This window comes from Strigops habroptila, chromosome 4 (genome assembly GCF_004027225.2).
Source record: "Strigops habroptila isolate Jane chromosome 4, bStrHab1.2.pri, whole genome shotgun sequence".
NCBI classification, from domain to species: Eukaryota; Metazoa; Chordata; class Aves; order Psittaciformes; family Psittacidae; genus Strigops; species Strigops habroptila.
The window spans coordinates 69521568-69587028 of NC_046358.1; the positions used below are offsets into that span (position 1 = coordinate 69521568).

At 56.8% G+C, this 65461-nt stretch overlaps 8 protein-coding genes across 14 annotated transcripts in view; 2 read left to right on the forward strand and 6 right to left on the reverse strand.

Moving 5' to 3' along the window:
• Window positions 1-401: 401 nt before the first annotated feature.
• On the reverse strand, window positions 402-4173 carry LOC115606409 (ubinuclein-2-like). The gene is made up of 7 exons (XM_030482252.1): window positions 4129-4173; window positions 3848-4001; window positions 3286-3557; window positions 3011-3250; window positions 2166-2252; window positions 1857-1952; window positions 402-745 (listed from the first exon to the last, which is right to left on the reverse strand). The coding sequence occupies exons 1-7, from the start codon at window positions 4171-4173 to the stop codon at window positions 683-685; spliced, it is 957 nt and encodes a 318-aa protein (XP_030338112.1). The 3' UTR covers window positions 402-682.
• Window positions 4174-5050: 877 nt separating this feature from the next.
• Window positions 5051-11489, reverse strand: NME3 (NME/NM23 nucleoside diphosphate kinase 3). Its single transcript, XM_030482157.1, has 5 exons — window positions 8542-11489; window positions 8337-8467; window positions 7543-7644; window positions 6199-6311; window positions 5051-5344 (listed from the first exon to the last, which is right to left on the reverse strand). The coding sequence occupies exons 1-5, from the start codon at window positions 8585-8587 to the stop codon at window positions 5227-5229; spliced, it is 510 nt and encodes a 169-aa protein (XP_030338017.1). The 5' UTR covers window positions 8588-11489; the 3' UTR covers window positions 5051-5226.
• Window positions 11490-14561: 3072 nt separating this feature from the next.
• Window positions 14562-22943, reverse strand: SPSB3 (splA/ryanodine receptor domain and SOCS box containing 3). Of its 4 annotated transcripts, none has more exons than XM_030482131.1 (7): window positions 22548-22943; window positions 21875-22023; window positions 19194-19371; window positions 18292-18479; window positions 16327-16429; window positions 15834-15959; window positions 14562-15568 (listed from the first exon to the last, which is right to left on the reverse strand). In XM_030482131.1, the coding sequence occupies exons 2-7, from the start codon at window positions 22001-22003 to the stop codon at window positions 15225-15227; spliced, it is 1068 nt and encodes a 355-aa protein (XP_030337991.1). In that variant the 5' UTR covers window positions 22004-22023; window positions 22548-22943; the 3' UTR covers window positions 14562-15224. The 4 variants fall into 4 exon arrangements, with proteins under 4 accessions (XP_030337991.1, XP_030337990.1, XP_030337989.1 ...); XM_030482130.1 differs by having other exon boundaries at window positions 22907-22942; XM_030482129.1 differs by having other exon boundaries at window positions 21875-22026; window positions 22529-22588.
• Window positions 22944-23193: 250 nt separating this feature from the next.
• Window positions 23194-27947, forward strand: NUBP2 (nucleotide binding protein 2). The gene is made up of 7 exons (XM_030482150.1): window positions 23194-23385; window positions 24423-24541; window positions 25159-25357; window positions 25664-25818; window positions 26039-26149; window positions 26433-26502; window positions 27052-27947. Exons 1-7 carry the CDS (start codon window positions 23367-23369, stop codon window positions 27195-27197), a joined length of 819 nt encoding a protein of 272 aa, XP_030338010.1. The 5' UTR covers window positions 23194-23366; the 3' UTR covers window positions 27198-27947.
• Window positions 27948-28821: 874 nt separating this feature from the next.
• On the reverse strand, window positions 28822-31786 carry IGFALS (insulin like growth factor binding protein acid labile subunit). Its single transcript, XM_030482123.1, has 2 exons — window positions 31753-31786; window positions 28822-31172 (listed from the first exon to the last, which is right to left on the reverse strand). The coding sequence occupies exons 1-2, from the start codon at window positions 31766-31768 to the stop codon at window positions 29359-29361; spliced, it is 1830 nt and encodes a 609-aa protein (XP_030337983.1). The 5' UTR covers window positions 31769-31786; the 3' UTR covers window positions 28822-29358.
• A 6772-nt stretch (window positions 31787-38558) lies between these two features.
• CCDC78 (coiled-coil domain containing 78) lies at window positions 38559-52932 on the forward strand. The gene is made up of 14 exons (XM_030482126.1): window positions 38559-38705; window positions 38968-39096; window positions 39288-39374; window positions 39641-39820; window positions 43209-43349; window positions 44134-44222; window positions 44827-44905; window positions 45995-46120; window positions 46773-46984; window positions 47615-47786; window positions 48450-48493; window positions 50546-50612; window positions 51836-51936; window positions 52622-52932. The coding sequence occupies exons 1-14, from the start codon at window positions 38673-38675 to the stop codon at window positions 52725-52727; spliced, it is 1566 nt and encodes a 521-aa protein (XP_030337986.1). The 5' UTR covers window positions 38559-38672; the 3' UTR covers window positions 52728-52932.
• Window positions 52933-53378: 446 nt separating this feature from the next.
• Window positions 53379-56132, reverse strand: ANTKMT (adenine nucleotide translocase lysine methyltransferase). 3 transcript variants are annotated; one of them, XM_030482152.1, is made up of 5 exons: window positions 55943-56132; window positions 55769-55873; window positions 54996-55136; window positions 54430-54480; window positions 53379-53850 (listed from the first exon to the last, which is right to left on the reverse strand). In XM_030482152.1, exons 1-5 carry the CDS (start codon window positions 56105-56107, stop codon window positions 53662-53664), a joined length of 651 nt encoding a protein of 216 aa, XP_030338012.1. In that variant the 5' UTR covers window positions 56108-56132; the 3' UTR covers window positions 53379-53661. The 3 variants fall into 3 exon arrangements, with proteins under 3 accessions (XP_030338012.1, XP_030338013.1, XP_030338014.1); XM_030482153.1 differs by lacking the exon at window positions 54430-54480 and having other exon boundaries at window positions 55943-56128; XM_030482154.1 differs by lacking the exon at window positions 55769-55873 and having other exon boundaries at window positions 55943-56114.
• Window positions 56133-61211: 5079 nt separating this feature from the next.
• METRN (meteorin, glial cell differentiation regulator) overlaps window positions 61212-65461 on the reverse strand; it is an 8731-nt gene continuing 4481 nt past the window's right edge. Inside the window, exons 1-4 of one of the 2 annotated variants that reach the window (XM_030482148.2) lie at window positions 65053-65461; window positions 63722-64143; window positions 63553-63612; window positions 61212-62836 (exon numbers count right to left, since the gene is read on the reverse strand). The exon at window positions 65053-65461 is cut by the window's right edge and continues 435 nt beyond it. In XM_030482148.2, the coding sequence (XP_030338008.1) occupies window positions 62529-62836; window positions 63553-63612; window positions 63722-64143; window positions 65053-65138 (876 nt within the window). In that variant the 5' untranslated portion in view covers window positions 65139-65461 and the 3' untranslated portion in view covers window positions 61212-62528. Of the gene's footprint in view, window positions 62837-63552; window positions 63613-63721 lie in introns of both variants that reach the window. The other variant, XM_030482146.2, reaches the window with a different exon arrangement.

Below are 65461 nucleotides of genomic sequence, written 5' to 3' on the forward strand. Positions count from 1 at the left end.
GGAGAGCAAATTCCATGTTCTGCTCCTCAGGCTCTCCAACCCCTGTGCCAAGCATCGGCGCCTCAGCAGAGCTCCAGGACATGCCACCACTGCTCCAGTGGTGCCCCTTGTGCTCACACACCATTGCTGTGGAGCTTTGCTCCTTCCCTGATCCAGCTGCCTCTTGCCACCCACTCTGGAACAATGGGGCGTTAGAGGTTGGTGGTTCCACTGCTCACACTCAGGCCACCTGCACTGCAACAGGTACCACTGCAGTGTGACAAATGGCACCGTGACCCCGAAGCAGGGTGTCCAGCAGCAAGCACTCCCTCCCCTCCTTACCCAGCTTTGGGAAACTTGGACTTCTTGGATTTCTTTTCCTTGTCATAAGAATCATCTTTCTTCTTCTTCTTCATTTGTTCCCCTCCATCTTCCACTTACACTTCTGGAGAGGGTGATAAAACCAAGTCATGACCGAAGTGTCTCCTACAATGCTCCCTGCACCCCAGAGCCCAAGAATTGGAGACCAGTCCTTCCCCACTGGATACATGAACCCAAATCCCACACATGGTCACTGTGTGTGCCAGCACTGTGGTCTTCAACACTGCTCAGTGCACCTACCTTTTCCACAAGAGATGATCCCAGCGGGAAAGGGATGCCAAAGGCTCGTGCTCTTCCCCCTTTTAGCCGCCTCACTTCAGCATCACAGAATCAGTGCTCGCTCCAGCAGATGCAAGAGAAGAACCCTCCCAAGATATTTTGGCATCTGTATCATCAGGGCCACAAAGATGATCAGGGGTCTGGAGCATCTCTCTTACGAGGAGAGATTGTGGGAGCTGGGACTGGTTAGTACAGAGAGGAGCAGGCTGAGACGGAATCTCATCGATGCAGATCAGTATCTCAAAGGCAGGTGCCAGAAGGATGGTGCCAGACTCTTTTCAGTGGTGCCCAGCAGCAGGACAAGGAGCAATGGCCATAAACTAGAACACAACAAGTTTCACCTGCACGTGAGGAAGAACTTCTTTCTGTTGAGGGTGGCAGAGCACTGGAACAGGCTGCCCAGGGGGGTGGTGGACTCTCTCTCTCTGGAGACATTCCAAACCCACCCGGGCATGTTTCTGTGTAACCTGCTCTGGGTGGCCCTGCCTTGGCAGGGGGTTGGACTGGATGATCTCCAGAGGTCCCTTCCAACCCTAATGATTCTGTGATAATGCCAAGTGACTTTCAGAGTGATGGGGGCTGCTGTCACCTCTACTCTAGGAACCAAGTCCCATCCACACCAGACATCCCTCCTTTTGCTATCCAATACGAGAACAGAATAGGATTTCAAGTGTTGATCATCCCTATTCTGTCCACACCAAAACAAGTCTCCCTACTTGAATGTGAACACACCATTCGTGCAGCAAACCCTGCAAGCTCTAACAGAGAACAAACTGAGAAAACTGCTTTGCTGACCTGGGGACACTTCTCTTTACCATAGTCATCTTCAGATTCAGACATTTGCTCAAATTCCAGTATTCCCGTGTTGATGTAAAACCCTCCATACTTTTTATCAAGAGAAGCTGGAACAAACTCATCGTACTGGAAATGAGGGAGAGCACTCTATTGGTGCTGTTAAGCTTTGTTACTTCATTCTGAGGCTGAACTGCTTGGAGAACTAAGTGGGATTTGTGCTCCCCAAGAACAGACGGGCTGTGCACACACTTGGTAACCAGCATTCTCCTGCTGGGAGCTTCCCACAGCATCTCCTCTTCCCTTGGGATCTCCTGTTCCCAGCCCTGGCACGCTCCTGGCTCACTCCCTGCTCTGGTTCCCCCCAGGTGCCAGCTCAGCCCCAGCAGCACCTTTAACCACCCTCCCGATGCCCCCGGCCTCACCGCTTCGGAGTTATCGATGAAGGAGTCGGACTCATCGTATCTGTACCCCATGTCAATCAAGTACTGAATCCGGTCCTTCCTGCGTCTCTTGCCACCCTAAACAAGAAAAGACCAACAGTATTCAGCCTCTTTTCCAATTCCCACTGGAGAGCCCCTGCACAGGACACTGACACTGGCTCCAGCACAGGAAAGGGAACAGGATCTTTTGTGCTCCGATCAGCAGCAGAACCAGAGCAGCGTTAACTGGCTGAGATCTGAACAGCACTGCCCATTCTCAGGAGTAACTTAAGATAAAGAACGAAAACATACATATTTTTCCTCAAACTTCCTCGCCAGAGCCTCCACTTCTTGCTTTTCCTTTTCTTTGATGTTAAAGGGATCAGCCAGGTCTTTCTTCTGTAGAAATGAGAGACAAAAGCATGAGAATCAATCCCATCACACTGCCTCCACAGCCCCATGCATTAAACCCATCACAACCAGAGCATCCAGGTGGAACCTCCGACACATCAACCTTCAGTACAGTGTTCTGGGAGTGGGCGCTCTCTCAGCCTATACAAAACCAAGCAGCAAGAACCATCAACCGACTGCTAAACAGTCCTGAAGAGCAACAGCAGAAATGACCAGAATACAGTCGACTTTTCTTTCCAGAGAAGAACACCCATAATACAGTTAAAGTGGCTACAGATGTTTGCACATTGTCGTACCCTGAGAAATGCCTTTCAACAGGCAAACAGCCTTGTCAGGCAGCTCCTGACAGCACTACGTCGGCCACCTGGGAGGAGATGTCAAGCACTAAGATGGAAATATTCACATGTAGCAGAGCGGGGTCCCCAGAAAGACATAGCCATGTCCTGGGGAAGCATCCCTCCTGTGGATGCTGTCGTGGTTTAAGCCCAGGTGGCAGCTAAGTACCATGCAGCCACCCAGTCACTGCCTGCATCTCCTGATGGGATGGGGAGGAGAATAGGGGAAAATAGGGAAAACCTATAGGCTGAGATAACAGCAGTTAATAATTGATATAAAATATTATATTAACTTTTAAATATTTGTAATGGAAAGGGAGACAACAAAAACAGTGGAAGAAAACCCAAGAAAACCTCAGTGATGCATCTCCCGGCTTTGAAACGCACTCCAGCAGCCACGAGCACACTCACCTTGTCTCCCCAAGTACCAACTTTTCCTAACTCCCGACAGCTCTCCACAAGATCCAGGTAGCAGAACTCGGGATACTGCCGGTCATGGGGCTGGAAGAGCGGCACGGCGATGTGCACGGTTGCCCCGGCGCGGCGGGAGCCCCGCGGCTGGTCCCCGCCGTCCCTACCGCTCCGCCCGAAGCTGCTGCTCGGTGCGGTGTGCGGGGTGGTGAACGCGACCCTGGGGGCTTGGCCACGGCCATGGCCATGCCGAGTGTCCCCAGCCGGCACCAGTCGCACCGGGACGATGTCACGGGCCGGCTGCGAATAACGGAGCACGTCGGGGTGGGAAAAGTCCGATAAAGCTGAAGTTCCCTCGGGAAGCGCTGGTCGCTGCGCTCGCTGCAAGTGGTAAAGACAGAGCCAGCGCTGGCCCCGGCGCTCCCGCCGCGCTGCCCGCTGCGGGGCTCCGTCTGCACCCCGCGCCGCTCCGTTCCGAACGGCTGCGGGAGGAACCGCCGGACCCTGCGCCCCGCTCCGGCCGCAGCTCCCTCGGACACTCCTGGCCCTGCAAGGTGTATCCCCACTACCCCCCGGCCCGAGGGGGAAGGAGAAGGGAAAGGGGAAATTAAAGGGGAAAGGAAAGAAGAAATGAAAAAGGGAAAAGGAAAGGGAAAGGGAACGGGAAAGGGAACGGGAAGGCGCCGGTACCGCGGGGCTGAGCGTACCGCGGCCGCTCACGCTCCCACCGCTACCAACCGCCGCTGGGGGGCGCTGCGCTCGCGCTGAAGCCGATCGTTGCCGGCCACCCCCCACGTGACGAGCGCGGGCCAATCCGCGAGCAGGAGCCTCCCTCACCTGAGGCAGCGTCGCGCGGCGGCGGCAGGATGGCGGCTGCGGCGGGACGGGCTGGGCAGCGCCGGGAGCTGCCGCCCGCAGGAGGCCTGGGGGCAGCAGAGCTCGGGCCGTGGCCGCCGGGCAGCTGAGGGAAGCCCTCGGTCCCCTCTGCACCCTGCGGGGAGGGGAGAGCTGGGAGCTGGGCTGAGCTCACTGCCCCCAGAGACCTGTGCTCGTCCAGCGACTACAGAGCTGGAGAGGGACGGGCTTGTAGGGCACAGGCAAAGCGCCCCGGCCCTCACGCAGGGGACCCTGCCCCTGTTCCGCAGCGGGACGCCACGCCGCATGCGGGGCTGTGCTGGAGCTGAGACACAGACGGGAGCAGCGAGGTGTGCCAGGAGACTCGCAGCAGGGGCAAGGTGTTCTCCAACCGGTTACAAATGGCGCTTCCAGAAACCCTTCCACAGGGAAACTGCCATCAGAGACCTCAGGATGTGCCAGTGCTTGGTGCTGCACAGCCTGCACTGCACACAGGAGAGGACTGAGCAGTCCTGGTCCTTCCTGAGCCCTGAAGGTACAAACCCTTCCCCACCTCACTGTCCCTCCACTCGAGGGCTGTGGTGTGCACAGCGCTGCTGCTTCACTTGCGTGTAGTGGGCACCACGGAGGGATGGCACGAGACCAGGGCCATGCAGCCAGCAGTGGGGGCCCACAGGGAACCAGAGTGGACCAGGAGAAGCTGCTCCAGCACCCCCAGAGAGAGAAACTGTGTTTAACAGCATCTGGTGATTCTTACTTCCATGGACTCGCTAATTCCAGCTGAAGCCAGGTGAACTCATGCCAACCCTGGCACACAGAGCTCCCACCAAAGGAGACTGAGAGCTTTTTGTCCTGTCCTTCATTCCTTGCCTTGGAACAAGTTCTTACCCCAGGGGGCACTGCCCCCTTATCCCACAGCAGCCCAATTCTTTAAAAGCCTTTGGTGACAAGCCTTACAGATAAAATTACACCAATCACATCACCTGGTAGTGACCAGAGCACCTCTCCCAGCAGGAGCACGTGTTCTCCTGCACCAGGCAGGACAGGGAATGCACCAGAATGGGCCCAGTTTTCACTTCAGTGAATCACCTTGAATTATTTGGGATTTAAGATGCTGCAGCAAACAGAGCCACACTACTGCTTACTACAGCAGAGAGAGGAGAGGAAAAAAAGACACAACTACTCTTGCAGGGAGCTGAACCAGATCTTTCATCCAGAGACCAGCTTCCATGACCCCTCCAGCCACACACAGCACAGCAATTCCCACAGCAGGATCCACAGCCAGCCCAAGCAGCTGAGATGACATGGATGGGAATGCTCCATGCCAGGTCAGGAAGATGTAACCTCTTGGCTTGCACTTCTCATTCATAGATCCAGTGCTCGGCTGTGTCCTGCCAGCAGGTCAGCTCCTCCGGCCGGAACCACAGGTTGATCTCCTGCTGGGCGCTCTCAACCGAGTCGCTGCCATGGATCACATTCCTGGTGGGAAGGCAAAAGAGATCAGCCAGCACTAAGCAGAGAAAGGTGGGAGAGGGAAGCTGCAGTTTGGAGCAATTTCACCTTGAGCAATTTAATTAAACTGATTGAGCCAGTTACATCCTACAAGATTCCTTCACATCCTACAACATTCTTTCCCACTGCAGAGCCTTTCTCCCTCCAGCTCAGGGGCTGGCTATGATTATGCTCAGTGTGGCTTAGGAGGACACAACGATGGCCTATGATGAGTTCCTATGAATGCCTCCTATGATGAGGAGCCATTTATTTGCTACTGGAGGAGCTGCCCATGGCTGTTGATTTGGGGTTTGCTTTGGGTTTCTCTCAGGAAGTTTTGCCTCCAGATTTCCCCCATTCCAGGTTTCCCCCTGTTGAAGCAGGTTTGGTATCAGACACCACAGAATGGAAACCTAAACGAGGAGGATTTGATACAAGCTCTGTCTACCAGAAGGCAGGCTGCAGCCACCCCAGGTCACCACTTGTGGATCTTCACCTGTGAAGAGCCCCAGCACATGTAGAACTCCAGCCTGGCTTTTGTTACAGACTCAGATGCTCAGGAAAAGACAAGCAAATCCCACCTGCTTTCCAAAGGGAAGGCCTGAGGAGGCAGGAGAGGCACAAACCCAGGCTCTGGAAAGCCAGCCCCAGGAAGCAGAGCTCAGTTCCTCCTGCCAGGGCTGCTCTGCACGCTGTCAGAGGGAGACAGCTCTGCTCTGAGCACAGAAGGGAGCAGCTCTGCTCTGAGGATGCAGACTCGCATGGCTCAGGAAGGCCTCGTGCAGGAAGGCCCAGACAGGATGCCCTGGAATACTGAGGGATCAAAAAGGCAAAGCTCTCACTTGCTGACTTCAAGGCAGAAGTCTCCTCGGATGGTGCCAGGCCTGGAATCAGCTGGGTTAGTCTCCCCAATCATTGTGCGAACGGTCTTGACCACGTCCAGGCCCTGCCAGACCTACGTGACACGAAAACAAGAATGAGCTTCAACAACTGCCCCAGGAGGTCATACCATCAGTCCTCTACATTCCCCATCAGAGCCACCTGGGTGAGAGACAGGAAAGCGTCCCTGTAAAATCTTTGAAAGTTGATTTTGGAAAATCATCAGAATTTTCTGTAGATTTAATTTATCACAGAATCCCAGACTGGTTTGGGTTGGAAGGGACCTTAAAGCTCCTCCAGTTCCAACCCCCTGCCACGGGCAGGGACACCTTCCACTAGAGCAGGTTGCTCCAAGCCCCTGTGTCCAACCTGGCCTTGAACACTGCCAGGGATGGGGCAGCCACAGCTGCTCTGGGCAACCTGTGCCAGCGCCTCAGCACCCTCACAGGGAAGAGCTTCTGCCTAAGAGCTCATCTCAGCCTCCCCTCTGTCAGGTTAAAGCCATTCCCCCTTGTCCTGTCCCTACAGGCCTTTGTCCAAAGCCCCTCTCCAGGTTTCTTGCAGCCCCTTTAGGCACTGGAAGCTGCTCTAAGGACTCCCATTAAGGAGCCTTCTCTTCTCCAGGCTAAACAAGCCCAGCTCTCTCAGCCTGGCTCCAGAGCAGAGCTGCTCCAGCCCTCGCAGCATCTCCGTGGCCTCCTCTGGACTCGCTCCAACAGCTCCATGTCCCTCTTTTGTTGTTGCTCCAGAGCTGGATCAGGACTGCAGGGGGGGTCTCCCCAGAGCGCAGCAGAGGGGGAGAATCCCCTCCCTCGACCTGCTGCTCACGCTCTGGGGGTGCAGCCCAGCACATGGGGGGTTCTGGGCTCAAGCGCTCACTGAAGCCGGGTCATGGGGAGCTCCTCATTGACTGTATCTTGAACTGCTCTGTTCATTAGCATCTGTCATGTGACACTTGCTAATTACATTATCCTTACACCACTCACATTCACCTCATGGGTCATGGGGAGCAGCTGCTCATTGACCAACACCCGCAAGTCCTCCTCGGGGCTGCTCTCAATCCAGTCTCCCCCAGCCTGTGTTTGTGCTGCAGACTGCCCCAACCCAGGGGCAGGACCTTGCACTTGGCCTGGTTGGACTTCACAAGGTTCGCACAGGCCCAATTTACTACAGAAAACATCCCTGCAGTTCAGCGCAGCTCCTGAAGAGACAAGCCACCTTGTTTCCATCACACCACACAGCAGTGCTGCCTACATATTGCACTTACTTTCTGTTCCTTGGTTCTGGAGAACCTGGCCAGCACTCACCATGGCTACCATGGGCCCGGAGCTCATGTACTTCACCACCCGGGGATAGAAGGGTCGGTCACGATGGGCTATGTAGTGCTCCTTCAGCAGCTCCTCCGAGGCCTGAGCGCAAAGAGCACAAAGCTTAGTCTGAGGAGCAGGTGGGGACTTGGGCAAGGTTACACCTAAGACACGTAGAAGCTGGACAGTGCCTGTTGCGCTTAAGCTCCTGCACAGATACACTTTCAGGAGCAAAACAGCTTCACTTTGCTGAAGCCTGACATACAGAGGGAAGAAGCTTTGTGGTCAGAGGAGCAGCTTACAGCAGCCATGCATGAGAGCCCTGGGGCATGGACACCCCCAGGGACAGGGTTTCACCCCATGGCTGGCATAGAATCATAGAGGTTTGTGTTGGAAGGGACCTTAAAGCTCCTCCAGTTCCAACCCCCTGCGATGGGCAGGGACACCTTCCACTAGAGCAGGTTGCCCCAAGCCCCTGTGTCCAACCTGGCCTTGAACACTGCCAGGGATGGGGCAGCCACAGCTTCTCTGGGCACCCTGTGCCAGCGCCTCAGTACCCTCACAGGGAAGAACTTCTTCCTTATATCGAACCTGAACTTCCCCTGTTTCAGTTTGAACCCATCACCCCTTGTCCTATCGCTACAGTCCCTGATGAAGAGTCCCTCTCCAGGAGCGGTTTAAGCCCCTGGGTGCCAAAGTCCCACTGACTCGTGAGGACCCGGTGCCCGAATGCCCCCGGCAGAGCCGCACGGGGCTTGTCCTGGGCTCCTCGGGCCGCGAGCCGGGCCCCTCACCTGCAGGAGCTTCATCCCCACCAGCTGCAGCCCCTTCTGCTCGAACCGCCGGATGATCTCCCCGACCAGGTGCCGCTGCACCCCATCCGGTTTGATGGCCACGAAGGTGCGTTCGTTGATCCTGCCGCAGCCTGCAAGGACAAGGCGAGGTATCACGGGGGGAAGGCGGCCAACGCGGGCCCCCGGTCCCGGTCCCGTCCCGTACCGCTGTGGAAGAGGCCGGCGAACAGGCCCAGCACCAGGCAGATCATGGCGCCGCCGCTCACAGCGCCCCTTGTGCCGCCCCAACACACGCCCCGTGATCGGCGGAACGATCGTGCTGGGGCCGAGGAGCGGCGGGGCCGATAGTGCGGCGCGCTGTGCCGTTCCCGCGATGCTGGAGCCCCGCGGGGAGGGACCCAGGGGTGGCTGCGGCCGGGAGGCTCTGGAGAAGCGGCGGGTCCTGCGGCCGGAGCGGGTGCGCCCGCCCGGGAGGGCCCGGCTCTGCCTGTGCGGGGGGACGCGGTCTCGGCTCCCAGCCCTCGGCTCCGCGCAGCCGCCTGTTCATTAGACTCTTCTGGCTCCGTTACCTCTGTCGCTGCTGTCGCGACTGCAGACGAGCTGTAGCAGGGACCTGCTGCGCTCTCCGCTCTCCTCCTGAGCACCGTGGAGTATCGTGAGCTCCTGCGGCTCTGGCGCTGCCGAGCCCGGGATGGCACCTCTGGAGAATCAGCTGGACTCGCTCCAACAGCTCCACGTCCCTCTTGTGTTGTTGCCCCAGAGCTGGATCAGGACTGCAGGGGGGGTCTCCCCAGAGCGCAGCAGAGGGGGAGAATTCCCTCCCTCGACCCCAGAGCTCACGCTCTGGGGGTGCAGCCCAGCACACGGGGGTTCTGGGCTCAAGCACTCACCGAAGCCGGGTCATGGGGAGCTGCTCATTGACTGTATCTTGAACTGCTCTGTTCATTAGCATCTGTCATGTGCCACTATTGCTAATCACATTATCCTTACACCACTCATTCATCTCACTGCTAACTGCTAGCAGAAAGATTTGTTTAACTAAACATGTTTTTTAAGGATGCATGGTTTGTATCCTTAAATGTTCAAAAACTTCTGGCCTGCACACTCTCCTCCGTGCAGGTCTTCGGCAGGTTCTGTTGGTTCTCTGGATGGCAGGGACCCAGTTGCTTTATCTGATGTGGTTTTGAGTAAGTTATTACCATGCTTGCACCAATAAAATAATTAGAGGTCATATTGTGGGGGTCGATAGTATGGCTTTGCCTGAGGAAGATTGTCCCTGTTTGCTCCAACACAGTTGTGCTGACTGTTCTGCCAGTAGAAAAGTCTTCATAGGATAGATGCTGTCACCCGCTCTGCTGTGGGATTTGCTGTGAAGTGGTGGGTATAGCCAGTGCTCGGGACGTGGTGGAGGTTCCACAGGTGTATTTTCATGGCTGTATCAGCACCTACCACATCCTCAGAGTTTCTCTCTGTCCCTGGGTTTCACTGGGTTCCCCTCTGCCCTGGTGCTGATCAGTTTAGTTGTTGTTCATCTCCTCCTCCCCGCTCCTGCCTAGGTCTCAACCCTGCTCCCACCTTCCCAACCCTCATCTCTACTCCTCACCTCACTTCACCAGCCAGAGGCTTTTCTCTCCTCTCCCTGGGTGCTCAGGTGCTGGCAGAGGGAGCACAGGCAGCTTGGAGGAGCACCCTGCCTGTGGCACAGAGCACTGTAACCTGCCTACACCCCGAGGTCCATCCTTTGGGGCTGGTCCGTCCTGCTGGCAAAGCTCCCTCATAAAAGAAGCTGCTGATATTCTTAAGGTGGGTAAGCAGCATGTTCTCAGAAACAGCTTCCTGGCCACGAATCGTTCAGCCTATTGGCTGAGTTCAGTCTTCTTTCACACACACAGGGTTTCTACAAATGTAATAAACTTTGTTCTTGGTGACCAGAAGAGCTGGCTTTGGAAGTTTGCCTTTGGTAACCTAGAATGCATGAGAAGGTTTTCACAGTCACTGTGGCAAATGGGCCGTTGCTGTCACAGGTACTTGGCTGGAAGAAGGAAGGACAGTTTTATAGGTGCCTGCAGAGATGGTCACAAAGTCAGCAATCCAGCCAGCACGTGCATGTGCTATATGCAGCTGCACTCCTCACGCTTTCAGAATTCCTTGTTTCACACTAGTGTTTGTGTTTCTTAGTGCTGATGAAATACCTCTTTTGTTCTGTCCTTCTCCACAGGTCTCCTCAAAGATCTTGGCTCAGGGGTGAAGGTTTGAAGTTCACTGGACTGTAAATATTCTTTTGAGCCTGAGGCAATTCCCTGCAGCATAACCTGGAAGAGAAACATGCCGAACACAGTTCACTCCAGTGGACCCTTCTCATCTTCTCTGTGCATGTGAGCTGGCAACTGAGGTGCTGGGGGGAGAAAGCTTGGACTTGCCTCTCTAGGCTGGACACTGGAGCCTTGGAAACCTGACCAGGTAGCTTGGGCGATGGAGCTGGGTCTGATTCTCATGCAGATTATTCCAAAGGCGATGTCTTCTAAACATCTACACCTTGTGGCTTTTGGCAGGTGTGTACCTTGGTGAGCCCGGGAATTGGCAGTAATGAGGTTTCACTGGGGTACTGAGCAGCATTTCCAGCCGGGATGCTGTGCATGGTACAGCTTGCAGCCACCACTGCACATCTGGAAGCTGCCAGGTGAATTTGCTGCTAGGCCTCTCGTTTGGAAAGCCTAGTGATTGCTTCTGCGACCCCCTCATGAGGAACCTGAAAGGGCAGGTACCTTCTGGTACCAATTATAGTTCCCATTTCAGTTTGTTTCCTGCACAGCACTGGAGGCTGTTCTTATGCTCACCCCCACTCCAGGAATTTCAGGCTGAAAACTGCTGTGTTTGCTGTTGCTGGATAAAACATTGCAGATAGTGTGGACATATAATAGACTACAGATAAAGTAGGTGCAGATAACATGGTCATCTGTGTGCAGTGCAGACAAAGGCATTTTGTGTCCTTTTGTCTTAGTTAGCATCACCAGCTGTTGTCCCTGCTTCCTCACCAGGTTATTTTTGCACCTTCAGTGACTTGCTGGCTCAGGGAGGATTCTTCCCTTTCAGTTCAGCCATGGACTGTCACCAGCAGTGTTGACAGAGCCTTGTGAGTGCTGGTGCCTCTCACGGCATGGGCTCTGCACAGGTGGAGGCTTGCTGTCTGCTTTTCACCCTAGCTGCTGCTGGAAATGATTTCATCTTTTTTAGGATGGTTCCATGGTGAAGACTGAAGAGGTGGCAGAGGTGGTGGTAGAGCCAGATTTTCTTAGGTGCCTCTTTTCCCTAACCCTGTCAATACGGATCTCAGAGACAGACCAACACAAAGTGCTCTACAGCAGAGTCACTTTGCCAAGTGAACACCGAAGGGGAGGGAGGATTCACTCACAACTGCCATTGCTGCACTCTGAGACAAAGCTGTGTGACAGAGGGCAGTGAGGAGAACTTGTGGGGAAGTGGTATCCAAGGTCTTTAGGGATATATGCAAGGTCCTGCCTTTAACCCCGGGACAGGGGGGACTGGACAGGAGAGATTCACCTTTCCTTGCATTTAGCTTTTCCATTCTCAGAGTCCATAAAAGATTTGCTTGAAAGAAATGTTGGGAGTACACAGCCCTTGGGGACACTCACATTTTGAGGCAGAGAGATTTGTGTGCAATCCTTCAGCATTTTATAACTTAACATTTATACCCGTCTAGGCAGCCTGTGCTTCTGTGCTGAGAAGTTCCCAGTCATAGAATCATAGAATGGTTTGGGTTGGAAGGGACCTTAAAGCTCATCTGGGAGGTGGCAGATGTGGGTGGGTTAAATCTGGCCTCTTCCTCTTTATCAGACAGCAGTGCCGAGGTGTGAATACATTGAGCTTGTGTGTGAGATACTGGAGGTAAAACTTCTTACAGTCCTTGAAGGTTTATGTTCCTTGGGGTTGAGCCGTATGGAGAAGGCTCCACTGGTGAGCTCTGGTGTGTGAGGAATGCTTTGCCAGGAGAGGTGGTGGCTGGCTTGGACCAGGCTGCATCTGTTTCCATCCTCCTTCACCCTGGCCAGCAGAGGGATTGAAGAGGGAGTACAGACTTTGAGGCACAGTTTGGAACCTTTTCTTCTTAAGACCCTGATTCAGAACTGGTCCAGCCTCCCCTCCCCAACCCCCCCGACAACTGCCCACATCGCTGTGAAAGGAGCTGCTGATCCCTGCTCAGGTCTCTGCCTTGCAGAGCCTGTCCCCCACGGCAGAGCAGCAACGCTCCTTGCGATGCCTCAGCAGCCATAAACTAGGTCAAACACCATCTAAACCCTTGCTTGATATCCCTTGAACTAAATTCCTGCCCTGCCTCAGTGTGCCCCAAGGAGGGTCATGACTCACTGGCTTACTGGGAGCTGAGAAGGATGAGCAGGATTTAGCACAGCTCTGTGTAAACAGAGCTAATGCAGGGAGCCCAGCCCAGCTTCACCCTGCAGGGATGTGTCCTACCCATGTACTTCCCTTGCTGCTCCACTGAGTGCCTTTGGTGGCCAGGGCTGACACCGGTGCTGCTGGCTGGGGGGTGACAGGAGGGTGAGGGTCTGTCCCATCCATGCTTGGCCATGTCCCAGTGGTTGCTGTGCTACATGTCTCGCCTCTGTCACTTCTCCTCCAGCCCCCAGTGGTGCTGCAGCTGTGGGGTAACGCCAGGGTGTTGCTCCTCAACATGTGGCAGGAATTCAGCCAGCAGGTCCCTGCGCTAATGGAGGCAATAGCAATACACCTGTGCAAGTGAGTCATGTCACTGGAGTCGGTCACATCCCAAGCCCAGAGGTTTGGGAAGCCTCAGCAGGAGTTGCAGGAACATGGATCTGTGGCCGCCAGCCTGTCCTCGATGCCATCACTGTAAGGCCCAGACTAGATGTGTCCTGAGATCACTGTCAGTCTCTGTGCTGATGAAAATCCTCTGTTCTTGTGGGGAGTGCAGTGGTGATTCAGCACTGGAAGTAGAGGGGAAATGACAGCCCGAGGAGAATCTTTTCACTCTGGAGTTCTGGAGCTTTCCAGGGGAAGAAAGAAAATTGAGTTAGGGGAAATATTTGCCCACTGCTTAATGCTCAGGGAAGGCTGCAGCGTCTGGGGTCTGCCTTTCACCAAGGTGTTCAGTGAGCCATGTATTTCCTGCAGCATGTCCTGACTTTTTATGTCCTGCTCATTAAGGTTCTCATTCAAAGCCTATCACCAGAGAAGTGAGAGCCATCTTTGCTTAAAGATCTGGGATGTGGGAAGGAAAGGCATGGAGTTGTGGGGCTCGGTGGGGAATAAATGCACATGGAGCAAAAGCTCTACCGAAGCCTTTGCCAGTCTGTGACAAGAGCAGGAGAAAAGGCAGCAGCTGGAGCTCTGTGTTCCCAGTGACAGGGCTGGGAGGAATCCTGTGGAGAGGACAGGTTAAAAGCCATTTATAGCATTGTATTTATTTCATGAATGTATTTATTATTTCCTTATTTCACTCATAAGCATCCTGCCCATCCACTCTCACAGTAGCGCGATTGCGGCTTTGGGGGGTACAAGCAGGAGGAAGTGGAGGTACTAAACGTATCAGCTCTGGCATGGCTCCCGGAGCTGGCCTGTCCCAGCAGCATGGCACAAGCTGGGCAGTTAGAACTGCTGAAGCACCCTCACCCCGCTCTTCCTGAGCAGTTTGTGTCCTCCTCTGGAAGGAGCAGCTGAAGTACTTTCCCCTCCTCTTCCCTGTCTAAAACTGTGGGTGTCTCAGCTGCAAAGAGCAGGCAGGCAACAGAACCAGGCCACTGCTCCATTAGCGGCTCACCCAGGCTCTGACCCGGCATTTCCCCTCGCAGGAAGCCTCGGTGAGGGCTGTTCTGTGTGCAGATGCTGCACTGATCCTGCTCTGTGAATTGAATTTTCGGGGGTCATCCTGGTATAACCAGCTGATGACAAAAACCCTGCAGCCTCCCCCTCCTCCAGTGCACAGCCACAGGCACCTTTCTGGCTGTGCTGAAGATCCATCCCAGCCCACCAGGAGTCTCAGCAAGAAGCACAAGAACCCTCCCCAGGGCAGAGGCAAGGGAATCCCCGCTACCTTTACCTCCTCTAAATGGGACACAGGAGTGCGGCACTTACCACATCCCCACCAGGCTGTTAGCTGTCCCAGCGTGGCTGTTTTTGACCAGCGCCTTCAGATTTCTGCCTTCAAGGGCCACAAGAGGAATCAAAGACAGTTTCTACTTTTATTATTACAGTTTAATACAGTCTTTGATAGAGGAGAAGCAGCAGGAGCCAACATGCAAAGCGATTAAAGTCATCAGGGGCTCAAGCGAGCTCACCTGCAGCTCAACTCATGTAACTGCTCCTGCAGAGCAGCAACGCAGATGCAGCCTCAGGAGCCTGTGTCCCCACACGCTGCTGCTCCATCAGGCACCACAGTGTGATGAGTTCATGGCAGACACCAAACCAACACACAACAGTTAGGAGGACGTGGACTGGTCTTTGAGTTTGTCTTCTGATGAGTCAAGTCTCTTATCTGACAAGAGTCTGGTACGCTTTGAAACTGGGAAACCACCTTAATTGTCTCTGCCAATGGTGGGAAGAGGGATCCTTCAGGAAGAGGCGATGGCTTTGACAGCAAGTCAGGAGATGAAGCACAGATACTTGGCTGCAGTTTACCTGGTTCATAAAGCTGAGACCTCTTGGAGTCAACAAGGCTTTTCAATGCACATGATGGATTTTTAGGCTAAAGATTTCCAACAGAGAAACCTTTGCAACCGAGTAGAAATGGATGTCCCTGTGAAGAAAGAGGCGCATCAGGCCTGGGCAGTCCTCACAGACAGCGGAACAAAACCCCACTGAGTCCCTCACAGCAGTTCCTCTGCAGAGACATTATGTCCTCCGGCACCTCTTCCTTTGGCAGGCCTCTGCGTCTGAGCCACAGGAGCTGTCTGAGTCACTTCCTGAGGAGGAGGAGGAAGGCTTCGACGTGCTATAGTTCATGCTCAAGACCCACCCCAGTTTGTTGTGTAGCACCTGCTTGAGTCCCGGTGGCAAGGGCAGCACCTCCAGCGTGTCCACGTAGTCGGGCAGGAGCTGGCGCAGGCGGTAGCAGCAGAGGTACTGCAGGGATGTGCAGCTGGCGCAGGACCGGATCACCTTCATACTGCTCTTGGCTGCTGTCGAGCACACCATGGGGTAAAACTTCTTGTTCTGCAGCTTTGTGGCTGCAACCCCTGCCAGGGGACAGCAAGGGCAGGTTTCACGTTAGTTTTCACCAAGTAACCTCATTCCTCCCAGCTCCCCTGAACCTATTAACTACAGAGCTGTTGGGAAACGCTTGGAAAACAGCCCTTGGAAATGCCAATCCATAAAACAGCAATTGTAGCCTTCCTCCCACTTGCTCCATGCTTTGCTCTCCTACTTTGCCGGTGTTTCCTCCTGCAGCCTGACTCTGAGCTCAGCCACATGTCCCCTGCCAGCGCCTGCCCTCGCTCCTACCTATGCACTTGCGGTTCTTGAAGAAGGTCAGCGTGCCGTGCCACGTGTCCAAATGCACCCCGATGATAGAGCCTTGCCCAAACCTGGAGGAGAAGTTTGTTTTGTCTCCCTTGTGGTGCAGCAGTCCTTAAAACAAACAAAGGCATTCAGTGGAAAGACTGTGCTCTGCAAATTCATCCCAACTCCCGCACTGCGAGTTCCCACTGCTCCAGCCTCACTCAGTGCCTATAAAACCCCTCTGTTGCCTGATCCCTTCCTTCCCGCCCCAGAGCAGGTGACAAGAAGGGGGTCAGTGCAGGTTTTGCAACACCAGAGCGCAGGCAGCAGCATGAAACCCTCACCAGTGGCACTCACCCTGGCTGTCATTAACAAAGGGACTCGCAGGTCTGATGGCCTCAGTCCCCCTCAGAGTGTTTTGTTTTCAACCGTCTAAGAAAATGCTTGTTCCTGCTGCTGCCCCTCCATCACCCTGCCACCGCCCTGCCCGTGTCACCTGTGTAGGACAGTCCCCAGCTGTCCTCATCCTTGCCCAGCAGGCTGCAGAATGTGTGGCGGTACTTGTCCAGGTTCACATCTGATGTCCCGATTCCCACCATCTGGGAGGCAAGGCCAGGAAGACAACACAAGCTTAGTGTCTTTCCAAGCAATAAAACACAACTAAGACTCCCCACCTCCGGCTCTCCCCAACTTTTCTTGGCACAGTCCAAGACACCCAGAGGTTTTGGTGAAGCCAAGTCAGAGTTTTCACAAGTTGGAGGCTCCCAGTTCCAATTTCTTCTCCTAAATGAGGAGGCCCAGCTGAACTGCTGGAGAAGCTTGCTGTCCTGTTCAAGGAACCCCAGACTGGTTTGGGTTGGAAGGGACCTTAAAGCTCCTCCAGTTCCAACCCCCTGCCATGGGCAGGGACACCTTCCACTAGAGCAGGTTGCTCCAAGCCCCTGTGTCCAACCTGGCCTTGAACACTGCCAGGGATGGGACAGCCACAGCTTCTCTGGGCAACCTGTGCCAGCGCCTCAGCACCCTCACAGGGAAGAGCTTCTGCCTCAGATCTCATCTCAGTCTCCCCTCTGGCAGGTTAAAGCCATTCCCCCTTGGCCTGTCCCTACAGGCCCTTGTCCAAAGCCCCTCTCCAGCTTTCTTGTAGCCCCTTCAGGCACTGGGAGCTGCTCTAAGGTCTCCCCTTAAGGAGCCTTCTCTTCTCCAGGCTGAACCAGCCCAGCTCTCTCAGCCTGGCTCCAGAGCAGAGCTGCTCCAGCCCTCGCAGCATCTCCGTGGCCTCCTCTGGACTCGCTCCAGCAGCTCCACGTCCCTCTTGTGCTGTTGCCCCAGAGCTGGATCAGGACTGCAGGGGGGGTCCTCCCAGAGCGCAGCAGAGGGGGAGAATCCCCTCCCTCGACCTGCTGCTCACGCTCTGGGGATGCAGCCCAGCATACGGGGGGTTCTGGGCTCAAGCGCTCACTGAAGCTGGGTCCTGGGGAGCTGCTGCTCATTGACCAACCCCCCCAAGTCCTTCTCCTCAGGGCTGCTCCATCCAGTCTGCCCCAGCCTGTGTTTGTGCTGTGGATTGCCCTGATCCAAGTGCGGGACCTTGCACTTGGCCTTTTGAACTGAGGAACACCAATCACTGGTCTCCATCCCAACACTGAGCCATTGACCACAACTCTTTCAGTGTGACCATCCAGCCAATTCATTATACAGTGAGTGGTCCATCTGTCAAATCCTTGTCTCTCCAGGTTAGAGACAAGGATGCTGTGCAGGACAGTCAAATGCTTTGCACAAGTCCATTTAGTTGTTCTTCCCTTACCCACTGTGGGGCTGCAGCCCCACCACAGAAAGCTACCAAATTCTTCAGGCATGATTTGTCCTTAGTGAAGCCATGTTGGCTGCCACCAGTCACCCCCTTATTGTCCATGTGCCGTAGCACAGTTTCCAGGAGGATCTGCCCCATGATGTTGCTAGGCACTGAGGTGAGACTGACTAGCCTGTAGTTCCCTGGGTCTTCCTTTCTTCCCTTTCTAGTTGTGGTTGTGTTTCCCCTTTTTCAGCCAGTGGGAACCTCACTGGACTGCCACAACTCCTCAACTATTCTGGATAGTGGCTTGGCCACTTCATCTGCCAATTTCGTCAGGACCCTCAGATGCATCTATTCAGGTCCCACGGACCTGAAGTGGTAAATGCTCCATCCCTGGCAGTGTTCAAGGCCAGGTTGGACAGAGTCCTGAGCGACATGGTCTAGTGTGAGACATCCCTGCCCATGGCAGAGGATTGGAACTACATGATATTAAGGTCCTTTCCAACCCAAACCAGTCTGTGAATCTATGATTCTATGACTTGCGCATCTTCAGGCTCCCTAGTCTCAAACCTGATCCTCTCCTACTTCAGTACTTCATTCTCCCAATCCCTGTTCAGGAAATACTGGACATTTCTATGCGCCCATAAGCAACTCTGCTGCACGTACCATGTCTGTGCCATAGACAGGGGAGGTCATCTTGATCTCCCAGAAGTGCTGCCCCTCAGCCAGCTCCTTGTTGCCACGGATGGCGGCGGTGCCACAGCTGTACTCCATGTGGAAATTCACCTTGCGGTTGTCACATGTCAGCAGCGTGGCCGTCGACTTGTTCAGGTCATCCCACACCCAGTCAAAATCTGTTCAGGAAGCAGAGAGGGGACACGGCTGACAAAAGCCCTCAGGGAGTGATCCCCAAGCCAAAGCACAGGTGGGTGTTTGATCTGAAGGCCTGTCGTGGGGTTTATTTATTTAGGTTTTTACCATTTAAGAGGGTAAATCCTAAGCTGTGCACATGGTTCCTAGAGGGCTGAACTATTCTGTGCTGTCCCCCTGGGGAGGGTTCAGTACTCTGAACCTGAAGCTGTTGGCATTCACCTCTTCCCATTTTGGCCAACACGAAGCTCCACAGACCCAGATGGAGCCTCTTTCCTTCCTTCTGACACTCCTCGTAGGCTCAAGTGGCAGCTCCACCATGCCACAGGCTTTCTCAGCCAGCCCAAGCCCACGCTTTCCCTACCTCTCCCCTCTGCTCTGAGCACCATGCCAGGATCAGCATGCACGATCAGTGGCAAAGAGGGTTATAACCATGAGAGCCTGTTTCACCAGTGGCCTAAGCCGGATTTGCAAGCAGGTCCCCAGAGGTGAACTCTGAGGCATTAACAAGCTCAGCACTTAGCCCCTGAAACACCACCAGGGCACGTGCTTGTAATCTTCCTGCAGCCTACGTGGCCTTAAGGTGTAAACAAAGGAGCTGGGGCAGAGTTAAGGGCCCCCGTGGAAGGCAAAGGATCCATGCTGGATCCTTGAAGCCCAAAGGACTACGGTGGGATGATGGGGAGCCCCTTCCTTACACTCATCCTCCTCGCCACACTGGCAGTCCTTGATGCGGTGGAGGCCGTGCAGGCTGGAGCAGTAAGGAGCTTCACTCTGGTTCTCACAGTTGCAGTAGGACTCTCCGGTCACAGGGATGGCACTCGGGATGGAAGGTGAGAGGGAGGAAAACTCCGGCTCCGAATCCGAGTCGCTGTGCTGCCAGAGAGAACACAGGAAAGGCCATAGAATCATGGAATGGTTTGGGTACGAAAGGACCTTAAGATCATCCAGTTCCAACCCCTGCCACGGGCAGGGACACCTTCCACTAGAGCAGGTTGCTCCAAGCCCCTGTGTCCAACCTGGCCTTGAACACTGCCAGGGATGGGGCAGCCACAGCTTCTCTGGGCACCCTGTGCCAGCGCCTCAGCACCCTCACAGGGAAGAGCTTCTGCCTAAGATCTAACCTGAACTTGCCCTGTTTACTGTTTCCCCTGGTCACTACTGAAGGAGCCCGGGCTCATGGAGCTGGGCTGGCAGGGCTGCATCGTGCCCTGGCCAGGCTCACCATGCAGGGATATGAGGGGCTGTGCCAGGCAAACCCCCGTTCTGGGACCTGTATGTGTCTGCGCCACAGAGACCTCTCAGCAGCGGGCATTCTACGATGGGGGTATGTGCTTTGTGCCTTCCAGGGGTGAGGAGCTGCCACAGCCTGCACACAAGTGGGACAGGCCCTGTCTAACCACACAGCTGCAGTGTTCAATGGGCAGGTTACAGCCAGCTGGAAACCCCGGCTAAGGTGTCACAACAGCAGAGCACACAGCTGAAACTGCTGCTCTGGAGAGCCTGGGAGCTGGGAGAGAGGAGAGGGAGCCAAACAAGACAAGGAGGAAAAGGGCCAGGAGGCCAGGCAAGGGAGAGGGCATAACAAAGGGGAAGCAGCTCAGCAGCAGGGCGGCAGCTCCTTGTGCCAGCGCTGCAGACAGGCCCACGGGGAACCCACAGGAGGGTCAAAAGGCCTTTGTTGACTTTCATGCATGAACACAAAAACTTGATTTCCTCTTCCCCCACCCCAGGACTTGATGATCTTAAAGGTCTTTTCCAACCTAGTTGATTCTATGATTCTACAAGACCAAAGTGTCCCTTCGCTGGACACTGTAAGAGCCAATGCCTCGTCTCACTCCCATTACGAGAGGCTTGGTGTCACCTCATGGACTCTCTTATGACAGATTGCAGCGAGTTACTCTGGGCTTACACACTGGTCAGGTGTACCTGCTCACTATTCACGCCCCAGCAGACTTTGTAGGCAGTATTAAAAGCCCAAAAAACCTTTAAACTCATGTTCTTGTGGCTGTGTAAGACAGTGGGACTTGAAATTACTTGGGCTTACTTAAGTAGTGCCCACCCCTCCTTCTCTCGCCTGCATACTATGAAGCTTGACTTCCGTCTTTCACTGGCGCTTCCCAACTACTGCTATGGAGCCATCGGCCGTTCCCATTACTGCAGAAACACAAAGCTGCTCTGGCTGCAGAGAAAACTCATTTTCTGGGAGCACAGTGCCTGCGTTTGGACACTGTGCTCTGGCAGGGGTCTCGCTAGGCTTCAACCTAGCTTTGAAGCTCCAGGAGCAGTTCCTTGTGCCCCCACTGCTGCACAGGGGCCTGAACTCATGCACTCAAGAACTGGGGAGAAGAGTGAAGGACAGTGGAGGTGAACCCGAGTCACTCCTCACTCTGTTTTACTGACCACTTCTCCCCGCTGGGTTTCATCTTCCAGGGCCAGGTTCAGAAGTGATGTGCATGTTACAGAGCAGGAATTTGAGGATACGTGAGGCTGTAACATCACAGACTGAAGCAGCCCCCCTCCCTCCACCACTGCACAAAGACCAGATGTCAGCACAGCCCTACAGCGAGCCGGAGCTCAGAACTGATCCAGTTTAACACATATTTAGATCACTACTTAAAAAAGAATATTTAAAATCTATTGTATGTACTTTATATACATCACATACACTTTATATGCTTAAAAAAGCCTTTAGCTTAGTGTTGATCACCTCCCTGGCTCAGCTGAGAGCTGTAATGCATGGCTGGGGAGCAGTTTAGCATTCCCTGCCTAGGGAAGATGTGCTGGGAGCCCCACAGCCCATGTTGGAGCCTGGAGGAGGCTCATTAGACAACCTGTGTATTTCACTAAGGCTGTTCTGATTTGGGCCAGTTGCCTGCTGAAGTACCAACTCCTCAGTTACATGGACCTTGCGGAAGGGTCTGGAGCACAAGTGTGATGAGGAACGGCTGAGGGACCTGGGGGGGTTTAGTCTGGAGAAGAGAAGGCTCAGGGGGGGACCTTATTGCTCTCTACAACAACCTGAAAGGAGGATGGAGCCAGGAGGCGGCTAGTCTCTTCTCCCAAGGAGCAAGTGATAGGACAAGAGGAAATGGCCTCAAGCTGTGCCAGGAGAGGTTTATACTGGATATTAGGAACAATTCCTTTCCCAGAGGGTGTTCAGGCATTGGAACAGGCTGCCCAGGGCAGTGGTAGAGTCACCGTCCCTGGAAGTGTTCACAAACCATATAGACAAGGCCGTCAGTGACATGGTTTAGTGGTGGCCTTGGCAGTGCTGGGGAATGGTTGGACTTGATGATCTTAAAGGTGTTTTCCAACCTGGTTGATTCTGTGATTCTGTGGGGAAGAGGATACCTCTCCCTGTGTCACAGCAGCCTACCTGCCCGTCGGAGTCATAGCCCCAGCCCCGCGCGCCGCTGGCCAGGGCAAGCGCCCGGGTGTCCGCCTCGCGCCGCACCCCGCTCAGCACCAAGTGCCAGGCCCTGGAGCTCCGCGGGCGCCGTGCCATGCTGTTCCCAGACAGGTACACTGCGGGACAAGGGACAGGAGGTTACACACAGCACATGTGGCCTGTTTCCACCCACCACCCACCAGGCTCTGCCCTCTGAAGCACCCCCCTCCCCGGTCCCCATAGAGTGCTGGGAACGGGTCAGCACAAACCATGTCAGCACAGCCCCCATCAACAAACCGATGCAAAGTAACTCCTCCCGCACCACAAACATCCGCACAAGGACAACTTCTGCCTGAGCTCACGTGTCGAACTGACCCCAGAAATGCTCTCAAGACCTGGCAGCAGCAGCAGCTCCCCCTCCAGATCCAGCATTTCACCACTGGCCTGACTCTTGGGAAAGCAGCACAGGCCGAGTCACAACCGGCCGTGCCGGTGCCCACGGATGCTCTGAAGGGCTCTGGGCATCCCCCTGCCCAAGATCAGGAAGATCCCGCCTCTGCCGAGCACGGCTCTGCCGGGAAGGCACCGAACACCGCGGCACTTCCGCCCCCCGCAGCAGCTCCGCTCCCCGGCACCTGCCGAAGGCCTCGGGGCGGCTCACCGGGGTAGCGCTGGCCCAGCACGGCGGTTGTTCCGGGCAGCGGCCCCCGCACCGAGGGCTGCCGGGGCCCCTCCGCGGGCCGCGACCCGCACGGCGCCGCCGCCGCCCCCGCCGTTGCTCCCCGAGCGGCGCACACCGCGGTGGAACCGGCACCACAACGGGCAGCCCGCGGCGGTGGGACTGACGGCCCGGCCCGGGCCGGGCCAGGCCAGGCCGCCGCGCTTGGGCCGCACCGCGCCGCACAGCCCAGGCCAGGCCAGGCCAGGTCTCGGTTCCCACCCGCGGCCCGGTCCCGGGCCCGGTCCCGGTCCCGGTCCCGTCCCACCTGCCCGCCCCGTTCCGTCCCCTCCCAACGTTACCCCCGGCCCGGCCCGGCCCAGCCCCGCCGCCGCGCTCTGACCTACATTCCCCTCCAAGACATAAACAATCCACTCTCGACACCGCCCCTCAAGTGCCCATTGGCTGAGCCTGCGCCGCTCCCGCTCGCGGTTGGCTGAGCTCTCGTCGCTCACAGCTAAAGGAGGAGGGAGAGGGAGGCGACTGAGGGAACCTCAGCGCCATTGGCTGCTCCTCGCGTCAATCTTCGGGGAGCCTCGCCATTGGGTGGCCACTGCAGAGGGCGAGGGCGCGTAGCGGAGGGAAGTCACTAAGCCCATTGGCCGGCGGAGGGGGAGGACAAAAGGTTTGATTGGCTGTGGAGGCTTGGGAGGCGGGTTCTCAATGAGGAAGCGGCTTGTGATTGGGGGCTGTGCCCGCCAGTCTGCGGGGGCGGGGCTTTAACCCGGCGGAAGGCGGAAGCGGGCGGCCCTGCGCAGCAGCATGGAGGAGGCGGCCGGGGGTGAGCGGCGGCGGCGCCGCTGGCGCTTCCCGGGCCGGAACCGGCGCCGGGCCTGAGCGGCCGGGCCTGGGCGGGGGAGGCCACACGTCCCGCCCCAGGGTGGCCGGGCCCGGCGGCGGGTCGGGCCCGGCTTCTGGGGCTGTTCCCGAGTGACCGGGCCGCGGTGGTGGGCCCCGGCTCCTGGTGGGGGGAGCCCCGCGGTGCTCAGCCCGGGCCGCGGCCCCGAGGCGATGGGGCCCGGTTACCGGGGGGTGTCGCTGGGCCTTGCCGGAGCCCCGGGCCCGGCTCTCGCGGGGCCGCCGGTGTCAGCGGCTGGAATCCCGGGAACGCCTCGCTGCGGGGCCCCCTCTCCCCCCTGCCTCCTCTTCTTTCCCCGCTTTCCCGTTACCGGGCCCGAGCGCCGTTACCGTCGGTGGAGGTGCGGATGAGGTCCGCCATGGTGCGTGCGGGCTCCATGCCGCCGGTGCCGGTATGAGGCCGGGGCGGTGCGGGGCGGGCGAGGCCTTGGCTCGGTGAGTCAGTGTCCGGCGGTGACGGGGTGCCCGGGAACGCGGACCCGGGTGGGCGCCCGGCCCGACCCGCTGCCACCCTTGAGCCCCGGGCGGGGCAGCTGGCCCCGAGCAGCGCTGCCGGTGCAGCACAGCGCTGCAGGGAGGCTGGAGAGGAGCCAGGGCCGCGGAGAGGCGGCCGGGGTGCTATGGAGGAAGGAAACGCCAAGGGCCTGATCTCACCGCGGCCGCGGGAGGGCTCGGCCCGGCGCTGGCACAGCGTGACCTGTGGGTGTTTATTGCTGCGCTACCCCAAAGCCGCTCAGGTCATGGGGCTGGAGCCTCTGCCCATGCTCGTATTGTCCCTTCCCCGATGGCGAAAGGACTGTGGCACGTCCACCTCTTCATTCCCTGTCCCTTATGCATAAACCATGCTTGTTGGGACAGTGACAGCCACCGTCACCCTCAGCGGGGACCACGTCTCTGTGGTGGCTCCGCAGGTACTGCTGTCTTGCATCAGAACAAACTGATGCCTTCTTATCCTTCCAGAGAGAACCAACCTGGTGGGGGTACGGCACATCCTGCTGGTGCTTTCCGGGAAGGGCGGCGTTGGGAAGAGCACCATCTCCACCCAGCTGGCTCTGGCGCTGCGGCATTCCGGGAGGAGGGTGAGTGAGGGGCTGTGGGGCGCTGAGCTCCGTCTGGCCCTTCCCAGCCTCCACCTGGGCTGTGTTTGCTCATCCTTTGTGTGTCCTGTTTGCAACAACAATTCAAGTGAATCCTTTTCTCTGTGTTCACTTGATCCAACACAGGTTCATTCCCCTCTCATCTAAGAGGCTAAAATCACCCCAAACTTGCTGGTTTTTGGTGCTGAGAAATGATTTTGCTGCTCTGTGGTGTAACACACACTCCCTTTGCAAAGTGAAGAGGGGGAGCTGAAGGACAGTGTTGAGATGGGGACAAAAGGGGATGGTGTACTGGCATGAGGCAGGTAGAATTCCCTGAGGATTTCTTTTAAAGGCTCTGTGCAGCACTTGGCTCCTGTTAGGTGTCTGGCATAAAGTGCCTGGAAATACCTGGGAGATGCTCCTTGGAGGGAAGGGGACCAGGAGGGTGGTCAAACTTTAAAGCAGCTCTTTGTGTTTCAAATCTGGCTGCTGAAGTAAGGTGCTGCGAGCAGCCGAAATCCAGATGCTGCCTCCCCCTACCCCGGGAAAGAGCACGGGTCGGGGCTGCCACCAGGCTCATCCCAGGCTGAAGGGCTCTGCGTCCTCTCCTGCTGCAGGTGGGGATCCTGGACGTGGACCTGTGTGGCCCCAGCATACCCTGCATGTTCCGGGTGCAGGACAGCGATGTGCACCAGTGCGACAGTGGCTGGGTCCCAGTCTACGTGGACCAGGACAAGAGCATCTCACTCATGTCCATCAGCTTCCTGCTGGAGAAGCCGGATGATGCCGTGGTGTGGAGAGGACCCAAGAAGAATGGTACAGTTGGGTTTTGCTGGTGGTGGCCACTTCCCAGTGCTAGAAAGCGTCCACCTTTCTGGAGGTGGGGCTGGGTCCTGCTGGGGGGCAGGTCATTCCTTGGAGGAACAATGCTCCTGCTCTGCAGGAATGGGTTCAGATTGCTTAGATGGGGAGAGTGCAGCACGTGTTGTGCTGACAGATAGCCCTGCCGTCTCTCCCTAGGCCCTTGTCACCCTGGGTGTCTCCCAATCCCTGTCCTGCTGGGTCCACAGCTCCCACTAAGACCTTTTGGGATTTTTTTTCCTGCCCTTTTTATTTCCATAGCTTTGATCAAACAGTTTGTTGCTGACGTGGCCTGGGGGGACCTGGACTTCCTCATCGTGGACACGCCGCCGGGCACGTCTGATGAGCACATCTCCACAGTGGAGGCCCTGCGGCCGCACAAGCTGCTCGGAGCAGTCCTGGTCACAACACCCCAGGTAGGGCAGCTGCCTGGGCCTGAACGGGAGTTCCTGGGCAGGCTTCTGCCTCGAGGCGTGGTTGGAGGGGGAAAATATGCACCTGAGATGAGTGTTGGCACCAGCCTGCATGTGGCTGCTTGTGCTACACATCTGCCTTCCTTATGATGCGTGCTTACTCCAGACCCATGGTCAGCCTGGACAGACAGGCACCTCTAACCCCTGCTGCTCTCCCCTGCAGGCTGTGTCTGTGGGAGATGTGAGGCGGGAGCTGGCGTTCTGCAAGAAGACAGGCTTAAGAGTTCTTGGTATTGTGGAGAACATGAGTGGCTTCGTGTGCCCACACTGCTCGGTGAGTTTATCATGCCCTTGGGGCTGTTGTGGGGTCTCAGTTGTGATGTGGTGGTGTAAGATGTGGTGCCTGGGGTGGAAAACGAGCAAATGCCGTGAGGGTGATGCAGGGAGATGAGGAGCTGCTGTGTATCAGCTTTGGAAGAAGCCACTGGCTCTGCTTTCCCAATGGAAAAGTGCCCTGAGGCTGGAATGCAGAGGGGAACTGGTTCTCCTCTCGTGCAGGCAGCGCCTGCACAGTGCTCTGGAGTTTGTGACTCACTGCTCTGCTCTTCCTCCTTCAGGAGTGCACAAACATCTTTTCCAAAGGAGGAGGTGAGGAGCTGGCCAAGCACGCTGGGGTCCCCTTCCTGGGTGAGTGGCCTCTTGAGCAGAGCTCTCTGTAGTCAGACGTGGTGTCTGTGTGGTGCTGTGTGAGCCGAGATGCAGCTTTGGAGGGGTGGGCAGGCTGGGCTCTGTCCCTGTAAGCCCTGGCACCCTCTCAGAGGTGAGGTGTGGTTCTTGCTTTGATGCTTTTGCCATCCAGACTGCTCTGAGTGGCCCTGCTGGGACAGAGGAGGTGATGGTGGGCAGCTTGCTCTGATGGAGTAAGCAAGCCTGGAGCTGCACAAGAGCCGTCCTGAAATGCCCTGGAGCCTCTCTGATAAATGAAGCTGAGGGCTCTGGATTAGGGTGGGGGGAGAATGTCTCTCATGAAGCACTGTGGTGTGGGGGGGTCTTGTGCACAGAGGAAGCTGTTGCAGGTGGGAGGCAGCTCCTGGAGAGCTTAGTGAGATTAGTGGCTGCTCTTTCCAACCGCTGCTCCTGGAGTTGGCTCCACCGGGGTATTTCTTTAATCCTGACTCCAGGCCTTTGCCTTACAGTGAGCAAGCAGTCACTCTTCCCATTCCTCCTATCCCACAGGCTGTGTTCCTCTGGACCCTCAACTCAGCCAGAGCTTGGAAGAAGGCAGAGACTTCATCCAAGACTTTCCCAAGAGCCCTGCCTTCCCTGCCTTGGCTCACATTGCCCAGCAGATCTTGGATGGTACATCACAGAAGAGCCCCTGAGGACAGTGTGGGGCTGGACTCATTGGCTGAGCCCCTGGCAGCGCCACCAGCAGCCCATGGTGGTGGGACAGAGGCTGTGGGAGCTGTTTAGCTATGAACTGTCTGAGTGGGAGGTGAGGGAGGGAGCACAGCATCAATGCCACTCACAGCGATCCAAAAAGGGAAGTTCTGCTCCATCCCCCAGGATCCAAGGAGCCCCTGCATGGGCAGCAGCCTGCTTCCTGCCTTCTCGATGTGGTGGTGCTCTGCCCAGATGGTACAGTTGTTCCTGGTGCCTTCCTCAGCAGCCAGCCCTTGTGCAGGAGCTTGGGGAGCTCTAGTTTGTGTCCCCAGTGTTCTATATGCTGTGGTGCTTTTGGCCTTCGCCTGGTATAGCTACAAAGACCATCAATTTGTTCTTCACTCACTGAACCCAAGTGGCACCAATCACCTGGATCATGGCTCCATGTGCTGCTGCCTTCTACTGCTTTTCTCACATGATGAATTATATGGTACTTGGTTCAGTGGCTGCATGCTCCCATGTGGACTCGAGCCAGGCCACCTTGTGCGAGGTCTCAGGTCACTGGTTCCTGATGGGCCGGTGGGGACACAGCACATGCTTCACATGAGAAAAGGTCTTTAGGAGACCTGCCACCCTCCTGAGTGCTGAGTTCCTGCTGGAAATGAGGCCTTTTGGGGTTGCTGGGGGTTATCATCACTCAGGAATATTTGTAAAGGTTCCAGGCAGTAAATACTTTTCTTAAATTCCAAGTCTGTGACTTAAGTTTTTTTTCCATGGCTTCATGCCTCGTCGTAGCTCCGAGTCTTGGAGGTATGAGCACTGCATGTACCTTCACGTCTTTTCTGCTCTGCCCTGGTGTCCTTGCTGGGGTTCAGCTAAATCTTTCCTCCTTTCATCCCAGCTTCAAGATCCAGCTGGTCCCTTGTCTTGCTGGAAGGTGGCCTGGGCAGTCCTTTGTGGAATGTGTTGCCATGGCTGTTCTCTGCATCTCTGCCACACGTGGGCTCCTGTGGATCCCCGCATGGTTCATGCTTCGTTGCTCTGTCTCTTATTCCCCTGGATCTCCTTCCATGGCTCCTGTGGGACCTGCCTCCTGTTGCAGGCCTGAGTTGAGCTGGTGAAGCAGACAAAGGTGTCCTTGCCTCTTACCTCCCTCCCTCCCAAGGCTGTGCCTGCACCTGGGACTTGCCCTCACAGTGCTCTTTCAGGGAGATGGGGGGAATCTGGGATTTCCACTGACCAAACTGCATTGTAGCTGGCAGCATCACTTGGAAGCGAGTAGGGGGAGCATCTGTCCCTGCTCCTGCTGTGCCCACAGCAGGAACTCACCTGACCAGGTTTCCCCATGTGCTGCTGCATGGCCAAAGGTCAGTTATGTGGGATTTGGAGCACCGGGAGCGGAGCCTGACTGGGCTGTTGGCTGCTGCGGGGTGGCCGGGCACCTCTCCTCCCACCCTGGGCATGTGTCACCCACCCGGGGCTTGCAGGCACCCTCCTGCAAGCTCCTCCAGTGCCCTGGGGACCCTGAGCTCCTCACCCTGCGGCTGCAAGCCCTGAGGGACTGATAAGAAACCCTGGCCGGGTGCAGCATGTGCTTTGGAAAGAACATACTTACAAGATGGGTTGCGATAGCTCCAAAGGTTTATTTGTCTGCTACGGTTTATCAGGTGACGTGTGTGGCTTTCTGCACCCTGCCTACACCTGTTAGTGCAAGGAATGACCAAAGCAGGTCTGTCCCTTCCTCACCAGGGGGCTTTGAGGATTTCTCAGCTCCTCCATGGCAAGGAGATGCTTTCCTTTGTCCCACTGCAGAGTCCCGGCCCCGGCAGCGCTGCCCCTCGCTGTGAGGAGGGCTCCAGGCTGGGGGTGCAGCTTTCCCCCATCCCTCTGAGCCTCTGGGATGGGGGAGACTCCCATTGGGAGCAACGTCCCTGACCCAGGGGCTGCTGTTTAAATAGTAAAGGCCTGAACCATTTCAGTTTGAAGCCTGGAGAGCAAGTGCCCACCCAGCATCGCCCGGGCAGCACTGAGGTGAAGTGGTGGCCAAGGTGGGCTGAGCTGGCATGGCCACAGAGCCAGAGCTCCTGCTGCTGTCCCTGGAGCCTGGGCCAGGGCCGGCGCAGTGGCAGGTTGAGGGTCCATCCCTGAGGCCAGCACAGCTCAGCAGTGAGCAAAGCTGTCCTCGGAGGTGTCACGGAGGTCCAGGCCTGCCATGGCCGGGGGGTGGAGGCAGGTGAGATTGTTGTAGGTGTAAACGGGGACGTGGGCATCATCCCCCTCGGCCACAGACTGCACGAAGCGTGGGACCACCACAGGGTGCTGCAGGGAGAAGTCCCGCAAGCCCTTCAAGGAGCAGTTGCAGTGCCAGTTGTTGCCCCCCAGCCACAGCTGCTCCAGGGTGAAGGGGCTGCACAGGAAGCCCACTGAGAAGGTCTCCAGTGAGTTATTCCTCAAGCTGAGGTACCGCAGGTTGACCAGGGGGGAGATGATGGAGTTGTCCAGTGTCTCCAGCTGGTTATGGGAAAGGTCGAGCCAGAAGAGTCTCTGGAGCGGGCTGAAGGTGTCCTGGGGGATATCCAGGAGCTGGTTGGAGGAGAGGAAGAGGTACTCCAGGTTGCTCAGACCCACGAAGAGCTGGGGTGAGAGGCTGCTCAGCCTGTTGTGCTTGAGGTCGAGCTCCAGGAGCTCGTGCAGTTCGCTGAAGCTTTGGTCCTCGATGACAGCGATGGCGTTGTGCTGCAGGAAGAGGCGCCGCAGGCTGGTGAGGCTGGAGAAGGTGTGCACCCGGATCCTGCCCAGGCAGCTGTGCTCCAGGTGGAGGCTGTGCAGCTTGGTGACCCCCTTGAACACGTAGTCAGGCAGCACCTTGATGCAGTTCGCAGACAAGTGCATCACTGCCACATTGTACAGCCCCACGAATGCCCCGGACTTGATGTCCTGTAGCTGGTTGTTGTTGAGGCTGAGGACCTCCAGCTGACCCAACCCATCGAAGGTCCTTTCTGCCAGGCTCCGGATCCTGTTGTGCCCCAGCTGCAGCTCCTCCAGGAACTGGAGGTCTTTGAAGGTCCTGGGCCTCAGGCTGGTGATGGAGTTGGTGGACAAGCGTAGGACATGCAGGCTCAGGAGGCCCAGGAATGTGTCCTCAAACAGCGAGACGAGCCTGTTGTGCGACAGGTCCAGCCACCGGAGGGACTTCATGCCCATGAAGGCACGGGGCGCGATGGCGTTGATCTGGTTGTGGTTCAGGTACAGCTTCTGCAGCTTCTGCAGCTTGACAAAGATGTTGATCTTGATGCCCTTGAGCGCATTGCCGCTCAGGTCGAGCTCCTTCAGCTCGGTAAGGCTGCAGAAGAGCTGATGCTGGAGGTAGGGGAGCTTGTTCCCAGCCAGGATCAGCTCCCTCAAGTTGGGCAAGTCATGAAAGACCTTGTCAGGCAGGACCACAAGTGAGTTCCAGCCCAGGTTCAGGTACCAGAGGTTGGAGAGCCCAGCGAACAGCCCTTCCTCCACCTTACTGAAGTGGTTGTTGTTGAGGCTGAGGGACACGAGGTTCTGGGTGTGCAGGAAGGTGTGGGGAGCCAAGTGCTTGAGGCGGTTGCGCTCGAGGTGAAGGTGGTAGAGGCCCCGCAGCCCGTGGAAGGCATGCTGCTCCACGGCGGCCAGCTGGCTGCTCTGCAGGTCCAGGAAATCCAGAGACGAGAGGTTCCTGAAGGCAGCGGCCGGCAGCAGGGTGAAGTTGTTGCCGTCCAGCCAAAGGGCCTTGGCATTGGGGGGCACATCCTCGGGCAGGCGCGTCAGGTTGCGGGAGCTGCAGAAGACGTTGAGCTCCTCGGTGTAGTCGTCCAAGCTGCAGGCGCAAGCGCTGGGGCAGTGGGGGGGGTCCATGTCCCCCTGCTCCTTCGGGGTGTCCCCCCCGGGGGCCTGGGAGGCCGTGGCCAGCAGCAGGGCCAAGGGGAGCATGAGGGTGATGCCCGCTGCGGGGTGCAGAGGAAAGGGGATGCATCAGCGCGGGGCTCTGGGTGCTCACAGGGACCCCCCCATGGGACCCCCCCACTGGGTGCCTGTGCTGCCAGGGCCATGGGGGGGTCAGTCCCAGCCCATTGAACACACTGGGCAGCTGCAGGAGGTTTGGGGGGCTGGATTCACCCTTGGGAGAGGGTGCCGGTTCACCCCCTGCTCCTGCCGCAGCTCAGGCCCCTTGGGCGCATGGACCCCTCACATTTGTCTCTGTATTGCAGGAGCAGCTTCTCCCTCACAGAGGGACAGGTCCTCAGTCCCCTCTCCTCCTTCCTTCCCTTTGCCCCCCATTAACTTGCTCTTCCTCAGAGCAGAGGGGTCTTGGTGCTTCCTGCCCATCCCTGCAGCCCCCATCCAGCTCTGGGCTCTGCAAGCACCCATGCAGCACAGGCGCTTCCCAGATCTCTTATTAGCAGCAGGGGGGGGGGGGAAGAAAAGCGAACAGTGACTTGGGTGCAAAGCCCCGGCAGGGTTCTAGGGTCTCCCCTCCAAGCCCCCTGCCCATGGCTGGGTGAGCAAGAGCGTTCCCTGCCTTACCTTTGCCTGTGCTCATGGTGTCTGGCAGGGCAGAGCTCCCTCTCCTCTCTCCAGCCCCTGGGACTGCGCAGGGATGGATGGAGCAACCACCTTGACGCCTGTCCAGCCGCCCGCCCGGCCGGGCTTAACCCCACTGCTGCTGGGACGGGCCATGGCCGGGGCTGGTATCGCCGGGATGGGCTCCTTGCTCCTCCTCACTGGCCTGTAACTGGTTCTATGGCAGCGCCCAGACCCCCTCAGGGGACAGGGAGATGAAATGAAATGCTCAGGAGGACGGGCTATGCTGGGGCTGCAAGCAGGGAGGGATGGATGGGGCACGACCATGCGCTGGGCTCCCGAGGGTCCTGAGCAGCAGCACTGGCCCTGATCAGCTGGGGATGGCCCGGGGTGAGCCCTGGTAGCGGCTCCTCACACTGCATTGGGACGTGAAACACACACCATGGGGCTTGGAGCATGTGTATTGCACAGGGTGTAGAGGTGTGGGGTTATCCTCATCGGGGGATGGGCTGAAACACCTGAAGCATTATGGTGATGTAAATGGGAAATGAGTTGGGAAAGGGGAAAAGCTCTTCTCCATGTGGCGTTAGAAGCCTCGGGGCTGAGCCTGCAGCCCCCTCCTGCAGGTAGATCTTGTCCCATGTGTGGAGATGATGATGGGAGCTCTGTGCACCACTTGGCTTGGTGCTTTTGTGCCATAGGGGAAGCAGAGAGCAGAGCTGGGTCCCCACAGCGAGGCAATGGCTGTAAGGGTCCCTCAGCTCCTCTGCCAGCCGTGTTGGGGGGGAACCACATTCACTGCCTGGCAGCTCATCAAAACCACCCCAGGGAGGCTGGTGACCTCGCTCTGTGTCCCAGGTCGTTTCGCACCAGGGTCCAACACAGTTTCTGCAAAATCTCTTACCAGTTTCCAGGAAAGAAAACAAAAAAGAACTAGATAAAAAGCCACTTCTGCCCCAGTGAGAGAAGCCCTGCTGCTGCCGGGTGGAAAAGCCAGGGCTAACCCTTCCCCATGTCCTGGTAGCTCCATTCCTCCTTGAAGATGCACCAGGATGGGGCTGGCACCGCTCACATCCACACCTCCAGGATTGGGTGTCTCCCACCGGTGCTGCTCTTCCCAGCCCTGGTTCCCTCCATGCTGGTGGTGAGGTGGAGATGGAGCAGGGATGTTCTCCACCACCAGCCTGCCATGGGCACCCCCATCATGCTCCTACCTCACCCATCCCTGTGGGAGCCTGGCATCGCCTCAGCTCTGCAGGCACATCTCTTCACCACTGAACTCAGGTGGTTTTAAGCAACCATCTCAGCAGCCAAAGCAGCACCATGCCCATGGGAAGAGGTGTTGGAGAGGGACAGCCAGGCTCCAACCTTGCCACCCAATTTTCCCACAAGCACTGATTTCTCCCTTTCTTTTTAGGCCCCGAACACTGCTCTCTCCCCCCCTCTTCTATTTTAATCCTCTCTTCTGGGAAATTATAGATCTGAAGGGAGAAATGAGAGATGGAGATACACGCACCCACTAATAAGCACTAAGCACATATTGACACAAGGTGTAATCAATCTGGAAGCTGAAAAGAGCTGAACCAGCATGGGCCAGTCAGCCAAAACCCACACAACCTCTTTGGGAATTTTAAACCAGCCCTTCCTGCAGCTGGGAGCGGGTTCATCCCTGCCTCCAACAGCCCTCTCCAGTGAAAACATCAAATGAGCTCAAAGGGAAAATAAAGAGGGTCAATAAGTAAATCCCTTCACAACGTGGTTGTGGTGCAGGGAGGAGCTGGACCCATCTCCACCTTTCAACCTTCTTGACGACATCTCCTCTAGACGCGTCACACCGCTGCGGCAGGGTATGCTTGGCCCCCTCGGCTCGTCCCTCCAGCATCACCGTGAGCCCGTCCTGCACACCGGGACCTTGTGCCTGTGCAGCAGCACCACGGCTACAATGGAAACCTCAGTTTGGGACCCCACTATGGGCGTCCTGGTAGCCCCAGCCAGCGTGGACCTGGCCAGCCGATCCCCCATGGTTTCAGCTCTGACAGCTAATCTCCCTGTCCATGACCAAAGTCTGAGCTGTCACACCTAGTTGCCATGGAGAAGGTTGTAATGGTATTAGGAAAAGCAGCAAAATCATAAACAAAATAGCTTTTAAACCTAGTTAAACTCTAAGGAGTCATTTACCCTCATGGGCCTGCAAGTCCCTCCCCAGGAGCTCCCTCCCCATCCCTTCATGTATGTAGATGCCACTGGCTGTCCCCAGCTCCTTCTTGTGTCCCCAGCTGCCTCAGAGAGATGGGTGCTGGTGGCCCTGCCAGGTCTGCTGTGGGACCCCTGGAGCTTCCCAGTCCATCCCACACAGGGTGCATGTCCCTGGGCCAGCTCCGGGTATCAGCAGGGACAGCACCGACCCGGCTCGAGCCCTGTGGGGAGCAGGGATGTGATGGGTGGTGGTGTCACTGGGGAGTATTTGTAGGAAATATTGCCAAATATTGTCCCGGTCCAGAGGAGAACATCTTGTGTTGCCAGGACAACTAGAGCTACTGCCCAAGAGAGCCAAGATGGGTGACAACAGCATCCCAGAGCTTGTGCTGCTCTCCTGGGGACACCTGCAGGGACCAAGCTCTCTCCTGGAGAAGATCCAGTTGGAGACGGGCTCTTCCTGGTGCTTGTCCTGGTCCTACACTCAAAAAGTCCACATTGCTGGAAATGGGGACCTGGTGGTGGTGAAAGGTTTTGGCAGCTGCTGGCAAAGGCCCCTGTTTGCATCTCGAAGTGGAGGCTCATGTCGTGGCTGCAGCATGCTCCTGTGGGGAGCTGGGAAAGGTGGCCGATGTGCTGCTGGCTCTTGGAGATGGTAATTAACCACCCTGGTAATGACATCACCATTACCGTGGTGGCCATGTGAAACCGCGTCACCAGCTCCTGCCTGGCCGGGCTGGTTGGACTGGGGAGGGCGAGGGCATCCCAGAGCCGTGACTCAGGGTGGCCACACATGGGAAATGTCCCAAACCCTGAGATATGGGGGAAAGAGCTGTCACTGGGAACAGGGTTTAGAGGCACATGGGGACAGCAAACAGCAGGAAAGCCTGTCCCAGAGGTGGCTGTTGTGCAGAATGAAGCACAACAAGTAGAGGGATGGGAAGCAGCTACCTTGCCTAACTCCTCTCCATGACAGTGCCAGTGTGCTGGGGGGTAGGAAGGGTAATAGGGGGCCAACAAGAAAGCTGGAGAGGGGCTTTGGACAAGGGCCTGTAGGGACAGGCCAAGGGGGAATGGCTTTAACCGGTCAGAGGGGAGACTGAGATGAGCTCTTAGGCAGAAGCGCTTCCCTGTGAGGGTGCTGAGGTGCTGGCACAGGGTGCCCAGAGAAGCTGTGGCTGCCCCATCCCTGGCAGTGTTCAAGGCCAGGTTGGACACAGGGGCTTGGAGCAACCTGCTCTAGTGGAAAGTGTCCCTGCCCATGGCAGGGGGTTGGAACTGGATGAGCTTTAAGGTCCCTTCCAACCCAAACCAGTCTGGGATTCTATGATTTTCCATATCCCATATAAGCTCTCCAGACCTTCCTGCTGGTGGGCTCCCCCAAGTGCCACAGAAGCTACTCCAAGGCTGATGGCGATGGCGGGAGCAACCCCATGATGGGAACCTGCGGGGAAGCACCTGGAGGTGAGAAATGGGGCATAAGCCATCAATGGGCGCTTGGAGCCCGGCCAACCCCTCATGTCCTGGGCTGAATCACAAGCAGCATGCCCAGCAGGACAAGGCAGGTGGTTCTCTCCATCGAGTCTCCTGAGACCCCATCCTGGAGCACAGGTCCAGCGCCGGGCCCCAGCATGAGGCAGAGCTGGACCTGCCAGAGCGGGTCCAGAGGGAACCACGGGAGCAGCCAGGGCCTGGAAGGACTCTCCTGCAGAGGAAAACTTGGAAGAGGTGGGGTGGGTGAGCCTAGAAAAGACCTTCTGGAGCCCAACAGTGTGTGAGGGGCTGATAGCGATGATGGAGGGCGGCTTTTCACCTGTGGAGACGGGAGAAGGGTGGCAGCTTTCGGTTGGAAGAGGATGGATTTAGGGCGGATATAAGGCAGGAACACGGGGCGGGGGGCTCCGGCTCAAGGCTGGGCTGGAGCCGCCAGTCCAGGCCTCCCGCCGCCAGGGGGCGCTGCCGCTCCGCCGCCCTCACCCGGAAGTACCCGTTTCCCTGGAAACGGGATGCAGCGTGGCCTGGACCGGGCGGGACGGGGGCCCACCGCGGGATGCTCCGCCGCGCCGGGAGCGCCCCCGGCCGCCCGGGGGGTGCCTGCGAGTCCGGAGCCGGTGTAAATTCCCTTCGCTGGAGCTGGAAGCACGTGGAGCGGTGGTGGGGATTTGGGGCTGCACTGACCCCAAAAGCTTCACTCCTCATTCGTTTTGCTGTTCGTGATGTCCACCGGCACTAAATTTGCTTCGTATTTTCAAAGCACGGGAAAAGTGGTTGCTGTCATTCCTGGTGCTGGGATGGCACCTGTGACAAAGGTCTCCCAGGCACTGCAGGAGCATAAATAACACTCTACATGTGTATGTTAATTATATCACATATGTTGTATTATTATATTGTTAATACGTGTCTTATATTGCTCTCTGTGAGGTGAAACAGTGAGAGATTGAGTGCACCCTCAGCAAGTTTGCTGATGACATGGATCTGTGTGGTGTGGTCAATGTGCGGGAGGGAAGGGATGGGATTCAGAGGGACCTGGACAGGCTGAAGAGGGGGGACCGTGTGAACCTCATGGAGTTCAACCAGGCCAAGAGCAAGGTCCTGCACATGGAGAGTCCAGAGGAGGCCATGGAGATGCTGCGAGGGCTGGAGCAGCTCTGCTCTGGAGCCAGGCTGAGAGAGCTGGGCTTGTTCAGCCTGGAGAAGAGAAGGCTCCTTAAGGGGAGACCTTAGAGCAGCTCCCAGTGCCTAAAGGGGCTACAAGGAACCTGGAGAGGGGCTTTGGACAAGGGCCTGTAGGGACAGGCCAAGGGGGAATGGCTTTAACCTGACAGAGGGGAGACTGAGATGAGCTCTTAGGCAGAAGCTCTTCCCTGTGAGGGTGCTGAGGCGCTGGCACAGGGTGCCCAGAGAAGCTGTGGCTGCCCCATCCCTGGCAGTGTTCAAGGCCAGGTTGGACACAGGGGCTTGGAGCAACCTGCTCTAGTGGAAAGTGTCCCTGCCCGTGGCAGGGGGTTGGAACTGAATGAGCTTTGAGGTCCCTTCCAGCCCAAACCCATCTGTGGTTCTGTGATTCTATGACACAGGCACTGCTGCAGCTCAGGGCGCACCCGGCTTTGCTGGCTTGATGGAGTGGGCTGTTTGCTTTCCTGAATTGGGTCTCTCAGGGTCTGTCACACCACTGCTTCGGGCCGGGGCTGTCTGTGGCAGTGGCATGAGCCACCCTGCGCCCCTCTCTGGGCACTGTGTGCTGGGAGCTCCTGTCCTCGGGGGGCCCATGTGGGGCTGAGGGCTGGAGGAGCCAGTGTGCACCCTGGGAGCAGAGCTGCAGCTCAGCTCCTCCACGTGCTGGAGCACCCGTAGGAGACCTGTGAGCCCCTCGGCACTGTGGGCGGTGTGTGAATTTGGCTTTCTGCTCAGCAGTGGGTGTGAAGAGAATGTGAGCTCTCATCAGCACTTTCATTATCTTAATACAATCACTTCAGGTCTGTTAAGTTCTTTTGCAGAAAAATAAGACAATTGTATGTTTCATTAGCTTCCCCTTCCACCGAGCCCCAAAAGAACTCAACCCCTGGGTCTCACTTGCATGGTGCATGCAGTCCATGTCAAGAGGCTACAAGATCTCCAACAGCCTGGACCGGGCACTGCTGGTGAGGAGCTGGTAAACCCTACTCAGCATGGAGCTTCTCTCCCTCTTTCCTCCTTTTAGCTTTGACAGGTACTAAGGAGTTCTTCAGAGTCAAAAGTTTTCTTTCTGTGACAGATTCTTACCTAAACTCACCTGTTCTCCAGAAATAGCAGCAATAATGAGCCTGAAGTGAGGAGATGAAGAACTGGCAATTGTTTTACCCCAGGGCTGATGTTCACTAAGGTTTTCCAGTGTTTTCCACCAGGCCCTACACTCTCTGATACCCTCACTTGTACATTAGATACTCTGTTCGTGTCCTTTTAGCTTTGCACACACTTGGGAATTATCCCATCCAGGCCTGGATGGCCACAGTTTGGAGGCAGCAGCAGCATGTAGCCCAGCACCATGCAGTCTGAGTGCTGTCTGGGCTCATCAGAGCTTGTTTCAGTGCATGCTTTGTGTTGAAACTGTTATTTTTCCACGCAGCATCTCTGATGTGAAGTGAAAAGTCGGTGAAGGTCTTTCCCACCGCCGTCTGTAGCTTGGTCAGAGCTCAAAGATCCTGGCACCCTTTGGATGGCTCATTGCCACAGGAGATACAAGGATGGCAGAGATCGAGAGAGAATTGCTTGGAAGCAAGTTGATGATAGATGCTATTGGATGGTTGGATGAATGGTTTAATTAATGAGTTAACCAAATCTTAAATTCTCTAAAGATCCCTGCAATAGAGATGGAGGCCATCCCTACAGCCGGGTTTGGGGAATCGTCCATAATACAAACAGAGTGGTACCTCCTAGCTGGCAATATTGCTTCACTGACGGTATCTGCTAAGCTTCTTGTTTCAGTCTCTGCCGTGTGCTGTCTTAGGAATACAGAAACCTCTTGACAAGCATAATTTCTTTGCCTCTAACAGCTCCTGGGGTGACTGTAATAACTGGCTCCACCTTAAACCCCAGGTGGATGCCGCACCCTCTGGTAACCAAAGTTGATAGCAACGTGGCTTGTGCCGGACCTCGAGGGGAAACTTGGTGCCATAGAGATCCTTAGATCCTGCCTTTGCTCTTCAGTTGCTGCTGGATACCGTGCAAAGAGCGTGGCCTCCAAGCACATGGATTTTGGAATCGTTGCAGAGAAGGAGAACGTAAGTACTCTAACAGAGCACGTACAGCATCTTGCTAATGAAAATCTAAGTATGAAGGGCTGCAGCCTCTTCCCAGCTCATGGAACCGGTGCTCTGCATATGAAATCTGAATTGCAAGAGGAAAATGGCAGCTGAAAATCCCATCTGCAGTCTGTTTAGGGTCCGAAAAGCTGGATGTGCTGTGCTCTTCCAGCAGCGCTGCAGTGGGAGCAGGGGGCCCTGCTGGCTGGCACCAGCTGTGGGAGCTGTTGTGTGTCTCTAGGTGCAGCTGCAGGATAGGAATGAGAGGCTGGGACAGCTCGGAGACCTGCCCGAGAGGATGGGGAAGCTGGCTGGCTCCAAACCAGATCTGTCAGCCAGAACAGGCTTCAGTGAAGAGGAAAAACTGAAGGTAAAACAAATATCTGGGGAGTTGGAGAGAACTGAGCCATGAAGCCACATGAGACCAGTAGATCTGTGGTGGAAAACCTGGTGGGAAATGTCTCTTTCTAGGGGGAGGGTGTGTTGTGCTCAAACTCCCTGTTGGAACAGTATGTTGGCCTCAGGATCCATGGCCTTTATAGTGTCCTTTCTCTCTCCTAGTTTTCCAAAGACCTCGTTGATCTCCAGATCGAGACAAACAAAATGAAGGAGCAGTACGAGACGGAGAACTTTGAACTGAAAAACATGGTATCCCAAAGTTTGAAGTAGCTGGTTTCAGCTCTGCCAACACCTTTACCCAGAAATGCAGTTTGTTGCGCATCCATGTTTACTTTGCTTGGCATATTCTCCTAGCTTTAGCTAGGGCAAGGGATTCCTCCTCAATGCCCAGAAACTCACAGGAAACTCATCTCTCTTTAAGTCATAGCGTGGCCAGAACCTGTTTGGTCAAATAAATACCCTGTGACTGCTGCTGATCTCTGTCACAGTCTAATTCTGCTGCCTTCCCTCTGCAGATCCTGGCTCTGGAGACCCGTGTGCTGGAGCTGGAGCTCTGCAGTGAGAAGGTCAGTGGGGAGCGAGATGCCTTGCGGGAAGGCCTGCGTGCTCTGGAGACCAGCCGGAAGGAGCTGGCTGATGAGTACATCATTCTGAAAAGCAATTACCTGGCCCTAGGCAAAGAACTGGACCAGGAGGTGAGACACTGTTCACTCTGGTGTTCTCCGGTTCACCTGGTCTGCACACAGCTTGGCTTTGGGTTGTGTATCACAGCTCAGGTCCAGCTGAGCTGTGAGCCAGTGTAGCTCGGGCATGGGTTTGTTTTCAGGCTCATGGAAGGGGATCACCGTCTCGCTGGGCTTGCAGAACCCGCTCTGCTCGGCAGGGACAGTGCTGAGCCCACTCTGACCCTGTGTTCATCCAGGCACCCCGCTGTGAGAGTCCTCCTCTCTTCACTCAATCCCAGAGCCTGTCACCGGCAGTACCGAGGGGGTCACTGCGGGGCTGGTCCGGGTGCACGCTGCAGGTCCCTCCTGACTGCCAGCACGCTTTGTTTCCCTTTCCTTCTGCATGGCTTGAGCAGGCTGCACGTGAACTGCTTGCAGTCACTCTCATTTCAGACAGCGGCAGGAAGGGGCCTGGAGGTTTTTGGGGTCAGCAAGTTTAGAAAGACACTGAATACAAGCAAGTTTTCTGATTGCTGCTTAAAATATAGTAAAATTCCTGATGACTGTTAGCTTAGCAATTATTAATGAAGTTTTTTGGACTCAGATTTGTGTAATTCTTTGGCAAGAATAGCTGCTCCTCTCTCCCCTCCCTCTCCCCACTCCTGCTCTCTCCTTCTTTTTGAATCGGATTGAATGACTGACACCCTCCTGCCTCCCTCCCCCAGCAGATAGTTTAGCTGCTTCAGCCAAATGACCTGGTTTCCTGTGCTGGCCTGTGCAGAGCTGTGATGGGAAGAGGTGGGGCTGGGCCCAGACATGCTGGTTTTGGCAGTGTCTGGTCTGGTTTTATGGGGAGCTTTGCTCGGGAGAGCTCTGAGGATACAAGATCATCATCAAAGCCTTGCAAATAAGCAAGTTAGTGACTCGCGAAGCTATCACTTGTCTCCCGTAAGCTGAGAAATGGAGATGTCTTAGGAGGAGGCAAGCTCAGCTCTTGCAAGGGTGTGAACCTGCCCCCTAGTCCTGCCAGAGCACGAGGCAGCACGCGTGCAGCTGACTGCCAGCAAGGCAGCACGCTGCTGGGACACGGTACTGCCAGGCTCACCAGGGAACAGCTCAGCCTTCAGCAGTCTCAGCTGCTTCTTGTCCCCAAGGGGGTGCAATGTGTTTGTCAAAAATGGGATTTTGAGGTGGCTGATATCTCTCAGTGACAGGTTTAGCAGGTTAGCAGTAATAACACATGGGCTTCACACGGATCCTGGAATGTTTCAGAGAGTGAAAGCACCTGGATTCAGTCATGTGCCTGGATAGCACCTTGAAGAGGTGGTGGAGCAGGGTCCAGAAGCCAAAAGTGAATCCTTGGTTGTAATCGGTAGGCTGAGCATTTTCCCCCAGTTTCTTGGCTCTGACTACCAACTGTCCCTGCCTGAAGCGAAAGAGGCTCCAACTTGGCAGGCTGGGACTTGTCACGGCATGGGCCTCTTGCTCATTATTTTCCCAGTGTGGACTTTCCCAAAGGAAATGGGAAAAGCAGCCTGTGGTTCTGCCCCCTCCCCTTCCCCGGCGCTCTTCGGGGGAGACAATGAACCTTTTACACATTCCCAATTACAAGTGCTACTTGTGACCTTGCCAATATGTTGTCATGGCTGCTTGGCGCAGCAGCAGCTCAGCGAGCTCATTCATGGTCCCTTGTACAGGAGCAGTGAGAGCCTCTGGATTGTCCTCGGTGCTCATTGTACGGCTTGATTCACACATCGTCCCAGGCGAAGGAGCAGGGAGCTGGCCTTGCCTGTCCCTGGGGAAGTGCCTTCCAGAAGATGCCAGCCAGGCACTTTGTGCCTGTTTTCTAACTCGTTGTAAATTCTTCCTTTTCAAGCCTCTGACCTTTCCTTGACTCTCCGTTTCCTCCTTCTCCTTTGTTCCGCAGGCTCACGCCGTCTGCGGCAGTACAAAGTGAGGCTGTGGAGGGAACCCAACTGGCTGTAAACTGGTTCCACGCTGGGGTTTTCCCTGGAGCCAGGCCAGGCTTGGGAGCACGGAGGAGGCAGCGATGCCCATTCCAAACCTGGGACTGCCTCTTTCTTTCTCCAGGCTGGTACTTCTGCGCTTGTGTGACCCCCTCTGATCGAATTGTCAGGGCAGGCAGCTGCAGCTGCATCATTTTCGGTTGGAGAACAAGCAGCCTGTCTCTGCGTAGCTGTCAGTTTTCACAGCTGTATATCTCACCTCTTTGTCAGCCTCCTTTCTCCTCTCTCCCCCACAGCCCACCCTGTGCTATCTTTTGATAAGCTATTCTCTCCACGGATGACTCAGATGACCTCTGCCTCCCATCCTCCCGATTCACTGCCATGGTAACAATTACTCAAGCTTGTCCCCAGTCATAAACCCCATCAAAGCTTTGTTATCTACATAGAAACCCTCCCGAGAGACATGAATTCCCCCAGTGTTCCTTCCAGATCACCTGTAACAGAGCCTTTCTCATTCAGATCCTCTTTATCTTTTGGAAATGTGTCACTTCACACCAGCAGTGCTTTGAATCTCGCTGCCTACATGGTGCTGTGGGCTGGCTGCTGCTGGAGGGATGCATTCAAACAAAACTGGAATTAGCTGGGTGGCGTCAGCCTGGATAGATGGATGGATGGAGATTTGTCCCTTCTCTTACACCATGGAGTCCAGCATTGTTCAAAGCCGTTGTGTGGAGAAAGATGTGGCTGAAGCGCTGGGGAGCTGTGTGGAGGGTGCACGGTTAGAATGAGGAGGGAGGCTGGAAGTCAGGATGGAGGGGGGGTGGCAGAGCTGGGCTGGGCTGGCACTGGGCTTTGAATTTCAATGCCAGGATGAGATGGGCAGAGGGAGAGAGGTTCCATGTTAATAATCCTGATGCCTGGCAATGGATGCTGGGGAGCAAGTCTTCATCAGGGACTATAGCAATAAGACAAGGGGGAATGGGTTTAAACTGAAATAGGGGAAGTTCAGGTTAGGTATAAGGAAGAAGCTCTTCCCTGTGAGGGTGCTGAGGCGCTGGCACAGGGTGCCCAGAGAAGCTATGGCTGCCCCATCCCTGGCAGTGTTCAAGGCCAGGTTGGACACAGGGGCTTGGAGCAACCTGCTTTAGTGGAAGGTGTCCCTGCCCATGGCAGGGGGTTGGAACTGGATGATCTGAAGGTTCTTTCCAACCCAAACCATTCTATGATTCTATTAATCTCTGATGGCACCCTGCATTTCCATGAGGATTAGAAAATCACTGGTATCTTTGGACATATAAGAGACAACTAAGAATAAAGCTTGCTTTCAGGAGGGGATACTAGTGCCTGCCTTGTGCATGCACCGAGAGCAGCAGGTATGTGCTGAACAGACACTGTGCAGAGCTGGAGAGGCAGCATTTCAGAAGCTCTTTTCTTCTTGTTTGACCTGGCAGGTCATGAAGAATGAAGAGCTCAGCCGAGAGCTGCTCAGCCTGGCCAATGCCAACCGCTCCCCTGCCACAGCTGGTGAACCCTCTGCCGAGCTGGGAAGAGTGAGAGCAATGGTGCACCCCCTCTCCGCTCAGAAGGTGAAGGTAAGGACAGACCTCCCTGCCCTGCCATCAGCTCCTTGGAGAGCAAGGATTTATCAGGCACCTTCTGTCTCTTGCTAAAACCAGCCAGAAGATGTAGCTGCCTCTGAACATGAGCGACAAAAACTGGAGAGAAACGTGAGTGTGTGGGGGTCTGGTGCCAGATCCTTGGGGAAGCAGAGGGGGAATTTATTCCAACTGTGGCTGGCACTTCCTGGTGCTAACTTGAATTTTGTGGATGAGCTGATGCCTTGATTGATTATAAATTATTATTTTTTAAGCAGTGCAGTTGAAAAATGAGACTAGAATAATGTTGTGCAGGCAGAAGCTGAGAGAGGGCAGTTGTGGTTCCCTCAGTCAGTGCCCCTGGCTGAACAGAAGCAGAGGTTTAGAAGCCAACAAATGCAGAGGACACCTACTTCTTTTCTTCTTGCCAATACTTGAGAAAGATGGGGGTGATAAAGCACCCAAAGCTGAGAGCACAGAGATGCTTCCTGCCTCCTTCCCATCTGCAGCTCATGCAAAACCAGCTTGGGCTCTGCCATCAGCTCCTGCTGGGAATCTGACTCTTGGTGTGAGAATTTCCTCTGGGAGAGCAACATGTGTGCCCTGTCTCCAGATCACACACAGCTTCTGGTGTCCTACAGAACTGGTCACTCCCAGTGAAACCTGTCCTTTCCCCAGTATGTCACTGCTCAGCTGGAGGCTCTCCTCACTTCTTCCCCCTTCATGAATCCCTCTGTTAGCTCAGCCCTCTGTCTCATCTTCCTCTTCGTTTGTCCCTCAGTTGCTTGGAAACCAGAATCACATAAAAGTGGAGCTTGCAAAACTGAAGAAAACCTATGATTTGCAGCAACAGAAGCTGGAAGAGAGAGTGTGAGTGTTTGAGGGCATGTTCTTCTATTTGGCTGGGCATTTATGGAGCTCGTTGCAGCTGAATTTGATCCTTGGGAACAGGAGAGGAGATAGCGTGCCTTTGGTGGGGTACCGGGTGGGAAATGGTGATTCACTCTTGGGAGAAGTGAGGCCTGGAAGCAAAACCTGATATTTACAAGGCTCTTTAGAGGGTTAACTGCCTGCCTAGAAGTGGGTGGTGGTTAAATACTCAACTGGCCAATGCAACTTTGAAAATCCACCTTCTGTGACCCACGCAGAACATGTGTGACAGCCCAGAGATAAACCCAGCCCCAGACCTTGCCGCCATGGCTGTTCTTCCATTGACAGGCTGGGATGGGGTCAGTGTCCCAGGAAAGGCTGCCCCAGCAGGGACGCTACAGAACTAGACCCTCTGACTGGGGAGGACAGTCACCTTTGGCTGTGAGAGCTTTGTGGCCACTGGCTGGCACACATCTGGGGGCTGGCATCTGCTGCAGAGAGATTTCTGTCATCCTGTAGTGACTTCCTTCTCAAAACTGGCTCTGTTGGACTTACAGAGAACTTTGGGGATTTAAAAAAGCGCGTCTTCTTCCTGTGTGTCCAGGATGGCAATGGGGAAGGAGCTGCAGGAGGCGAAAGGCACGACTGGGGACACCCAGCGCAAGCTGGCGGAGCAGTCAGCGGTAAGGTCAGGATTCCCTCCAGCCCCTGGCACCCTGGCTCCAGGACTGCCTCTGTTCATCATCTTCTCCCAGGCACCATGAGCTTCTCCTGGAGCTAGCAGGTGGTGGATGTCTTGTATCGAGGTACTCCAACACATTTCCCTTTCCAGGGAGTTTGTCATACCAAGGTGCTCCCCCCTGCACTGCTTCATAGAATCATAGAATTCCAGAGTGGTTTGGGTTGGAAGGGACCTTAAAGCTCATCCAGTTCCAATCCCCTGCCATGTGCAGGGACACCTTCCACTAGAGCAGGTTGCTCCAAGCCCCTGTGTCCAACCTGGCCTTGAACACTGCCAGGGATGGGGCAGCCACAGCTTCTCTGGGCACCCTGTGCCAGCGCCTCAGCACCCTCACAGGGAAGAACTTCTAAGATCTCATCTCAATCTCCCCTCTGGCAGGTTAAAGCCATTCCCCCTTGGCCTGTCCCTATAGGCCCTTGTCCAAAGCCCCTCTCCAGCTTTCTTGTAGCCCCTTCAGGCACTGGGAGCTGCTCTAAGGTCTCCCCTTAAGGCACCTTCTCTTCCCCAGGCTGAACCAGCCCAGCTCTCTCAGCCTGGCTCCAGAGCAGAGCTGCTCCAGCCCTCGCAGCATCTCCATGGCCTCCTCTGGACTCGCTCCAACAGCTCCACGTCCCTCTTGTGTTGTTGCCCCAGAGCTGGATCAGGACTGCAGGGGGGGGGTCTCCCCAGGGTGCAGCAGAGGGGGAAAATCCCCCCCCTCGACCTGCTGCTCAAGCTTCTTTCCTTCTCCAGGGGTGCAGCGCTGGTGGAAGGTGCTGCTTGCCACAGGTGGTGGGAGGAATTTTTTTCACTGCTATTTAGTAAGAGTTGGTGTAATCACAAGGCAGAGGGGGATTGTAAATGGCAGCAGATAGCAGGGGAATAGAGATGATGAACATTTCCAGTGGGCTCCTGTGAAAACCCAGGTCCTTCCCAGCTCTAGTGCAGCTGGATATTTGGTAATGAAGTCACCCATCTCTAATGGAGCTTCTTAGTGCCCCTTGTGTGGACAGAGGATGAGGGCAGGAGCAAGCATGTTTGCTGTGCCTAGGTGCTGCTCAGCTCCCAGAGTCAGCTCCAAGATGTGGAGGCAGAAAACTCCCAGCTGCAGCTCCGGCTGAAGGAGCTGAACGAGGAATATCGCTCCCGGCTGGCACAGTACATCAAGGATGTGGCGGTGGGTACCCCCAGTCCCAGGGGCTCTCCTGGCCAGGGAAAGCCTGTCTGTGCTGGCTGCCCTCTTCTTGCAGGCTGTTTCCCCTCCTTGCTAGCTGTGGGGCGTGGGAGTCAATGCTTGCAGCTGGAAGGAGGCTCCATGCCCTTGGCTTGGCCTGGGGGAGGAGATTCCAGCCTCCCTCTATCCATCCCCCTAGGTAGCTGTAAGCAGGTTTTGGCAAGAGCTTCTGTGCTGGGAGAAGGCTGGTACCAAAGAACACAGTGTGACGACGGATCAGGACACTCAGCAAAGGAATTTTTACTGTTAAGAATAGTTTAAATCCCAACAGGGCAATGTTGAATAATGTCCTAGCTAGCAGAGAGAGTGGGAAAGAAGACGGACTAGAAATGGTAACTCCCAACACCAACTTGTGTTTCCCTAGGCAGGGATACAGTACAGTACAGATGTACATCTGGTACAGCACAGATGCCTTCTCTGTCTTGGAGGGCCATGATGGAAGTTAATTAGTCTTTCCTGCTCTTTGAAAATGGAAGATATGCCTTCTCCTCTGTGCTGTGAGCATAAATATGCCTGGAGCTTCTCTGTGGGAAATGGGTTACATGCCTTAGGGAATGACTCGATCACCTAAATGTCTTTCTCTGTATGTTTAAAGGACTTCATGGACAGCAAAGCCAGCAATGTCATGGGGCCTAGCAAAGCCCCAGCTGCTCATGCTCCAATGAAACGCTTTGTGGACAGCATGCTGAAAGACATCAGGGCTTCCTACAGGACTCGGGAGGAGCAGCTAGCCAGAGCGGCACGTGGCTACAAGAAACGCATGAAGGACTTGGTCAAGAAGCATGAGAACCTGCTCATTGCTTATGGGTAGGGCTAAGCTGGGTCTGGGTTTCCTCTGTCTCTTCAGCTTGTTGCAAAGGCCCAAGTGGAAGTGCCCTGAAGCACCCAGACCCGTGGTGGGGAGGGAGGCAAAAAGGGCTCCCAGGTGGAGCAGAGGATCTGGAGTACATGTTGATCTCCCTGCTCGTGACAAGCCAGGAGCAAGGTGTTTCCAGCTGCACCTCAGGGTGCTCTGGACACCTTGAAGCTACTTTGCACATATGTTTCTCCTGTGTTAAATTTAGTGAGAAAGTGATTCCACGTTGGATGGTGTGGAAAGGCAGAGGTACCACAAATAACTCCTGCCTCCCAGCTTGCTTCTGCAGTGCTCTCAGCTCTGCTCCACAGCTCTCTCAGCAGCTTGGGCTGTGGGAAGCAGCAGAAATTCTTGTGGCATAAAAGCCACAAATAGCTCTAGGACAAGCTCCCCTCAGAAACACTCCCAGGAATATTATGCATACTGCTGGGCTCTCCTGCCTGTCCTTTGCAGGGGAACTGGCTCTTGGTGGCCAGAAGCCAGCAGCTCCCAAGCAAATGGTACCTCCATCAGAGGCAGAAACAGTCAGTGTTGTGACCTAACCAAAGCTAGCAGGCACTAACCCCTCTGGCATGTTCCAGGCTCCAGCGAGAGCAGATCCGGTCCTTGGGCAGCACCGCTGCAGACTGTGGCCCTGCCGAGCTCCACTTTTCCATCACAGACCCAGAGCTGCTGACAAACACCACCCAGGAGCTAAACCGGCTGCGGGAGGATAAAGCAAAACTGGAAATGCAGCTACATGAGCTGCAGAAGGTGCTGGCTGGGCTGCTGGCTTTCTGCGGGGCGGGGGTAGAGTTCTCAGAAGCCAGATTCATCCCCTTCCTTAGGCATTCCCTGAGGGTTTGCTGTGCCTGTAGCACAGGCAGGGGTAGTGTTTGCTCTCTTTCTCATTTTCGGAAGAGATGGAATGTCCAAGCAGTCCCCTCGTTGCTTCAACCCTGCTGTGTAAGGGTGAGTTATAGCTATTGGCTGGGCAGCCCAACAGATTGGGGTTGCTGAGCTCTGGGAGGGCTGAGGAGTAGCTGATGTTATGGGAGAGCTGCCAGGCCAGCAGACTCACTCCATCCTAAAAGAAGAGGTGAGCAAGGGAGGGTAGGATGGGGCTTTCTGTTCTCGAATGCCTTTGCTAACTGAGCAGGAGACCCTGGTCAGAAACCCACCAGTCAGCTCCATGTCCTCCCACTGGGTCTGCCTGGGCAAAGACAAGTCTCTCGAGTTACACAAAATGCATTTATTTAACAATTCAGAGGATGGGAGACCTAAACCTTAAGAATCCACTGCACATCATTCCTTGCCAGGGCACTGGTGGCTGTTGGAGTGTGAGGATATGATGTGCCACTTCGAAGTGGTGGGATCTGTGGTGAGATTGCAATGGTTTTAATGCTTATGGGAATACTCTTTTTCCTTTGCCTTCAGAAAAGCCTGAAAGAAACCTCAGCCTTTTCACTGGCTTCTGAGCAGTAAGTGCTGTTTGTTTCTTGGGATATTTCTAATTCAGACTTCTCCTTGCTGTGTGGATTGAGAAGTCTTTTCTGCTTTACTTGGAGATGGTAATAAACAGGGAGAGAGTGAGCTGATAGGGGCTCATCTGAGAAGAAAAGCCAGCTGTCACCTCAGTGCAGCGTTCCCTGCGGTGAAATGAGCTGGTCATTTGGGCCTTGGTCCAAGAAAGCTCTTAAGCTCATGTTTGATTTTGTCATGTTTTTAGTCCCACTGATCTCTTTAGATGCTGAAGTCAAACATACGCCCCAATGCTTTGGTGGAAGACAACCTGGGGAAGGCAAGTGAAACACCACCAGTTTGGGATGGTCTTGTTTCTTCTCCTTCCCAGAGCAGAAGCTGGGCTGGATCCCTTCAGTGACGCTGTCCTGATACTGCCCTGGCTTCATGATGTGCCCTTTATTTGCTCCTTTTTGATGGGTTTCATCCCCTTGCTCCGTTATCCACTTGAAACTCTACCAACTATACCTGTGGAAAGGTGGAACAAAATAGTGGAGAAATCTGAGCTGGGATTTTGCAGCCTTTTAAAAATGTGGTAGCCTAGAAAACATATCAGGTATTCCACTAACTGGATGTCAACAATGAGGAGTCACTGTCTGAGCCACAGGGCTCTGCTGGAGTCTCTCAGAGAAAAGCTTGAGCCTTACCCAGGCTCTGCCATGTTTTCCACACTGAAAAGTAGTAGCAATCCTTATAGCATCATAGAATCACAAGAGTGGTTTGGGTTGGAAGGGACCTTAAATCTCATCCAGTTCCAACCCCCTGACACAGGCAGGGACACCTTCCACTAGAGCAGGTTGCTCCAAGCCCCTGTGTCCAACCTGGCCTTGAACACTGCCAGGGATGGGGCAGCCACAGCTTCTCTGGGCAACCTGTGCCAGCGCCTCAGCACCCTCACAGGGAAGAACTTCTGCCTAAGAGCTCATGTCAGTCTCCCCTCTGGCGGGTTAAAGCCATTCCCCCTTGGCCTGTCCCTACAGGCCCTTGTCCAAAGCCCCTCTCCAGCTTTCTTGTAGCCCCTTCAGGCCCTGGAAGCTGCTCTAAGGTCTCCCCAGAGCCTTCTCTTCTCCAGGCTGAACATCTAGATATGAATGCATCTATACTTGAATAGATGCATTAATTTTGACAGACTCATCACAGGAGTAAGACACAGAAAGTCCAGAACCTTAATTTTAGTGATATATCTAGTTCTTGAGGTGCCCACTTTCTAGCTGCCAAGAGACTTGACCACCTGATATGCTTGTTTTCTGTGTGCTAATGGGTTTATCCATGCTGTTACCTTGTTCCTTTAGCTGGTGTTACTGCAGTACTTCAGCTATAATTCCTGCTACTTCTCATCTCTATCATCTGCATGGCTTCACTGTTTATTGTTCTCTTTGCTTCTGCTCCCATGGAATCTCGGCCACGGCTTCCTGTGTGCCTGGACTGGGAGGCTGCAGCCACCAGAGGGAACTCAGACAGTCACAGCTCTGGAGCACAATGCATTCCTTCCTTCATACAACCCAAATTCCTCCAGCATCAGATGTGACCTGTATCTTGCTTATTCAGACAGGGACAGAAGAGGAAGAACTTTCCCACGCTGTGCTGCACAGACAGCTCAGCACCTATCATGCTCGGTGACCAGAACAAGCGGGTTTGTGCTCCGAAATGTGAAAAGTGGCAGCATTTGGCATTGATCACTCTCTATTTCCATCAAATTTAGTGTCAGGTTAAGGACTCTTTCTGCACGGAGTGCTCTGATGTATGAGTGTTGATGTGAGCTTGGAACAAACCCAGCCATCACAGTGGGGCATCTCAGGTTGGCAGAAGGGCTGTGACTCTTGTGCCAAGGCATAGGGACAGTGCTGCATGCCCTGAAGTTTGGGGCATCAGGAGAGAAAAAGGTTCAGAGCACTGGGGTTTCTGTTTGGATGGGCATGAGTTGTGTCCAGCCCCTCAAAAGAGCTGTGTGACCTATGGTTGGGCTGGATCTGAATGTCTGGGTGTGATCAAGTCCTGGTTTTCCCTCCTAGGCCACTGGATGAGGAGGGCTGGGCAGAGGTCAGGAAGCAGCTCCAGGAGTTCACACACACCACCCAGGTAAAGGCCTGGAACAGCCCATCCCAATAAAAGCTTATCCCTAACCCACACGTCAAAGGCGGGCCGCCCCAGCCAGCTGCTGGGGCCAACACACTGCTCCCAGCTGGAGCAGGGAAGCTTTCCATAGAGCCTTGCTGTGGCTTTGGCCTCAGCCCACCAAGTGATGCTCTCAAGGCTGTGCCGTCCCTCCTACTAGAAGAAGGAGAGCAGCCGTTATGTCTGCTCATTGCTGGACCATATTGGTCCCTCCCGTGTTTCAGCACAAGCATTTAGGCATCTGTACAATAAACTGGGTCTGTGTTCAACCTTGTCCAAGTCTAGGCTGAATCTGAATCAGCTTCCCAGTGTGGTTCCCCCTGGGCCTGAGGATTATTTACACCACACTCGGGAATGGGCTGGCCCACTGTGGTGGGGAGAGACTGAGGTGATGTGAGCAGGCTTGGCTCAGGTGGGGATTGCTGTCTGGCAATGATGGCAGCAGTGGGAAGAAGGGTGGTGCTGAGGTGCCTGCCACACTTGGGGAAAAGGGCTTTGGAAACCGAGCAGAGGCTTGTTTTTCTGTGGTAGACAAGGCTATAGATGTGCTCCCAGACCCCTTCCATGTCACCCACAGCAGCCTAAGGAAGTGCTCCACTACTGTCCGGTCAGGTAAAGCTGAACACCTAAACTGGGTGTATCTTTGTGGCCAAAAGAATGGAGATGCTGTGGCTGAGAGGTGGAGCACTGCACAGGGAGCAGGTCCTGCTCCTGGCTCTGCTGTGCACCTTAGGGGTGAGCTCAGACAAACACCTCAGGTCCTCCTTGTGACACAGGGACCGTGTGGTTACTTTGGGTGAGGTGGTGATGTACTGCCCAGAGACACTGTGCAAAACCAACTGCAGTTCCATCTAAAAGGGAAGGTGACTTCCCTTTGCAATGAACTACTGGTGTAGAGGTGTGAAAGCTGTGTCTGTGTGCCAAATCCAGTGACCGCTGACCAGTTGTGAAGCTGCTGGAGGAGGAAATCATGGGTGGCTCTGGTGCCCCAGCCTGTGCTCTGGTCAGGGAAGGGAGCCCAGATGATGCCTGCAGAAAGCTGTGCTGTCATCACCAGGCTTCCTTCCCTGAGCACATCAGTTTGGGGTTGCTTCTGTAGCCTAATGCTAAGTGGTGTTGGAACCGAGTGATGGGGAAGTGGTCACTCCCATCTCACAGAGCTTTCTCCATGGTTTTTGCCCCACAAGGAGGATTTGGAGCAGGAGAGAAGCCAGCTGCTGACTCGGGCCATTGTGGCAGAAGAGCAGGTGTCAGAGCTGCAGGAATACGTAGACAAGCATCTTGCAAGGTGAGATGGTGGGATCCCCCCTCACACGTTCTCTGCTCTGTGCTCCAAGTTTCTCTCCCAGGATAATTGCCAGGGACAATGGCCATCGCTTTCCCACAGCGCTGCCAGCGGGGCTGATGTCCCAGAGTACATCCAGCTGTGCTGCAGCTGCCACCAGTCCTTCTGGAGGGCAGTGGGGCAACATCTGGCCTTACCTGTGCGTTCACTCATCTTTTGGAGGAATCTAAGAGAAGAATCTTAGCTGGAAGCTAAGAGAAGCAACCCCTCTCATAGCTGCAATCTTCCAGCAGCCCCTAATGTACCGTCCTCTTTCCCTTTGGGGCCCATCATGCCCCAATGCAGGGAGAACAGGTGCTTGGGCAAGGAAGGGTGAGGAAAAGCAAAGCATATCTGTTGGAGCAATGGTCCAACTGTGCCTGCTCTAACTCCACAGAGCCAGTGCCTGCTGTGAACTCAGGTCAGACTCACAGGTTTGTTACCTGGCAAATGCCTCTTCCTTGGGAAAAGGCTGGTTTTGTATCTGCCAGGACTCAGTTCCCAGCACGCTCAGTGCCTGGGTTGGCTGCTCTGCATTAACTGACACTGACTGTGTGTCCTTAGCAAACACAAGGCACAGCATCCATTTAAACAAATCACTCAGGATTGTGAATCCACAGGCAACCACGGTGCTGCTTCCCCACTGCAGGTACAAGCAGGAGATCCTCCAGCTGAGGAAGCCGCGTGTGCTCAGTGCTGGGGCAGCCGATACCCACTCGCTGCCCAGAGCCAGGACTGTCAGACATGAACCGTAGCTCTCCACCACGGCTCTGAGGAGCAGGAAGAGCAGGATTCCAAAGGAAGGAGCTTTCTGTTTTGTGGACTGGCCAGGGCACGCATCCTTCCCTTGCTGAGAGCTGGGAGGCACAGCAAGGGCAACCACGTGGGTGTTCTGGGTCTCAAATTCACAGCACTAACATGAGACAAGACAACTGTGTCTCATCTATCCTGACCCCTCAGCTGCAGGAATTCTGCTGTTCCCTGAGCACATCACGCCTGGGACACAGGGTCAGATTCCCAGGCAGCTTTTTACTGCGGGGCTCCAGGTTCCCATTCCTGCAATAACATTTCTCCTGGGTCAGACCTAGACTGGAGTCCAAGGACTAACTCTGCTCCCTTCTCAGCTCCTAAGAGATAAGGCCAGGACTGGTATGAGACAGACTTTGGTCTAAGAGGCTAGAGAAAGGGGGTGAGCTGCTCTTTTGTGGTGGGAAAGCCCTTTTTCCTCTGTTTCAGTGGAAAATGGAATGTTACACAAGGTGAGCAGGACCAAACTGATCCTTCATTGGGAGGGGAGCTGGACAAACTCCCTCCTGAGCTGCCTCCAAAGGGTCAGAGCAAAGCCTGAGGCTGGGAGCAGCTCTGGCTCCAGGAGCACTCTGTAGCTCAAAGGCAAAGCAAAAGTCTCAAGAACCAACCAAACGTTTATTTTGAAAACTGAACTATAAATAAGGCAGCAAACGTACAGAAAGAGGCACTGGAGGTTTAGCCCTTAAATCCTGCAATAATTCCAGGATTTCTAGGTCTGATTTTCCCCTCCCTTGCTTCCCCCAAACTGCCCACTCATTGGAAAACTAAGGGACTGCCACCCTGCAAGTCCCTGGGAAAAAGCCTGGCCAAGCAGCCCTAAGCTGAGCCCAAGGGCTGGAAGGGCTCCAGTGCTTAATGCCAGGCTTAAGGAGCCTGCTCTTAGACCCGGCTTCCCTCCACGCTGCTCTGCGCTGCTCGCCGCACCTCCTTCATGTCATAGGCCCAGACTTGCTCCAGCCCCTGCCCGAGGGTGCTGGTGGGGGTCCAGGAAGGGAAGGGGAAGCGTCCAGCCACCACCCGGGCTTCGTCAGAGAGTTCTGCAAGGAGCTTGGTGGCCAGGGGAGGTTTCTGGGGAGAGACAGACAGCCATGTGGTGGCAGTGCCACCAGGGACCACAGGACAGCTTCTCAGCAGGGCTGGTGGGGCCCAAGCAGGCTCCATCAACCAAAGACCCTTCCAAAACATAGGGCTGGTGCCAGCCCTGTGCATGGTTGGGTCTGGGACCAAGTAACAAGTGATAGGACAAGAGGAAATGGGCTCCAGCTGCACCAGGGGAGGTTTAGACTGGATATTAGGAACAATTTCTTCCCCACAGGGTGGTCAGGCATTGGAACAGGCTGCCCAGGACAGTGGTGGAGTCACCATCCCTGGAGGTATTTAAAAGATGTGTAGATGTAGCACTTACTTAGGGACACAGTTTAGTGGTAGCCTTGGCAGTGCTGGGTGGGACTTGATCTTAAAGGTCTTTTCCAACCTAAATGATTTTATGATTCTATAAATGTGGATGGTGCTGAGCACCAAACCACTCGTAGAGACTTATCTTTTGAAGAGTGTTTGCCACTGTCCCAGATTATCTCTCTTTTCTAAGACAACCCTCCTTGGAGCTCACTCTGAACAAGTTGGGATGTGAGGGAGGGACCGACTTACCACGCTGGGGGCCAGAAACACAATCACATTGTGGCAATCTGAAAGATTCACCTTAAAAGAGAATGAAAAGGGGAATGAAAGAAGCAACAAGCAGAGGGGGAGAAGGAGGAAACTGAGTGTCTCAACACCTTCTGAATGATCTTCTGAACCTCGGAGGGAGCAGAGATGCCCCACGTGTGGGATGAGGATGTGCTGGTGTGCTTTGGGAGCAGCGCCTCTCTCAAGTGCCTGCCTCCAGCATCATCTCAGATCCACCTTCCCTGCTGGGTTTCTCTGGTCAGGCCGCAGGTACCTTTAGGAGCACATCTCTGAAGGCCACCATGTGTCAGCAGCACCTCAGACCTCTCATCAAAGCTGCTCTGAGAAGCAGCACTGCTGCCTGCCGAACCAGCAGCCAGCCACAGGCTGCCCAGGCTGGCGTTCCCTGGGAAGGAGGATGGTTTTCTACCTCCTGGGAGCAGCGTGGGTTGGGGAAGGAGCAAGCAACCACCAGCAAAGCCTGGCTGGGGCTGCGGACCAAGCCCTAGTGCTGGCCTGAGCACAGCCAGACCTTGGGACACTGTTACCTTCCACAGGTCTTTCTTCAGGAAGGAAACCTTCCCGTGGTAACCAGCCTTCCAGGCCCGGTAGTGGGAGAGACACAGGAGCCAGGGATTGAGCTCGTAGCCAACGGCTGGTCTCAGACCTTGCTTATAAGCCTCTAGCACCTGAGGAGAGAGAGCGAGAGCTGAAACTAAAACGAATCTCAGGGTTGAGTCTGGGCGACGGTTCGGGGGGCAGGGGCTGTGTCCCAGCTCCACTCGCTCCCTCATCATGGGCAGGGTGGCCTCAGTCCTTGGCACCTTCCTCCTAGAGTGCCTTCCCACCCTGCTCACTGCATGTGATGTCTTCTGTTGCCATCAAGGACCACCTAGGGTTGTCCAGGATCCTCTAGGACCACCTAGAACAGTCCAAGGCTGTTTATGACCGTCTAGGGCTGTCTAGGGCCACCTAGGGCTTCTCTAGGGCCACCTAGGACTTCTCTAGGGCCACCTAGGACCACCTGGAGGTTGTCTAGGACCACCTAGGCCTGTCTAGGACCACCTAGGACCATCTAGGGCTTGCCTAGGGCTACCTAGGACTGTCTAGGGCCACCAAGAGCTTGTCTAAGACCACCTAGACCACCTGGAGCTTGTCCAGGAGCATCTAGGGCTTGTCTAGGACCACCTAGGGCCACCCAGGAGGGCCATCAGATGCCCAGCAGGGCGCAGGACAGTAGCCGCTTGGGGGGCCCCCATCCACCATCCTGCTGAGCACAGCCCCCTCCCTGCCCTCCTCGCAGCCCCCTGCCTGCCCTTACAAGCCGTCCGTCTCCTGATCCCAGATCCACCGTCTTCCCGGAGCGTCCCCGCAGCAGCGCCAGGGCATTCGCCGCTTGCTGCGGGCCGGAGGGGTGGTAGGGCACCTGGGGAGAGGGGGGTCAGCGCCAGGGGCACGGGAGAGGCCCGGGGTTGGGAGGGGGCATCGGCGGTACCTGCAGCCGCAGGGGCACCCGGCGGAAGCCGGGCATCAGCAGCACAGCCCACGTAGCCCAAGCGGTCACCCCGGTGGCCACGGCCAGCTCCAGCAGCGCCCGCCCGCCCAGCGGCCCCTCGCCCGGCCCGCGCCATGCCGCCTCCCCGGGCTCCCCCGGCTCCATGGCGGGCGGAAGGGGCGGCCCCGCAGCTCCCGCCCTCCGCCGGGGCCGGGCCGGGGCTGTCCGCACCGGGCGGGGGGACGGGGCAGGGTCCAGCTCCTTGCCGGGGGAGCTTTGTGTGCGGGGCGGGAGGAGCGGCGCCGCTTGTTGCGGCCGTGCGGGGCTGTGCGGGGCTGGGTACAGCAGTGCCTGGCCGTGCGGGGCTGTGCGTGCCCGTGTGCGGTTGTGCGTGGCTGTGCATGGCTGAGCACGGCTGCGTGCAGTTGTGTTCGTGGCTGTGAACAGTTGTGTGCAGTTGTACGCTGTTGCTATTGCTTGTGCATAGGTAGTCACAGCTGTGCGTGGTTGTGAGCAGACTGGGGCAGCTGTGCCCGCCTGTGTATGGCTGTGCATGGTGATGTGTGCAGGTGTGAACAGCTGCGCGTAGTTGGGCACGCTTTTGGGTAGTTGTACGTGGCTGTGCATGGCTGCGCACAGTCGTTCACGGCTGTGAGCAGTGCTGTGCACGGTTGTTCACGGCTGCGAGCAGAGCTGTGCACGGTTGTTCACGACTGTGTGTGCCACAGGCGGTGGGTCTCCCGCTGCGAGGGAGCCGCGACTGTGGGAAAATTCCAGGCTGTGGGATGCGGGGGGGCTGGGCCCCACAGCTCCTGCCCACCTGCAATTAACCCCCCCAACCCCAACGTGGGAACAATGACAGCTCAGGAGGGCAACGGCTCCCAAAGGGCGGCAGGTCCCTGCCCGCACGGCCCCCGCTGTCATCTTCCTCCCTGGCTCCCCCTGGCCACTGGGTCAGGGCTTCCTGGGGATCCCCTCCAGCACTGTATTGGGGTGTCCCCTGAGAGATGGGGATGGTCCCAGGGGTCTATGCCATGGCTAGTGGCACCCCACAGGCTGACCAGCCTCCTCCAGGGCTTTGGGGTGCCCTGGGACATCCATCACCGACTGACTACCTGTGGGTAGCCCCAGCTTTGGGGTGCAAGGGAGTGGGACTCGGGGGGCTTTTTACAGGGGCCTGTAGGGACAGGACAAGGGGGAATGGCTTTACCCTGACAAAGGGAGATTGACGTGAACTCTTAGGCAGAAGTTCTTCCCTGTGAGGGTGCTGAGGCGCTGGCACAGGTTGCCCAGAGAAGCTGTGGCTGCCCCATCCCTGGCAGTGTTCAAGGCCAGGTTGGACACAGGGGCTTGGAGCAATCTGCTCTGGTGGAAGGTGTCCCTGCCCATGGCAGGGGGTTGGAACTGGATGAGCTTTAAGGTCCCTTCCAGCCCAAACCATTACATGATTCTATTATTGTGGAGTGGGATTCCTACCTCCTCAGCCCTGTGGAAGGCACCGGCCTCCCTCGAGACCCCCTTTGCCAATGATCCAATATAGGCAGTGGCCAAGGGACGAGCTGCCAAAGGCAAGCACGTGTTTCACTCTAGTCTCACCTTTATTTGTGGGAACCAAACATTCCACCCTTGGAATGAGGATGCACACATATGCACATGTGTGCTCTACCCTCAAACCACACCATGCAGCTCAGGATGCTTAACAACAACCAGACCCCATTAAACACAGCCCTGGAGCAGCAATGCAGCTCCACTGGGGAGGAAACACCATCCGTAGAGCCCAGAGATATTGCCCAAGGATGTTCTCCCTCCCTACCCCGACGTGGCTGCAGCCAAATCGAGAGCCACGGGGATTGCTCCGATTTTCTGGTGGGGCCAGTTAAGGCTGAGAGTGAGCAGAAAATCTGGGGAAATAGGAGCTGGGGGAAGAGGGGGCCAGGGGCTGTGGAGGAGGAGGATGGTCTGTGTGGACGAGCTGGTCCCTGGGGCAGCCCAAGGCCCTGCCGTGATGCTGCAGAGCAAATTAATTAAGGAAGCAATCCCCAGGCAGGGCTGAACTGTCTGTGCTGGGCCCCTGGGACATGGTGAGGGGTGGGAGCATCCCCCTTCTGCCCCAGCCCGGGGTGTCCTCAGCATCTCGGGACACTGTGCGAGGGGACCATTGGGATGCGCCACTGGAGCCAAAGACCTTTTAATCCACCTCTTTCCAGGGCAGCTTCCCTCCGGCGGGGCCGCGGTGGCTGCAAAGCAGCCCCGACCGCCAGGAATTTGTCACTATGCGCTGGGAAAGCTGCTTCCCAACAGCTGCCGGCAGCCGGACCCACCGGGCGCAGGCGCATTGGACTGGGAGAGCCGGGGTGAGGGGCTGCGGGGCCCCCAGCATCCCTCCCCGCCACAGGGATGCTGCTGGCTTGGCTTTGACCCAGCCAAATGGGGGCCTCGAAGCAGCCTTTTACACCAGGCTTCAGGGCACAGCTCCCCGAGGGGTGGCAGGGCTGGGGGATGTCAGTGTCCTCGGGGACACCAGGCTCACGCTTCTCTGCTTGCTGAGGGTCCTGCCCTCTGGTCCCTTCTCTGCTGCCCCATGAGGACACCCAAACTGCCCCATCCTATCTGCTGCTGGGCTTCCTCCGGCTGCGGGGCATCATCCTGACCCTCTGATTATCTCTGAACCCCAAGGGCATCATTCTGACCCTGTGGGGCACCCCCAAACCCCAAGGGCATCATTCTGATCCTATGGGGCTTCCCCTGGCCCCAAGGCATCATCCTGATTCTATGGGGTATCCCTGAACCTCAAGGGCATCAACCTGACTCTATGGTGCATCTCTGGTCCCAGGAGCATCATCCAACCCTGTGAGGCACCCCCAACCCTCAAGGGCATCATCCTGACCCTATGGGCAATCCCCTGGCCCCGGGGCATCAACCTGACCCTGTAGTGCATCCCCTGGTCCCAGGTGCATCATCCGCCCCTATAGGGTATCTGTGAACACCAAGGTATCATCCTGACCCTGTGGGGGCCCCCCTGGGTCCCAGGAGCATCCTCCTGCCCCGCGCCAGCTCCTGGGCTCCTGGGCAGGGCAGGCAGCAGAGGCAGGGCAGGCAAGGCAGGCAGGGCAGGCAGGATGAACAGCGTGGGCAGGATGGGCAGCACAGGCAGGACAGGACTGGCCATCCCGGGGTGGCTGCCGAGGGCCGCAGCGGGGCTGAGAGGGGCCTCCCCTTTGTGCCTCCCCTTTGTGCCCCGTGATTCACTGGTTCGGGCTTTCATCAGCAGCAGCCGGGGAGAAGGAGGGTGAAGGGGCAGGAGAGGGGGAGGAAGGGCTGGAGGCGAGGGGGAGATGGCGGGAAACGGTGCTGCCTTTGTGCGACAGGGCTGGGGACAGCGATGGGGACACCCAGGCAGTGCCACTGCTCTGTGCCTTCCCATCCCAGCCTGGACACCCATTGGCAGCGTGGCCGAAGAGCTCCATGTGTCCCCGCCTGCCTGGACACCTGGGTCCACAAAGCGGCTGATCCCATGGGATGAGGAGCCCCGGCACCTCCCTGGGCACATTTCCATTTAGGGACGTGTTGTGAGCATGCTGCCCTCCATGGTGTCCCCAGACCTCCCATCGCAGGGACTGGGTTTGGAGCGGGTCTGGCTAGTCCATCCCTGGGGATGCTGCATCCACCCTTGTCCAAGTGAGCACCTCAGGGGGACCCTTCCCTGTGCTGCCTGCAGACCTTCGCCATCGTCACCACCCTCACCGAGCCCAGCTGAGCTCCACTGCCCCCCAGAGCCCCCCAGCTCCCAAAGCTGGTCTGGCCTCCCAAAGCAGACCCTGTCACAACATGGTCCCCAGCTCTCCCCCCTCACCCCACCACATTTTCCATCCTGCTGAGGAAATATTAACTGGGATGGAGTTTGGCTCATTGTGTTTTTACCCTCCGTGGCCAAGAGGCTGGACAGGAATTTGGCTTGGCCAGGGCTGGACTCTGCTTTCAGGGAATTGCTCAGATAACTGGCCCTGGGGAGATGGGGATGATGGGGCTGTGGGATGCTGGATGCTGCCATGGCAGCCCTGAGCAGCAGGGAAAGGCTGTTATCCCCATCCTACAGTAGCGAAACTGAGGCACTGGCTTCCTGGATTCCCTGTGGGATGGGCCCATAGGAAGCGCTTGTGCCCTGGCTGGAGCCCAGCCGCAGGAAGCAAGAGCAGCCAACCCAATCTGACCCAGGGCAGAGGGCACCGAAAACAGCCCGAACCCCCCACAGCGGTGAGCGAGGCACAGAACAGCCCTTTCCGCAGCAGCAGAACAAACTGCTCTGGCCAAATAAACAGATTTGAAGCAAAACAAGAGATTCTGGTGCTGGGCAGATGCCGCCGGATGCTCGGCGCATTAAATCCTGTTCTTCAGCTGAGAGGAATGCGCAGGATTGCGGTGGGGTCGGAGCAGCCGTGATTTACCCTCGATGTGTGCGGAGGATGCTGTGGGCAGCACAATTCCCTTTGCACCTCATTTATTGCTTTTCCATCCCCATTTTCCCTCCTCCTCCACTGGGTTTCCCATCCTTCCCCCTTCCCACTGCCTTGCTCAGTTCCTGCCTGTTGCCAAAATCCGGGGGGATTCTGGCATCCTCAAGAGCCGGGCGTGGAGCATCGGACTCCCCCAGGGATGGATCCTGCCCTCGGGCCCAGCCTGGCCCCAAAATGAGCACCAGCCCTTTAGCAGGAAAGCATAAAATAAGCATCAAATTCTTCTCTGGGGAAAACATGTGTTGCATATCAAACCCGCCACCAGCTCACGGGCAGGATCATATCACAAGCAGATCATTTTATACACACACACACATTTATATGTATATATTTGAATTCCAAAGCCCACAGCACTCATTGGAAATGGTTTCTTGGCAAGGCAAAGTGCATTGTAGACAGCAAGGGCATCAAATGAAGTCCAACCAGGCCAAGTGCAAGGTCTCCTGCACATGGGCTGTGGCAATCCCAAGCACAAACACAGGCTGGGGGAGACTGGATGGAGCAGCCCCAAGGAGAAGGACTTGGGGGTGTTGGTCACTGAGAAGCTTCCGTGACCCGGCTTCAATGTGCACTTGAGCCCAGAACCCCCCGTGTGCTGGGCTGCATCCCCAGAGCATGAGCAGCAGGTCGAGGGAGGGATTCTCCCCCTCTGCTGCGCTCTGGGGAGACCCCCCCTGCAGTCCTGATCCAGCTCTGGGGCAACAACACAAGAGGGACGTGGAGCTGTTGGAGCGAGTCCAGAGGAGGCCACGGAGATGCTGCGAGGGCTGGAGCAGCTCTGCTCTGGCTGCTCAGGGGCTGAGCTTTTCCAGCACTGAGCTCCTACGGGCATCACTGATGTGGAGGAAAGGTCCTGGCTGGGGTTCCTGTGCCCCATCACTGCTGGGGTCCTGTCCCCCTCCACACCACCACACACAGCCCACAGGAGCCCATGGAGGGGGGCAGTGGTGGGGCTGGGACACCAGCACGATGTAGTCCAGCACCGCGAGGCCTTGTGGCCAGTGGCTTTGACGAGAATCAGCCCTGACAATGGCTAGTCAACCCCCGGCATGGGCCCACTGCCAATACCCAGAAAGAGGAACCTCAAAATGACCCATCCCAGGGATGCAGCATTTAGAAACAGCAATGTATCACTTTATGTAGAGAGATATATAAAGAGTAGTAGTGTTTCCAGGGCAGGGTCAGTGGCTGGAGCTGGCACATGGGGAGGCACGGGCTCGCTGGTGACCATCCCGCTCAGCTGCCTACAAACCAAGGAGTCTCACACACATGCTCTACAAAGACAGCTTAGTTTATCAAAAAAGTCACACATTTGGTATCGTTATCACTGTAGTGCACATACAATGCCCCCCACCCCCATGGCCAAAACACTCCCCCCGTCCGGCACACTGTGACCCACCGGGATGACCCGGCAGCCGCTGCGAGGCCACGGTGGCAGGATGGGCAGCATGTCCCGGCCTGTCCCAACCTCTCCCCACTCCTATGGCACCTTCCTGCATCGGTGCTTTGGTCCTGCACCAGCCTTCCTACCCCCTCGCCATCCCCTCACTTCCTTCAGCCTCACTCCTCTTCCTCAGCATCCACTCCATGGCCCCTGCCCATTCCCCCCGCTGCAGGCAGGGCCAGGGCAAGGCTCGCTGCCATCCTGCTCCCACTTCCACCCCTGACATTACAAATCACCTCCTGGCCCTTCCACACCCCACTATGGCACCCACTGCCATGGCCACCCATCACCGTGCCCTCCCGGGGGGGACAACAGCCACCCCCATCGTGCTGCACGCACAGCACCCCCTGAGCCTGCAGCACCCCGGTCCCCTGGGAGCCCCCAACCCCCTGCCCCACACCACGGCACCCCTCACCCGGGCAGGTCCCTGGGAAAACCCCTTCCCTTCCAGCAGGATTTTCCCAGGACACCCCCAGCCCATCGGTGGGTGCTGCTGGAGCCCGGCTGCACGGCAAGGACCAAATCACTGCCCCTCTCTCCAGGCACCATCCAACCCCAGGGATGCTCTCGCTGCCTGCAGGACCCCGCAGCACCCGTGGGGCTGGGCTGTCCCCCCGCCCCGAGCCGCTCAGTCCATGGGGAACTCGCAGGGGTTCTGGCGTGCGCGCTGTGCCCCCTGGTAGATGCGCTGGAAGTCCCGGTACCGGGGCGCGCAGCTCAGCCAGGCCTCGCCGAAGTGCAGCCACCCCGTGAAGAGGAAGGTGCCGGGGCCCGGCCTGACGCCGCAGCGCAGCGGGGTGCGGATGCTGCCCGCCGGCCGCCCCCCCGCCTGGAACAGGGGGAACTTCTGGCGGTGGATGCGCGCGGCGCTCACCCCGATGATGGATTCCTGCAGCTCCACATCGTTGGAGACGCTCCGGATGCTGCCGCGGATCACTGTGGGGGGAAGGCGGGGAGGGGTGTCAGCATGGCCCTGAGCTTATCCCCATCCCTGTCCCCATCCTTGTCATCATCCCCATAGCCTTTCCCATCCCCATCCCTGTCCCCATCCCCGTAGCCTTCCCTATCCCCATCTCTATCTCCATCTCCATACCTGTTCCCATCATTCCCACCATTCCCATCACCATCCCCATCCCCATCCACCCCCATCCTTGTCCCAATCCCCATAGCCTTCCCTGTCCCCATTCCCATCTCCATTCCCATCCTCTTCCCTAGCCTCATTCCCACCATTCCCATCACCATCCTCATTCCCACCATTCCCATCGCCATCCACCCCCATCCTTGTCCCATATCCCATAGCCTTCCCTGTCCCCATTCCTATCTCTATCACCATCCCCAACCCTAGCCTCGTTCCCACCATGCCCATCCCCATCCCTGTCCTCATTCCCTCCATTCCCATCGCCATCCATCCCTACCCGTGTCGCCATCCTTGTCCCAATCCCCATAGTCTTCTGTGTCCCCATTCACCTCCATCTCTATGCCTGTTCCAATCTCTGTCCTCATCCCCATCCCTGTTCCCACCCCCATCCCACAGCAGCCTCTTTACTGATGCCCGTGCAGGGCAGGCCAGGGCCGCCTGGGGGGCTCTGGCCCCCAGTTTGAATTTCCTCCCCTCCTGTGGGCTCCCAGCCCCCGGCGGGGGCTGCACTCACCAAAGTCACTAGTGCAAATGGCCATCAGGATCTCGGTGTCGTTGCACGGCCGGCACGCCCCTGCAATGGCCAAGCACAGCCCGTCACCACCTGCCACCGGTGACCATTCCCTCCGCACACCGGGGCAAGGGAAGATGGGGCAGGCTGAGCCGGGGTGCAGGACACTCACCCTCCCCGGTGAGGCTGGTGGCGGGCAGCGCGGGGCGGGCCAGCCAGTCCCCCCGCAGCTCGTAGCGGAAGGCAGCGATGCGGCGGCTGATGTCGCGGTGGGGGGTGGCCTGCAGGAACAGGGCCACCTTCTCCTGGGGCGCCCAGCTGAAGCAGCGCACGCGGGGCCGCGGCGCCTCGGGCAGCAGCAGCTCCAGCACCCCGTCCCGCTCCAGGTAGAGCTGAGCCCCCCGGAAGGTGCCAGCAGGTTTGACACAGGCGGTGATGTGCTGGGGGCTCCCGCCCGTGGCAGCGGCGGTGGCGGGGGGCAGGCGAGGGGCCAGGCGCAGGCGAAGGGCCCCCGTGGGGTACAGCCATTCCAGAGAGCCCTCGGCGCAGGGCAGGGAGAGCTGCTCCACGCTGCCCGCCTCCTGCAACAGCCCGCTGCGAGGCATAGCACCCCCGTCACCGGGACACGCCGGCTCATGGGGACCCCCAGCCCGTCCCCCCAGGTGATGGGGACCTTCCCAGCCCATTTCCCCCAAGCACCCCATGGAGCTGTGCAGGATGAACACAGGCAGGAATAGCACCAAACCCTCGATGCCACGGGGTGCAAGTGTATCATTTGGGGGTGCTCGACCCCACCAATCCCCTGGGTAGGTGCTGGGGGGGCCGCAGCAGCACACCCCCCCCCCTTGCACCCAGAGTGGACTTCCCAGCCTCCGAAGCCGCAGGACCCACGGCCTTAGGGTCGCCTGTTCCTTGCACCCCCCAACTTTGGGGGATCCCCAGTGGGAGCTGGGGGGTTACCACCCCCCCCGTGGGATTCGGGCTCGCGTGGAATCGGTGTCCGAAGCCACGTCCTGCCTGTTGAATATTTGGGGCGGGGAGAGACAAGCGGGAAAGCCTGGCCCGGGGGAGCGGAGGCAACCGTGGGGCTGCTTTGTCCCGGCCACAGTGCTGCCGGGTCTTGTGTCCCCCTGTGCTTCCCACGGTCCCGCGTGGGGCTTGCGGCAACCCCGGCCCTTTGTTCCGGAGCTCGGCCCCTTCCCCATCGCGGCCGGCGGCGCTCCGGGCCCTGCCGAGGGGCCCCAGGGGCCGCGGGGCTGGGATTCACGAGGGAAGGGCCTGTGGGAAGGGTTCCCGGTGAAGCGGGCCCGGACCCCGTACATCCCCGGGATGGGGAAACTGAGGCAGGAGCAGGTCCCATCGCAACCCTGCCCCACGGATGCAGGAGGCGGTGGCAGCCTCTGCACAGAGGGGGTGCTCCCGGGGGAGGCCTGGGAGCCGGGCAGCGGGGTTTGGAGGGGGGTGCTGAGCCGGGGACCCGCGTGTGCCGGTGCCAGTCCCTACCTGCCCCTCCAGCTGCACGGATCCGCCGAGGCGCCGCCGAGCGCCGCGCCCAGCCCGGCCAGGCACAGCGCCCGCAGCGCCCACATGGCCGCTGCCGCGGCGGCCCCGCGGCGGCCCGGCCCTGCCCGCGCTGCCCGCACCGGCCGCGGGCGGGGAGCGGGCAGCGGGGCCGACACCCCGCGCCGCGCCCCGAACTTTCCGCCAATGGCGGCGGCGGGGCGGGGCCGACATCTCCCATCTCCCCCCCATCTCCCCCCGCACCCGCCGCCGGGGGCACCGGCAGCGCCCGCACCGGCATCCCCGGACCCCCCCGCGGCTCCGGAGATCGCGGGGGACACACCGGCGGGGGAGGGCCGGGGCTGAGCCTCGGGGCAGGGCTGGGGCTGCGCGGTGCTCCCCGGGGTGTAAC

Coding starts and splice junctions, on each gene's coding strand:
- NUBP2 (XM_030482150.1), top strand. Junction 25,819..26,038: donor TCCTGGTCACAACACCCCAG/GTAGGGCAGCTG, acceptor TCTCCCCTGCAG/GCTGTGTCTGTGGGAGATGT. Junction 26,150..26,432: donor TCGTGTGCCCACACTGCTCG/GTGAGTTTATCA, acceptor TTCCTCCTTCAG/GAGTGCACAAACATCTTTTC.
- NME3 (XM_030482157.1), bottom strand. CDS start 8,587: ATGATCTGCCTGGTGCTGGGCCTGTTCGCCGGCCTCTTCCACAGCG. Junction 8,468..8,541: donor CGCCGGCCTCTTCCACAGCG/GTACGGGACGGG, acceptor TTGTCCTTGCAG/GCTGCGGCAGGATCAACGAA. Junction 7,645..8,336: donor TGGGGATGAAGCTCCTGCAG/GTGAGGGGCCCG, acceptor CTTTGCGCTCAG/GCCTCGGAGGAGCTGCTGAA.
- SPSB3 (XM_030482131.1), bottom strand. CDS start 22,003: ATGGCACGGCGCCCGCGGAGCTCCAGGGCCTGGCACTTGGTGCTGAGC. Junction 18,480..19,193: donor GTGTGGCGAGGAGGATGAGT/GTAAGGAAGGGG, acceptor CTTCCTGAACAG/ATTTTGACTGGGTGTGGGAT. Junction 16,430..18,291: donor CTGTCTATGGCACAGACATG/GTACGTGCAGCA, acceptor CTTGCCTCCCAG/ATGGTGGGAATCGGGACATC.
- CCDC78 (XM_030482126.1), top strand. CDS start 38,673: ATGGATTTTGGAATCGTTGCAGAGAAGGAGAAC. Junction 47,787..48,449: donor AGCTACATGAGCTGCAGAAG/GTGCTGGCTGGG, acceptor CTTTGCCTTCAG/AAAAGCCTGAAAGAAACCTC. Junction 51,937..52,621: donor GTAGACAAGCATCTTGCAAG/GTGAGATGGTGG, acceptor TCCCCACTGCAG/GTACAAGCAGGAGATCCTCC.
- ANTKMT (XM_030482152.1), bottom strand. CDS start 56,107: ATGGAGCCGGGGGAGCCCGGGGAGGCGGCATGGCGCGGGCCGGGCGAG. Junction 55,137..55,768: donor GATCAGGAGACGGACGGCTT/GTAAGGGCAGGC, acceptor CTCTCTCCTCAG/GTGCTAGAGGCTTATAAGCA. Junction 54,481..54,995: donor TGAAGAAAGACCTGTGGAAG/GTAACAGTGTCC, acceptor TTCTCTTTTAAG/GTGAATCTTTCAGATTGCCA.
- LOC115606409 (XM_030482252.1), bottom strand. CDS start 4,173: ATGCGGCGTGGCGTCCCGCTGCGGAACAGGGGCAGGGTCCCCTGC. Junction 4,002..4,128: donor ACAGGGGCAGGGTCCCCTGC/GTGAGGGCCGGG, acceptor CCCTCCCCGCAG/GGTGCAGAGGGGACCGAGGG. Junction 2,253..3,010: donor TTGGTACTTGGGGAGACAAG/GTGAGTGTGCTC, acceptor TCATTTCTACAG/AAGAAAGACCTGGCTGATCC.